The sequence below is a fragment of the Scyliorhinus torazame genome, chromosome 13, assembly GCF_047496885.1.
Source record: "Scyliorhinus torazame isolate Kashiwa2021f chromosome 13, sScyTor2.1, whole genome shotgun sequence".
In the NCBI taxonomy this organism is placed as follows: domain Eukaryota; kingdom Metazoa; phylum Chordata; class Chondrichthyes; order Carcharhiniformes; family Scyliorhinidae; genus Scyliorhinus; species Scyliorhinus torazame.
The window spans coordinates 104,566,205-104,638,293 of NC_092719.1; the positions used below are offsets into that span (position 1 = coordinate 104,566,205).

The 72,089-nt window shown below is 50.6% G+C and overlaps 1 long non-coding RNA gene across 2 annotated transcripts; it reads right to left on the reverse strand.

Moving 5' to 3' along the window:
- Positions 1–40,264: 40,264 nt before the first annotated feature.
- LOC140388216 (uncharacterized) lies at positions 40,265–55,224 on the reverse strand. Of its 2 annotated transcripts, none has more exons than XR_011934122.1 (3): positions 55,111–55,224; positions 54,733–54,912; positions 40,265–40,802 (listed from the first exon to the last, which is right to left on the reverse strand). It is a non-coding gene; the product is annotated as an uncharacterized lncRNA (long non-coding RNA). The 2 variants fall into 2 exon arrangements; XR_011934123.1 differs by having other exon boundaries at positions 40,265–40,806.
- Between the last annotated feature and the right edge of the window lie 16,865 nt (positions 55,225–72,089).

A 72,089-nucleotide genomic window follows, 5' to 3' on the forward strand; every position in this document is an offset into this window, starting at 1 on the left:
TATCATATTGTGGTCACTGCTCCCTAAGGGTTCCTTCACCTTAAGTTCCCTAATCAAGTCTGCCTCATTACACATCACCAAATACAGAATTGCCTGTTCCCTCATAGGCTCTGTCACAAGCTGCTCCAAAAAACCATCTCTTAGACATTCCACAAATTCCATTTCTTGGGATCCACTATGAACCTGATTTTCCCATTCCTCCTACATATTGAAGTCCCCCATGATTATTGTAATATTGCCTTTTTTACATGCCTTTTCTATCTCCTGATTTATTTTCTGCCCCGTATCCTGACTACTGCTACGGGGCCTGTACATAACTCTCATCAGGGTCTTTTTACCTTTGCGATTCCTGAACTCTACCCACAAAGATTCTATGCTTTCTGATCCTATATCGCTCCTTGCTATCGATTTAACTTCATTCCTTACTAACAATGCAACCCCGCCCCCTTTGCCCATCTGCCTGTCCTTTCAATAGGACACATATCCTTGTATATTTAGATCCCAGCCCTGATCCCCTTGCAGCCACGTCTCTGTGATGCCCACAACATCGTACCGGCCAATTTTAATGTACGCAGCAAGCTCATTTACCTTGTTACGTATACTGCACGCATTTAGGTACAAGACCCTCAATCCAGCATTGGCCACCTCCCTTTTCACACTCTCCTCTGTCACTGTACCCTGTACTGTGGCCCTTTTTGATTTTTGACTATGGCTTCTCTGTCTTACACTTTCCCCATTGCTGCTTTTGAAAGCAGACCAAGGTAGGCCAGCAGCACGGTTCAATTCCCGTACCAGCCTCCCCGAACAGGCGGCGGAATGTGGCGACTCGGGGCTTTTCACAGTAACTTCATTGAAGTTACTGTGCCTACTTGTGACAATAAGCGATTTTCATTTCATTTCACTTTACTGAAGAACGAAAGTAGGCTGATGGGTGAGAATTTGCTGGGTTGTCATTGTCCTGCTTTATCTGCACAGGACACACATGGGCAATTTTCCACATTGCCAGGTTGATGCCAGTTTTGGAGCTGCATTGGAACAGCTTGGCTATGGCGTGGCAAGTTCTGGAGTATAAGTCTTCAGTACTATTGCCAAAATATTGTCAGGGTCCATAGGAGGAAAACAGAGTTAACATCTCATGGTGATGATCTTTCATCTCTCTCTCTTCAGGTACAATGCCCTAAGAGGGCCTTTACGACCAAATACTTCTATTGGATTGGTCCACAATTATGTTTGGTAAAGTACTGCAGTGGTTTGCCATTCTGCACTGTGTCTGTCCAGGAAACTCTCCTACTTTTACCATCTGCCATCAGGCATATTGGGATTTGAAGGCTGATAATCAACCCGTTTAACCACATTACTTGGCCAACGTAAGACTTAAATCCAGAGCTTCTGGCCTGGAGAGAGGGACACCACCTACTGTGCCACAAGGTCTCCCTGATATTTCACCATGACCGAGAAAATTTGGAAACGCAATAAGTTTGAAGCATGCAAAGGCCAGGGGTGAAAAATTGATTCATTAAAAAATGGTTTGGGGCATTACAAGTGGCATTAGAGCTCCAGATTAGCATGCAGGCACATGTATAAATACCATAATGGTGCAGCATTAGTGCATGTGCAGTGACCATCTGCTGTAACTATGATGAGCAGGTAGATCACGTTGTCAAACTACATGTAATGCTGATTTAATGCCATGGAACCATTTAGGAGATATTATTCTCTGTTAGCCTTGCGCAACTGGAGCCAACTACATTGATAAATATGGGTGGAATACTGATATTACTCGGTGTTGCTGACACAACCAAAGCAGAAATAGATGAATATGCTCATATACACGTCTGGTCTAAGGGACGTGGCGGACAACGTCACTGCCCATGACACTTTCCCCCAGACATGGGTTGAGGGTCACACATGTTTCATTGACCTGACCCAGACTGCAATCCTGAGAATACTTCCTTCTTACCACAAGTTCTCTACACTTGAACAGGTCACCGTGACCTGTCTCTCACTCCCCTACCTCACTGCTCTGCTCTCCCTCTCTCCACCTGTCCCTCTCTCAGTCACAAAGACGATACTGCTCATTCCAACCACACTCTCAGCCGCTTCACTCTTTTCCTGAGGGTTTTCACATTCCATCCTCAAGCCTCTTTCCTGTTTGCTGCCACCTCTCTAATCTGTTCACAGCCTTGTTGCTGCTCCCTCTCAGCGTTCCCATGGCATGAATCTCCCACACAATCTACACACTCAGGGAGGAACTGTAAATCTTCTACCCGATGCCAGGCTCCTCTATCCCAGAGTCCACAGGCTAAACAGCATCTCGAGACTTCAAATCAGAAGATTAACTCCCCTAAAAATGCCCGCCCCCTCACCACCCACCAACACATTGTGAACCCCCTCAGGGAGAGGATGAAACCCCTCAGGGAGAGGATGAGATCCCCACATGAAGAGTTGTGGAAAATAGAAAAGGAATCAGTTCAGAAAACCCCCAGGATATAACACAGAGCTCTAAGTGTTGTGTAGAGACTCTTCTCTCAAGGACCAACAGATCTGTTCGCTGTTATGAAACCATAAACTAAAATAACCAAATTTATTTAATGACCCCCAAATGAAGAAATTACCAACAATGTTCCCCTTTTTTATAACTTTTGCTTTCACACAAATCAGAACAAAAATTAACGGACAAATTATACTCCACATCAATTGTGACTGCCCTGGATAATAAGAAATAATGGCCTATGAGACCTGGTGACATTTGACCTGGAAGCAGTACTAACAGGCAGGAAGGTAAAGTACAGATGCACTGTGGCCAGACACAAAGGAGAACTGCAGGTACAAAGGAGAGCTACAAGCAGAGGGGCTGGAGGTTGAAGATGATCAGTGCATAGATGTAGACAGAAAGAGGAATACACTGAATTCTTTGAGGAGAAGTAGCAAATCAAACCCAGAAAGGGATCGTTTTTTCTATTTGGTAGACAAGGAGACAGGAGCTCTTGGAAATATTGTGTTAACTGACTGACAAGATCTAAAACCTGGAAAGCTGTGTGACTAGTTGGGAGATGTTAAAGAGCTGGGTGTTTTTCCAGAAGTGGCCCAACCAGGAACCAGGGTGTTATTGGTTGATTGGTTGAAAAGGAACCCCAGAAAGCTCAGGACTGTGGTAACCTGAGGGTTCGTAAAAGTGTGCTGATGATAATCGTAGCTCTGTAACTCAAAAATGAAGTTATTATTGGATAGCACTCCAGACCTATCCTGTGTGAATAAAGAACAGCATATTATGAAGCTGTGTAACTACAGAGTGTCATATTTGTGTTCGCAGTAAGGTAAATGCTGTGTAAGACATATCTTTGTCGTATCAATGACTTAAAGTGGAGTATTATTTACCTGTTAATTTTACAATTAGTGCAACTCTTAAAAGTCCTTTTCAAATGTTTATAAATACATTTATAGATTAGGTTTGCATTTGCAAGAAATGACACATTTTCTTTACTGGGTCAAAGGTGGTCACACCACAGCATGGCTCCACAATAACAACTAAGCATCATCATCAGGTGGCATACAAAGTTGCTCAAAGTTTAGAACACCTTTATTGCTGTAGAGCAAGTGGTCGAGGTTGTGTTGAGCAATATTATTTTTATTTAGTATTGGTACATGGGGGCCACCAGCAAGGCCAGCATCCACTACCTAACCCCAATTGCAATTTGAGAAGGTGGTTGTGAGCCGCCTTCTTGAAGAGTTGTAGGCCATGTGATGTAAGTACAACCACAGTGCTGCTAGGGAGGGAGTTCCAGGATTTTGGTCCAGCAACAGTGAAGGAATGGCGATAGTTCCAAGTTGGGATAATTTGTGACTTGGAGGGCAGCGTGCAGATGGCGGTGTTCCCATGCATCTGCCGCCCTAGTCCTTCGAGCTGGTTGAGGTTGTGAGTTTGGAAGGTGCTGTCAAAGGAGACTGGGTGAATTGCTGCAGTGCATTTTGTAGAAATTACACACTGCTGCCACTGTGTGTCAGTGGTCAGAGGGCTGTTAATACAGGATGTTTGGCCCCTTTAAGAGATGATTGACCTATCGGGTCACATGTACACCCCTGTATGCCTCACCCGATGCCGGGGTTATGTAGTTCCATTGTGTACCTCGTGTTGCCCTATTATGTCGTTTCTTTTCATGTACTTAATGATCTGTTAAGCTGCTTGCAGAAAAATACTTTCCACTATACCTCGGTACACGTGACAATAAACAAAAAAAATCCAAAAATGGCCCCAAAAAAACAATCAGGGGTCCAGGGCGGGGATCCACCCTAGCAAGAGCGGGCTTTTGCCTCAGACCAATTCTGGACGCTGATGCCAGCCACAAAGCTGCAAGACTCTGTAAGATAATATATTGAAAATAAAACTTAGTTGTTTCATATCTAGCTGGTGAGCCAAAGTTATTACACAGGGGATGGTGCAGAATAGATCACCTGACTTCAAGTTGATGCCATCACCCTCTGACATCTGTTCCACCTTCACCATTGTAATAATCTATCCCTCAATGCCAGCAAAACTAAAGAGCTGGTCATTGACTTGAGGAAGCAAAGTACTGTACACACCCCTGTCAGCATCAACCGAGGTGGAGAGGGTTAGCAGTTTCAAATTCCCAGGGGTGCACATCTCCAAAAATCTGTCCTGGTCCACCCACATCGACGCTACCACCAAAAAAGCACAACAGCGCCTATACTTCCTCAGGAAACTAAGGAAATTCGGCATGTCCACATTAACTCTAACCAATTTTTACAGATGCACCATAGAAAGCATCCTATCTGGCTGCATCACAGCCTAGTATGGCAACTGCTCGGCCCAAGACTGCAAGAAACTTCAGAGAGTCGTGAACACAGCCCAGCCCATCACATGAACCTGCCTCCCATCCGATGACGCCATCTGCACCTCCCACTGCCTGGGGAAAGCAGGCAGCATAATCAAAGATCCCTCCCACTCGGCTCACTCACTCTTCCAACTTCTTCCATCGGGCAGGAGATACAAAAGTCTGAGAACACGCACGAACAGACTCAAAAACAGCTTCTTCCCCACTGTCACCAGACTCCAAAGCGACCCTCTTATGGACTGACCTGATTAACACTACACCCCTGATTGCTTCACCAGATGCCGGTGTTATGTAATTACATTGTGTACCTTGTGTTGCCCTATTATGTATTTTCTTTTATTTCCTTTTCTTCTCATGTACTTAATGATCTTTTGAGCTGCTCGCAGAAAAATACTTTTCACTGTACCTCGGTACACGTGACAATAAACAAAATCCAAATCCAAATCCAGTCCAACCCCCCCCCCCCCCCCACCCCATCCCTGAGGCCCACGGGGTTACCCTGTTGATGTCCCCATGGGATTTGTGGAATATGAGCTTCCCCGCTATTGGGCGGAGGCCTGCCCAGCTGGGGCTCATAGGAACATAGTAGAAAGACCAGCCTGGAAAGGGACCCACATGTTTGTTGTCCCAAGGGGACTTTACTTTGTGTAAATAGTTGCTGCCATAGGCAAACTTTTTGTGAGTGTAAATAAACTGGCTTCACCCTACTGCTGGGCTTTCTGGGTCTCAGTAGCCATCATCAATTCTTCCTCATGCAATTCATGATTAGTTCATGTGTTGTATAAGTTCCATGTGTTGTACAGGTCCGTGTCCATTGCAGGCTCCATGTTCTCTGCAGACTCTGTGTCCTTTGCAGGCTCCATGTGCTGTGCAGGTTCCATTTGCTGTATAATTTCTGTGCACTTTATAGGTTGTGTGTGTTGTACAGGTTCCATGTGCTGTACAGGTTTTGTATGCTGTGCAGGCTCCATGTGATGTACAAGTTCCCTGTGCTTTGCAGGCTCCTTGTAACGTATAGAATCGATGCGCTGTGCAGGCTCCATGTGCTGTACAGGTTCCATGTGCTGTACAGGCTCTATGTATGTGCAGGTTGTGTGTGCTGGACAGGTTGTGTGTGTTGTACAAGGTTTGTGTGCTGTACAGGCTCCATGTGCTGTGTAGGGTCTGTGTACTGTATAGGTTCTGTGTGCTGTGCAGGGTCTGTGTGCTGTGCAGGCTCTGTGTGCTGTGCAGGTTCCATATGTTGTCCAAGTTCCGTGTGTTGTACAGGCTCCGTTTCCTCTGCAGATTCCGATCCCTCTGCAGGCTCGATGTGCTGTACAGGCATCATATGCTGTGCAGGCTCCGTGTGCTGCATAGTTTCCGTCCACTATACAGATTGTGTGTGCTGTGCAATCTCCGTATGCTGTGCAGCGGTGCTGTGCAGCCCCTATGTGCTGTGCAGCCTCTGTGTGCTGTGTAGGCTCCGTATGTTGTGTAGCCTCTGTGTGCTGTGCAAGCTCCGTGTGCTGTACAGGCTCCAGGTGCGGTATAGGCTCCGGGTGCTGTACAAGCTCCGGGTGTTGTACAGGCTCCAGGTGCGGTATAGGCTCCGGGTGCTGTACAAGCTCCGGGTGCTGTACAGGCTTAGGTGCTATACAGGCTCTGTGTGCTCTGCAGATTCGGTGTGCTGTGCAGGCTCCATGTGCTGTACAGGCTACAGGCTCTGTGTGCTGTACAGGCTCTGTGTGCTGTACAGGCTCCATGTACTGCACAGGTCATTTGTGTTGTGCAGGCTCTGTGCCCTCTACAGGCTCCATGTGTATGCAGGGTGCATTGCATATTGTAGCAGAGAACCCCAATCTGTCAGACTGTATGGGTTTTACTGCATGGCCCCTCATCTCTGGTTTGATCACTATTCAATCAGCCTGGGTGATGAGCCAGGTATAACAGAATATTATTTTCTGCGAGTAGCCAGCTTCTGACTTGCTAATTTGGGTCTAGAGTTTGGGAATGGTGAATTGCTGCAGTGCATAGGCCTCATTATTAAAGGAATGGAAGCCTTTCTGAAGGGTGGAGATAGAATGGGAGCTGCCCTCAATGGGTACAAGTCAAATACAGTCTGAACTAGGGGACTGCATGTTGTCAGCTTGAAAAGAACCCGAGACAAAGAAACGAATGAAGTACTTCCTTTACATGTGCAGGCAATACATGGTGAACAGGGAGCGGATGCTTCAGGTCCTGTTAGAAACACTAAACAGCTTCAAAAGAGGAATGTAGCTTCCTCCCACAATGCTTCTTGGACACAGGAGGTCAGTGCCTCTGGGTCTGTAGACCCTATGGGCAGAGTTGAGGGTTCATAGAATCATAGAATTTACAGTGCAGAAGGAGGCTATTCGGCCCATCGAGTCTGCACCGGCCCTTACAAAGAGCACCCTACTGAAGCCCACGTATCTATCCTATCCCCGTAACCCAGTAACCCCCCACTTAACATTTTTTGGACACTAAGGGCAATTTAGCGTGGCCAATCCACCTAACCTGCACATCTTTGGACTGTGGGAGGAAACCGGAGCACCCGGAGGAAACCCACGCACACACGGGGAGAATGTGCAGTCTCCACACAGGCAGTGACCCAGCCGGGAATCGAACCTGGGACGATGGAGCTGTGAAGCAATTGTGCTAACCACTATGCTACCGTGCTGCCCACAAGTTCCTTGGAGCTCCAGCTCAGGGACATTCCATGATCTGCTGAGCGATGATATGTATAAGCAATCATGTATGTAGTGATGGACAAGACCTCCAACCAGCAGGTGGCAGTGAAGAACAACCACGTGACACCGTGACCTCCGAGATTTGGTAGATGGTCTTCGTAGTGGATAGTCACAATTTGTAGTAGCTCTTAGGTTAATTTTAATAGCTAATAGTTTTTGATAATATTCTTAGAGTGATCTAACCCACCCTATTGTTGAAAAATAAAACTTTATCTGGTCAAGAACTAGATGTTGTCTTATGCACTTATTCCAACCGGCTGTAACATGCTCCAGCCCCTCTTCCTCCAACACTGTTGTGAGTGCCCAGGCTGACTGTGGGAGGAAACCGGAGCACCCGGAGAAAACCCACGCAGACACGGGGAGAACGTGCAGACTCCGCACAGACAGTGACCCAGTGGGGAATCGAACCTGGGACCCTGGTGCTGTGAAGCCACGGTGCTAGCCACTGTGCTACCATGCTGCCCCTAAACTCAGTTTGTTCTCACTGGAACGACGGAGGTTGAGGGGCAACCTGATAGAAGTCTACAGAATTTTGATGGGCATGTACAGAGTGGCTATCCAAAGAAGCTTTTTCCCAGGTGGAAGAATGAATTTCATGGGGACATAGTTTTAAGGTGCAAAAGGCAAACTATAGAGGAGATGTGTGAGTGAAGCTTTTTACACAGAGGGTAGTGGGTGCCTGGAAATCACTCCCGGAGGAGGTCGTGGAAGCAGGTATTTTTTTTGGTTTGTTTTTGAGAAATGTTTTTTATTGGGTTTTTGAACAAAAGTATATTTACCATTATGTACACAGAATAATATATATATATATGGAAGAGAAGGGCACACACAAACATACCAAAAAAAAAGTAATAATAAAAAATAAAATAAAGTAACTGGTCGGGTATTATGCACCAGCTCAACAGAAGCAACTCTGTACAATTGGCAATATTATTTACAACACATAAGTAGGCATCTGTTTGTGTGTGTGTGTGTGGGGGGGGTGGGGGTGGGGGGGGGGGGGGGGTGGATGGGTATGGAAGCAGGTATGATAGCGACATTTAAAAGGCATCTTGACAAACACATGAATTGGATGGAGTAGAGGGATATGGATCCTGGAAGTGCAGAAGGTTTTAGTTTAGACGGGCATTATGATCAACGCAGGCCTGGAGGGCTGAAGGGCCTGATCCTGCGCTGTACTGTTCTTTGTTCTTTGAGTTCCCCTTTAAATAGTATTTGCAATGACCAATCCATGTGTGCAATGCTGGTAGCGAGTTCCACATTTCTCCAGTCTCTGGGTAAAGTTGTTTCTGGATTCCTGACTGAATTTCTAAGTGATTCATTGAGATTGATGGCCTCCAGTTTTGCTTTACTCCATAAGTGGAAACATCCTCTTTTATTTCTACTCTCTCAAACTTTTTCCACAATCTTAAAGAGCCTTCTTTTTTCTAGAGAAATGTATTCCTTTATCTTCTTAATGTTTGTGGGAGTTTCCTGTGCACAAACTGGTGCTGCATGTCCCATTTTGCAACAGCTGCGCTGAGGTGATGAAAGATTTAAGGAAAGTTATCGGATGCATACGGAGTGTTGATTTTGTTTTATTTGGCTGTTTAGTGATTCGATCCCATATAGATGATTTTTATGGTCACCCAGTCTGCTGCAGGTGTTAAACATTGTGTGGTTTGCTCGAAAGAGTGTTTATACGCTTCTGCGGAACTGAAACTAATGAATATTTTTACAGGAATCACTGTCCTTCCTGAAAGTTACAGACGTTGATTTTCAGGTGGGGACCAAACGCGGAGAGCGGTGAATGTTCTGTCTGTGGCTGGGATCTTTGGCAGAAACTGATTCTCCCCTGGTCGCTGAATAAGTTGAGGCGAGGGGTCGATTCTGCCTACTCCCATGCCAGGGGAGTGTCCCAGGATACCTGCCTGTTGCACCATTGTGAGGCTCAACTGAACTTTCACAGCTGAGAGTCTGGTGTGCAATGCAGCACGGTGACACAGTGGTTAGCACTGCTGTCTCACAACACCAGGGATCCGGGTTCAATTTTGGCTTTAGGTGACTATCTGTGTGGAGTTTATACTTTATTCTCGTGTCTATGTGGGTTTCCTCCAGATGCTCCGGTTTCCTCCCACAGTCTAAAGGTGTGCAGGTTAGGTGAATTGGTCTTATCAATTGCCCCTTAGTGTACAAAGATGTGCAAGTTAGGTGAAGTTACAAGGAAGGGGCGGGGTATTGGGCCTAGCTAGGGTGCTCTTTCAGAGGGCCAGTGCAGACTTGATGGGCTGACTAGTCTACTTATGTACTGTAGGAATTCAAAGATTCTACAATAATAGATTAAACTATCTCAGAATCACAGGATTGTTACAACACACAGTGAGGACATTTGGTTCTTGAAGATCAAGAGGTCAAGGGATAATTCAATCACCATCACTAGGGAAAGGGTGCTGGGAAAACCATTAGAGTTAAATGCTGACAAATCCTGTAGGATCGGAATCCACTCCAACTAGACTTTTGTTCAATATAAAATGCTAAAAACTTCACAGATATAAACACTGCAAACAAACAGGCCAAACCTCAACATACCAAGGCAGGCTGTACTGTAAGGGGTTAATCTTCAATACATGACAATGCCCAAACCAAGTCCATGACATGGTATTACCATCTCAAAGACATAAAACTGTGGCCATCAGACAATCCAATTGAAGAAGCTGGGAGACCATCAGAGCAGATGGCCCCAAGATCAGCACGGTGGCACAGTGGTTAGCTCTGCTGCCTCACAGCGTGGAGGTCCCATGTTCGATCCTGGCTCTAGGTCACTGTCCGTGTGGAGTTTGCATATTCTCCCCGTATTTACGTGGGTTTCGTCCCCACAACCCAAAAGATGTGCAGGGTTGGTGGATTGGCCACGCTAAATTGTCCCTTAATTGGAAAAAATAAATTGGGTACTCTAAATTTATAAAAAGAAAAAAAAAGAGCAGATGGCCCCAGACAACAGCCATTATACAAACAACACTGGCCACAGCTAAGGAGAAATAGACTTTATCACATACACATCAAGTTGGGAGCCAGAAACATCACATCGGAATGGGGTTCATTGTTTTGATGAATGGTTTGTCTGGACCAAGTGGAGGAACCAGGCTAAAGAGACTAAAAAGATGCTAAATACCGACCGTCCAAACAGAATGTCTCCAGGAAATATACTTTGATATTTTTGATTAAGTTTGAAAGAAACAGCCCAAGACAATGGGGTCTGGCACTGCAGTCACAAAGGAGAGTCAGGAAGGGTCAACCTGATGTACAATCTACAGCTCACACCAGATAGCCAATTGTGTGGGGAGTTTTAAGTATCAGCCAGATCTGCGGGATTTTGTTCCCAAAAGGATGGGGCTTCCTTTGCCTCTTCGCATGTGGCTGTGTGTGCCGTCAGTGGGGCCGGGTGGGGGGGGGGGGGGGGGGGGGGGGGGGGGCACAGTGGATGGGGGACCATCTCTTCTGCGATGAGTGTCGAGGGCCCTGGCTGGGACCTCTTCCTCGAAGATGACCTTCGGCTGGGGTCCTGTCACCGCTCCTTCCATTTCAGAGCCCGGGTCCTCGTCGCCTTGCTGAATGACTCTCAGGCCCTGCTTGTCGACTGGTCTGAAGGATTTTGAGGGTACCATTTCATCAAGAATAGTTTCCTCAGTGGGGGGTTCCCTGCTTCTGAGGTGGTCTACATGTTTGACCTTATATGATACGAGCCCAGTTTTCTCTATCACGGCACCTGGGGCCCAAGGGGCCCCGAGGTTATGACATGGATGCTGTCTGTCAGTCCTTGTCCACAAGGTAGGGCAGAAGGGTAGCACAGTGGTTAGCACAGTTGCTTCACAGCTCCAGGGTCCCAGGTTCGATTCCCGGCTTAGGTCACTGTTTGTGCGGAGTCTGCATGTTCTCCCCGTGTTTGCGTGGGTTTCCTCCGGGAGCTCCGGTTTCCTCCCAAAGTCCAAAGATGTGTAGGTTAGGTGGATTGGCCATGCTAAATTGCTCATAGTGTTCAAAAAAGTTAGGTGGGGTTGCTGGGTTGTGGGGATAGGGTGGATGGAGGTATGGGCTTAGGTGGGTTGGTATTTCCGATGCGGACTCGATGGGCCAAATGGCCTCCTTCTGCACTGTAAATTCTATGTCTATGTCTAAGGTACATGAGGCACGTTACCTCACTTGCCTGAAACATACATTTCTCTCTTTTTTAAGGCGAATGCCTGCATCCATTACAGAGATGAGGAGAAATTTCTTCAGCCAGAGAGTGGTGGGTCTGTGGAATTCATTGCCACAGAGGGTGGTGGAGGCCGGGACGTTGAGTGTCTTTAAGACAGAAGTTGATAAATTCTTGATTTCTCGAGGAATTAAGGGCTATGGAGAGAGAGCGGGTAAATGGAATTGAAATCAGCCATGATTGAATGGTGGAGTGGACTCGATGGGCCGAATGGCCTTACTTCCACTCCTATGTCTTATGGTCTTATCGGAGAATCACCGTAAGACATCTTCTAAATTTTCCAGGTGTTCCTTCTCGGTGGCTTCTGAGAGTAATACATTGTCCAGGTAAGCCACCAGTCTGGATAATCTTTGAAGGATTTTTTTTATCATTCTCTGGAAAATACCGCACACGAATGAAACTCTGAAATGTATGCGCGTATATTCATATAATCCTTTATGGGTATTAATGGTGATGTATTTTCTAGATGCCAAATCAAGCTGCAGCTGGAGGGATGCTTGGCTCATATCTAGTTTTGTGAATATGTGGCCTCCAATCTGTTTTGCATGCTTTTGTACTGGTCTAGGCGGTCTTGTTATAGTCACTGCAAAGGTGGACCGACTTGTCAGGCTTCAGTACTGGAACGACTGACTTAGCCCATTCTGCGAATTGTACTGGTTATATGATGCCAAGGTTCTCTAGTCTCTACTTTGGCGAGTTGTGCATAGGGGATCAGCTGGGGCAGTGCCTCTGATTTTTCCAAGGCCTTCCTGGAACACATCAGGATACTTCCCAATGACTTCATATAAGGTGCCGGTGCCCATTTTCAAAATAGGGGGCGAGATTCTCCGACCCCCCGCCGGGTCGGAGAATCGCCGGGGGCTGGCGTGAATCCCGCCCCCGCCGGTTGCCGAAGTCTCCGGCACCGGAGATTCGGCAGGGGCGGGAATCGCGCCACGCCGGTTGGCGGGCCCCCCCGCGCGATTCTCCGGCCCGGATGGGCCAAAGTCCCGCCGCTAAAATGCCTTTCCCGCCGGCGTAAATTAAACCACCTACCTTACCGGCGGGACAAGGTGGCGCGGGCGGGCTCCGGGGTCCTGGGAGCGGCGCGGGGCGATCTGGCCCCGTGGGGTGCCCCCACGGTGGCCTGGCCCGCAATCGGGGCCCACCGATCCGCAGGCGGGCCTGTGCCGTGGGGGCACTCTTTCCCTTCCGCCTCCGCCACGGTCTCCACCATGGCGGAGGCGAAAGAGACTCCCTCCACTGCGCATGCGCGGGAATGCTGTCAGCGGCTGCTAACGCTCCTGCGCATGCGCCGCCCGGAGATGTCATTTCCGCGCCAGCTGGCGGGGCACCAAAGGCCTTTTCCAACAGCTGGCGGGGCGGAATTTCGTCCGGCGCCGACTTAGCCCCTTAAGGTTGGGGCTCGGCCCCCAAAGATGCGGAGCATTCCGCACCTTTGGAGCGGCACGATGCCCGTCTGATTTGCGCTGTTTTGGGCGCCAGTCGGCGGACATCGCGCCGTTTCCGGAGAATTTCGCCGCTGGTCCCAATCCAGATGGATGTTTTGCAACCTGTCTCTTCCCAGAAGGCTGGGTCCTGATCCTTGTACTATTAATAGGGGGAGTCAGACCGTCTGCTGTCCATGAGTGACCGGGGTTACAGTTGTTCCTACGATGAGTACGGACTCCCTTGTGTACGTGGCCAACTTCGCCCTGATATCCTTCAGGTCCTGGGGAAATTCCCACTCAGAGTCGCCTGAAAGTCTGTTTCTTACAATGGAGTTGGTGGCACCTGTGTCTACCTCCTTGTCCAGGAGGTGACTATTGACCTGGAGTTTGAGTTGATTGGGGCCGCTCTGGGAGCAGTGCTCTTTCTGTTTGAGCTGTTTATTTTGCAAAGCCCTGGCCTGAGAAGGCTTTGTCCTCTGGCCTGGTCGCTTTGCGTTCTGTCGATTCTGGCAGCCATGGATTTGGCCTGCCCTACAACTGCAGGTGCAACAGTTTTGCGACTGCTCTCTGCAGCCCTCCGGGAGATTTCCCATATGTTTCTGGTGTCTCGCGGCCGTCGATCCTGCTCTTTATCTCTCGTCTGATTGTTGACTTGATGGCGGGGCACATGAGCACTGTCCTTGGGGAACCAAGTTCTCCTCGATGGGGGCCATCCGATGCTGGTGACTTTGTGGTTCATGGAACCCTAGAATTCCTTATCCCCTTTCTCATCATTGTCGCAGGATAGATTCTGCCAGCAGCTTCCTCTCGGTTAGTTATCCTGCATACTAGTCGGTCCCGCAGCATCTCTGAGAAGGGCGGTCCACAGTGCCCCGCCAGTTTTAGTAGCCTTGTCAGGAATTCCGTTACTGATTCTCCAGGATTTCTTCCAGCCATGTTGAATTTATAATGTTGGAGCATCACAGATAGTTTAGAATCAGTTCGCTACTAGGTCTATTAGTTCATTAAAGGATTTTGAGTCCAGGGCTGCCGGGTAGGTCAGGCTTTTAATGATGCTGAAGCTTGAGGTTCCACAAGTGGTCAGGAGAATCACCTCTGTCGGTCTTCACCGTCTATGCTGTTCGAACAAAATAAATATTGCATTGTTTTGGCGTACTGGGACTAATCTTCCCCGACAAACTGCCATTTGGGGATTTTCTCCACCTTTTCTTTTTTTTCCCAATTAAGGGACAATTTTAGCGTGGCCAATCCACCTACTCTGCACATCTTTTTGGTTGTGGGGGTGAGACCCAAGTAGACACGGGGAGAATGTGAAAACTGCACACAGACAGTGACCCGGGGCCAGGATCAAACCCAAGTTCTTAGCACCGTGAGGCAGCAATGCCAACCTCTGCACCACCATGCCGTCTTTTCCATCTTTTCTTGCCGAATCGACTTGTGGCAAGGCTGTCCAGAATCTTGTTCTTGCTCCTCGTCGCCAGTAGAGAATCCAGTAGAAACGACCTTGAATGTTAACTTTGTTTATTTGTATCTCAAAAAGTAAAGTCACCACTGTGGCGTACAACAACAAAGCCCCAGCCCGAGGCTACCAACTTTCCGGTCCATGTTCGGGCCGGTATTTAAAGGGCTGAATGAACGAGACCCAGCTGGGCGGGCTTCCGCCCGTTAGAAACATTGAAACATAGAAGAAATAGGAGCAGGAGGGGGCCATTCTGCCCTTCAAGCCATTCATTATGATCATGTCTGATCATCCAACTCAACCGCCTAATCCTGCTTTCCCTCATATCATTTGATCCCCTTCGTCCTCGGTGCAATATTTAACTGCTTCTTGAAAACATACATTGATTTGGCCTCAACTACTTCCTGTGGTAACAAGTTCCACAGACCAACCACAGTCTGGGTGAAGAGATTGCTCCTCATCTCTGACCTAAATGGTCTACCCCTTATCCTCAGACTGTGCCCCCTGGTTCTGGACACCACCACTATCAGGAACATCCTTCTTGCATCTATCCTGTCCAGTCCTGTTAGAATTTTATAGGTTTCTAGGAGATCCCCCCTCGTTCTTCTGAGCTCCAGAGAATACAATCCTAACTGATTCAATCTCTCCTCGTACATCAGTCCTACCATCCCAGAAATCAGTCTGGTAAAAGTTTGCTGCACTTCCTCTATAGCTAGAACATCCTTCCTCAGATAAAGAGACCAAAATTGCACACAATATTCCAGGTGGGCCTCAGCACCACTCCCTCAATATGGCAGGGACCTGGGTTCGACTCTGGCCTTGGGTGACTGTGTGGAGTTTGCACATTCTTCCGGTATCTGCGTGGCTTTCCTCCAGGTGCTCCGGGTTTCCACCCACAATCCAAAGATGTGCAGGGTAGGTGAGTTGGCCATGATAAATTTGCTTCTTAGTGTCCAAGGATGTGCAGGTTAGGTGGGGTTGTGGGGATAGGGTAGGGGAATGGGCCCAGATAAGGCGCGTTTTTGGAGGATCAGTGCAGACTCGATGGGCCAAATAGCCTCGTTCTGCACTGTTGGGATTCTATGAAAATTATGAAGGGACCAGATTGAGTTTATATAGGCCAAATATTTCAGCTAAATAAGTTAAGGGGATTTATGGGCCATGCCAGCTGCAGTATGAGGGTATAAGGTACACAGGATTAATGTGGGGCTGAGTACAGTATTGCGCACACAGTTATGTGAGAAGGCACATGACCCAGACCCAGGGTTCAACGTGGTGTCGAGCAGAGGCTTATATAGACCGATAGCATGGACACAGCTCCTAGCTTTTGCCCTTTACCGTACATGTGTAAATAGTTCTAGTAGTTAATAAAGACTACAAAAGTTTACAGAGACTTCTTTAAGACACACTGATCTGCAATCAACATGCTTCCAAACACATAGCAGTGATGTGAGGGCAGAGTGAGGTTTGATGTCAGGAGATGATTCCTCTTTTGTAATAATAATCTTGATTAGTGTCAAAAGTAGGCTTACATTAACATTGCAATAAAGTTACTGTGAAAATCCCCCAGTCGTCACACCCCGGCGCCTGTTCGGGTACACAGAGGGAGAATTCATAAGACCATAAGACATAGCAGAATTACGCCACTCAGCCAATCGGGTCTGCTCCACCATTCAATCATTGCCGATATTTTCTCATCCCCATTCTCCTGCCTTCTACCCATAACCCCTGATCTCCAATGTCCAATTCACCTAACAATTCACCTAAATCTTTCGGGGCTTGCCAGAGGAAACCGGAGCACCCGGAGGAAACCCACGCAGACATGGGGAGAACGTGCAGACTCCGCACAGACAGTGACCCAATCTGGGACACTGTGAAGCAACAGTACTAACCATTGTGCTCCCGTGCTGCCCACTCCAGAGCACCTGTGGAACAGGCTGCTGGATCATGGAATGGACTCTGATTTTGTTGAGTGAGTACTGGACCTGTTTCTGGCTGGGTCAGAATTACCCCATGCAGGAGTTAAGTATCCCGTAGTGTAAATCTGAGCCAGAGTCATTATCCTCGACTGGATCAGAGGGTCTTCTCCTGTCGAGAATTATTCATACATTCAGTTATGCTGCTCTGGGAAACACCAAGAGTGGGCAGATGAGAATGAAATTGTGGTTTGGGCAGCCCTATGTTTTTGGAATCACATGGACCAGCCTAACACCATGGTGCCCCGCTGAGTGAGCGAGGATAGACAGACCTAACACCAGAAGGAAACAGCTCAGTTAACTGTCACAGGGTTATAATAATTAAATTATGAACCTTAGAAATCGCTCAAAGCTATCTTGCAGTTGCTCAAGTTTGAAGTTATTTCTACCACTCTTAACATCTGTCTGCTATCTGTTTGCCTCAAGTTGTTATTTTTAGCTGAACAGAATGTATCTGCACAAACCTGGACAAAGTAAAAATGCAGCAGTGACATTTTGAGGAAAAATTATGGAGCAGTATCCGTGGACTTTTACGATAGAAAAACCGTCGCCGCACCTGAACCGATTCTGCTACTGTGGAGGGGCTAGCACCGGTGCTGCACCTGAACCGATTCTGCTACTGTTGAGGGGCTAGCACCGGTGCTGCACCTGAACCGATTCTGCTACTGTGGAGGGGCTAGAACCAGTGCTGCACCTGGACCGATTCTGCTACTGTTGAGGGGCTAGCACCGGTGCTGCACCTGAACCGATTCTGCTACTGTTGAGGGGCTAGCACCGGTGCTGCACCTGGACCGATTCTGCTACTGTTGAGGGGCTAGCACCGGTGCTGCACCTGGACCGATTCTGCTACTGTTGAGGGGCTAGCACCGGTGCTGCACCTGAACCGATTCTGCTACTGTTGAGGGGCTAGCACCGGTGCTGCACCTGGACCGATTCTGCTACTGTTGAGGGGCTAGCACCGGTGCTGCACCTGGACCGATTCTGCTACTGTTGAGGGGCTAGCACCGGTGCTGCACCTGAACCGATTCTGCTACTGTTGAGGGGCTAGCACCGGTGCTGCACCTGGACCGATTCTGCTACTGTTGAGGGGCTAGCACCGGTGCCATGTGGAACACACTTGATTCCAATTAAAAACGGTGCGGGATTCGCCGGGTCCGTGATTGACACTTGGGAGGCTGACTAGCAGCAGCCGCATATACACATTACACTCCCCACACACACTCATCCCAGCCAAAACGATGGCACTGGTTGTGCTGGAGCGCTGTCCATACAGCTGATGGGTTGGCTGGGGACAGAAGGCACCCCCCCCCGAGAGACACCTGTACGACCAGTGGCCATAAGTTCAAAGTGGTGTCGCGGTGTGCGCAGCTGCATGGCTGCCTTGCCGGTTGCGGCAATGGTGTTCCATGCCCACCCACCCCGACCCCACAGCCCACCTCCTGGCCACCCCACATTACTCCCCCCAGCCCTGGCAGAATCCCCCCAGCCAACGAGAAAACTATGGTGATGTTGGACACTTTTCGTACGCCCACTCCCACAGCAACCGTCACGCCAGTTTCACAATTTTTTAAACACAAGTGAACCACATTGTCAGGAACTCGGCACATCGGAGGCAGAGAATTGTGACGGCCCCTCAGAATACCGGGTTGGGCCCGCTAATGATGTGCAAATGGTGTCTACTGTACGTGCGTTTCGGAACACATTGACGCCGCTGTAGAGATGCTGGAGCATTGGGATTTAGCGTCAAATCAGCGCCTGCCACGATTTCGCCATCGGAATCTGCCCAGTCGCCTTTCCTGATTTCGCCGTTGGCTAACGAGAATCCCACCCATGATATTTTCCAGTCAGTAGTTTTCTTTCTGTTTCAGACAAGGAAGATCCCAGTATTAATCCCGGTCCCTGGTGACTTAGATGATTCCAGTTGGCTGGCTGCCAATCATCTGGACATCCTCCAGTCTTTAGGTTAAGGAAATGAAAATCATTTTGGGACCCCTACTCCTGACTGCCTCCCAGAGGTGTCTGTTGGAAGTGCACACTCACCAATAAAGCGTGAGGCCAGGATCAGACTCAACGTTGTTACACTTTGGAGAAAGCAGCTCACTAACACTAAGGCTGGAATTTTCACAGCCCCATGGAGGAGGTTTTAGAGGAAAAAAAGACAGGAAAGAAAGTGGAAAACCTTGTTGGGATGGGTCCCTAATTCTGTCTCACTTGTGAGATTCACAGGAATGACCTGTGAAGGGGATCAGAAACCTGCTACACTGAATCAGGCCGATTAATGTCCCCCTCAGGGCACACTTTCTGATGTCAATGGCATTTTTCTAACATCAGAATGGCTCTCAGTGAGTCTGAAGGCAGGCAGCAACTTGGAGGCAGTCTGCTGACATGGGTCATCAGTTTCTCCTCCACTGTCCCAATCAATAAGGGGAAAAGGTCACAGCCTCTGCAAAACAATTCCTATGGACGGGTATCCTCTCCACAATGATGACTTTTAACAACTCTGGGCATTCCTGAATTTTTAATTTTTAGCAAGCTTCCAAGAGCATCACACTCTCCTTCCTGCCGCAGCAGCACCTACCTGTACTGTGCTGCAGTTCCTTTCAGCCTCAGGAAACCACCCCCCACCCTTAACCGAATAGGAATGGCAGGGGCGGACAATTCGGAGCCTGCCTCATGTAAAGATGCAACAATGGCCGCCTTGGTGACAAGTGCTGGCTGGAGACCAACGAGGCGTTGCCAACACCTGTGGGAAAATTCACCCCCAACTGTCCACATGAATTATGACCACTGGAGAGATGGGGAATAGATGATAATAAGAATAATAACTGATATGCCATCAGTGAACACACGACGAGTGGTGAATGTAACTGAGGCTTTAATAAACTAAACGGAAAGCCTCCTGGCCTCGGATCCCGAACCGAGGCAGCGGCTGGAGACTAGCCACCTTTATACCGAGCCCGAGGGGAGGCGGAGCCAGCAGGCAGTAGTTTACACATTACATATAATACAGTGGCAGTTTACCACAATACACATATTATATACTACAGTGGTTCGGACCCAGCAGGGCCAAGCCCAGGCATGTAACAATACAACAGCACAATACAATACTGTGGTTTACCACAATGACCTTTTATTGTCTCAAGTATGAAGTTACTGTGAAAAGCCCCTTGCTCATGGAATTGAAGTTAAGGGGGGGGGGGGGTCTACAATCAAGATAGAAGGGGACCAACTGCTGTCACTCTCACATTGGAGGGCAGTGGTGGGAATAAAAATGAGGAGAGGTGCAAAACAGTCTGCTGATTCACTATTCCCTAGCTTACAGCATCACGTGGGAGAGACGATGATGTATGTAAGGCTCCTTCCGTTTAAACCCTGTTTTTTTCCTGTTTTCCCCTTCCTTCTTTTTGCTATTACAATTTTGACCTATGGATGATTTATGGATATGTGTCTTGAAGGTAACCTGTATCTTTTACTCAAGCAGAAGCAGTGACCTGAGCGCTTTAAGGCAAAGCAGCCTGCAGGAAGTAGCCTTTAATTCAAACAAGAAGATTCCAGCGGCTGTGCTGTTTAAGGCTGGTGATCACAGGTTGGCTGACCTCGGTGCAGATTCAATTTGAATGGCTTGGCTGGTGGCCAATGAATGATTTGAAAAGACTGTATTCTGCCCGGCAACAGACAGTGATTGGATACTTTTCCTCTTGGGTGCTTTTGAGTCACAAGGCTAGTGTTCTTGTTTCACTTTTAATTCTGCAAGCTGGATGGAAGAATACTGGGCGGGATTCTCCCATCTGAAGGTAGAGGGCGGGATTCTCTCAGCCCGGGGCGGGCTGGGAGAATCCCCGTGACTGGCATGAATCGCGCCAAGCTGCAGAGCGGAGAATTGGCGCCATTGGCGCCGGCGTGGTTGGCGCGGCACCGGTTGGGAGCCGCTCTACGCAGCCGGCCTGCCAATTCTCGGCCCGGGATTCTTCCATGCCGGCCCCTGTAGTCCTGCGCCATGTTGCGTCGGGGCCAGCGCGTTGAAGGGAGCCACTGCGCATGCGCGGGTTGGCGCTGGTGCCACTTCACATGCGTGGATCCCACTGCACCCATTTGACGCCGACATCAGCAGCTGCAATGCCCCTTGTAGGGGCCAGAATTGCTGATCCTGAGGCCGCGTTGATGCCATCGAGAAACGCGATGGCGTTTCCGACGGCGTCAACGCTTAGCCTCAGGATCACAGAATCCCGCCACTAGTGTTGACGCCATCGTAAAAACTGGAGAGTTTAACGACGGCATCATTGGACCACTATGTATAGCGATGCTCTGCCCTACGGGAGGCCAGCACGACACTGGAGCGATCCATGCACTGCGACCTGCGTGAATGCACGGTAGCCCCCTTCTCCGCACCAGCCCCGATGCAACATGGCACAGGGATACAGGGGCTGGCGCGGAGCAAAAGAGGCCCCCTCCACGAGAGGCCAGCCTGCCGATCGGTAGGCCCTGATTGCGGGCCAGGCCATGGTGGAGACCCCCCCCCCCCCCCCCCCCGCCCTGGGGTCGGACCGGCCCCCCCACCAGGCTGCCCCAGACAGGATGGACGCCGAGGTCCCACCGGGAAGACCAGATGTGAACGGCGCTGCGGGACTGGGGCTTTTTTGGGCGGCCGCTTGGCCCATCCCGGGCAGAGAATCGGCGGGGTGGGGGCCGCTGATCGGTGCTGCACCGAATGCACCGGGGTCAATGGCAACGATTCTCCGCTCTCCGATTCTCGCCCAGCCCAGCGATTCTCCACCCTGACGTGGGCTGAGAAAATCCCGCGCACTAACTCGCTCTGAAAGATTTGATGAATTCTCTGTAAAAATCCAGTGTAAGAACTCTTCCCTCTCCCCAGTAAGGCTGGATGTCATTTCAGTGAACCTGCAAAGGATTGAGATTAAAACTCAGACAGAAAGCTGGGTTTGATGCGAGACAAAGAGTCTTAAGAAAGAAGTAGACTAAATGATGGACCTTTGAATTGAAGAGCCAGTTTAATAAAGGCTAAAGTATCTCTTCAGGAGAAATCCTACTGCCTGAGTACCAAATGAATGTCTGTGCAAGAAGACCATCACCAACCGTACACTGGTGGCTTTGGTCAATCAGTGTGCTGGAGGAAAGCCTGCGGTAAAGAATTCAACATCAAAAGCGAGAACTCTTATCTTTTGCCCTTAACCCTTATTATTTTGCCCCTTTCCATCCCTCTGTGTTAGTCAGTCTTGAGCATGTGTGTAGAGGGTGTTGTGTTATGCAGCTTCGTGTAGCATAAGCTGCTTCCTTGATGTATGCGTTGACAAAGGAAGGTCCAGACTTTGAAATTAGTTCAACTTGTTTATTGAACTATTAACACAGTTCTTAAATGAGTTCAACTCTCTGTGAATCTAACTGTAGTAACTCAGTCTATCTTTACCAGCCTGCTCTAAGCCACGTGCTGGGTCTGATGCTGTTGATCAACCCTGATGTACTCTCTAGATATATGTCTGTGGAAGGAGGCAGAGCATGTGTGCCCTGTCCTTTTATATGGGTTGTGAAAAGTGCCCCCTTGTGGTAATGCCACCTCTGGGTTTCCTGATTGCCCGTTGGTTGTGTCCTGTTGTAATGACTCATTGGCTGTATGTCTACATGTCATATCTGGTGCTCCCTCTAGTGGTTACTTAGTTGTAGTGTATTTACATTAACCCCTTGTGCATATACAGTGATGCATATCACCACAGAAGGTGGGACAGTTAACGGGGGGTAGTAGGTTAGCTTGCCCTAATTCCATTATAATTACTGCATATCTCATCCCTTTATTTCTGTTATAATTTAACACTGATTGTGTTTCAACCTACATATCTGGTGACTGTAAATTATTGGGCAGCCAAGGGCCAAAGACTTCGGGAATGTTTATACAAATTATTGGTTAATTCACTTGTGTTGGGACTCCGGGGCCTGTGGGGCTGGAATTGACCATGCACTAGCCCAGGATGTCGTAACATGTAGTGGAAATGTTAGTGGACTAGTGTTGTGATTGTCCCTTTAAGGGCAACACAGCAGAGTAAGGGTCACCTGGCCTGAGTGTTCAATCGGGACTCAGAGTGGGGAATCATCCCAGCGGGAGGAGCTCTCCTCGGCAGAGGTATTTTAGAGTTAGCTGCAAACATGCTGCTGCTCGTAAGACCATTAAATAAATCCATTTCTGTTCACTACTGAAGTCTATGAAAGTATACTATTACAACTAGTAATCAAAAGGCCCAGTCTAATGCTCTGGGGACACAGGTTCAAATCTCACCATGGCAGCTGATGGTGTTTGAATTTAATTAATAAAATCTGAAATTAAAAAACTAGTAATGGTGAGCTTGAAGCTTTTATCAATTGTCATAAAAACCCACCTGGTTCGTTAAAGTCCTTTAGGGAAGGAAATCTGCTGTTCTTACCTGGTCTGGCCTGACTCCAGGCCCACAGCAATGTGATTAACTCTTAAATGCCCTCTGAAATAACCCAGCACGCCATTCAGTTCAAGGGCAATAAGGGATGGGCAACAGATGCTGCCCCAGCCAGCGAAACCCACATCACGAGAAATAATTTTTTTTAAACCTCAAAATGAAAATGGTCACTCGTGTATAGAGATGTTTTAGCCACTTTAAACATTGCTATTTTTGTCTAATGCCTGATCTGTTTAATAGTTTCGTTTAAAGCTTTCTGTGTTGGTTGATAGCTTTTGGTCAATCATTTAGTAATTTTACCAACGTTGACCCTGGGCCAGGGTGGTCAGTTAGTGAAACATAAATGGTGTTTTCTCTGTTCATGCTTTAATGTGAAAGTGCTGTGGCAGAACAGCCTTGCTGGTGTGTCAATGATGGATTTGTATCAAGGTAGAAGGGTTTTATAGAACACATAATTGTTGATCTGGTTTCCAGAGATGATGATCGACGACATTGTGAAACAGTGAGTTGGCTCGTAAGCTGAATTTAGCATTGCAGTGAACACGTCTCTCTTTCTGCAGCTTTCTCACACTGCAGTGAGTGTGTGAATGAACAATGCATTGCGCAACTGTACACACTCCTGTTCCAGCATAAAGATTTAACCCGGTATGCTTCTTTGCACATTCTCACTCGGTCTTTTAACATCTGCATTTTACTTTCCTCTGGGTCGAGATCAGGTGCACGAAAATTGAGGTTTCAATGGCTTAAAAATAAAATGAACCCGCTCATAATCAGCAAAATCATTTTGACTAAATAATAAAATCTCTTCATAACATGTAAGGCACACACTGACAGCATTCTCAGTCTCTCTTCCCCATTAATTCCTTGACACAGACAATTGAGGCTTTCGTCTGCACCGATGCTGCCCATCAGTATGGAGAGCAGCTACTCTCTGTCCCAAACCAAGTGGGTAGCAGCCCGACTGTAGTATGAGACCTTTGTCAGGTAAGGTGCATTTTCCGCAATGCATCAATGCACAGGCAGTCATCAGAGTAAATTGTGTTCACTCCTAAAATCACAGGACCTAATGATATTGGGTGTGAGACAAGGATTATCTGGGGTGGAGGAGGGGATTCTAGCTGTGCTGAATTTCATTTGCATTTAGATTTAAAACCTTTTTAAAGAAATGTGACTTTTGTCGGTTCCTCTGCTCCTTATCTTGTTTGTGTCATGAGAGAGCAGGAAGGAGGGGGTGATTTTAGTTCCGGAGTGGGAACGTGGTTGGAGCAACCCATCAGGTTGCTCCAGTCGATTTAAAGGTCCACTTTAACATGCCACTGGCTAACTTTCCGTCTAAGACCACCAGCAGGTCAACAGAAAGTTACAAGCAGACAGCCCAATGTCACTTGGCAGGGCAGGGATGGGTCCGGGCGGTCAGTGGTTTGGGCTCAAAGTGGCTCATAGCTTTTCTGTGCAGACAACAGCATGTCAAACATGGTTCAGTAGATAGGAACAGGAGAAGGTTATTCACCCCCTGGAGCCTGTTCTGCCCTTCAATTCATTCATCGCTGATCTGTATCTTAATACCATCTCCTGACTTGGTTTCATAATCATTAATGTTCTCTGAAGAGCAGCCTACCAAGGCCCCACTCCCCCACCCTAGCCCCGTAACCCAGTAACCACACCTAACCTTTGGACACTAAGGGGCAATTTATCATGTCCAATCCACCTAACCTGCACATCTTTGGACTGAGGGAGGAAACAGAGCACCCGGAGGAAACCCACACAGACATGGGGAGAACGTGCAGACTCCGCAGTCATCCAGGGCCGGAATTGAACCAGAATTGAACCTGTGAGGCAGCAGTGCTAACCACTGTGCCACTGCCACTCTGTCAGAGGGAACATGTTCCAAATTTCCACCACCCTTTGTGTGAAGGGTCTGCCTTTAATTTTGTTATGCTCCTTGTTCTAGACTCTCACCAGAGAAAATTGTTTCTGTCTACCCATCCTCTCAATTCCTTTAATCATTTTGAACACTTCAATTAGATCACTCTTTAATGTTCCGTACTTAAAGGTAGGTAGAACAATAAATGTTTACAGTGCAGACTGATGCTTTTTTGGATCTTAAGTGCTCGCTGGATCAATTCAAAGTCTCTCTGCGAATTTGCATTTAATTCCTGTCCTTCAAACTTTATCTGCGTTTTTGAAATTGCAGTGATCTCTCTCAACTCTTTGTTGTAAAACCTTGCAAACTCTAATAACTCTGTATTTGAGGACATTTCTCCTAACTTCTCTTTGTGACAATTTTAAATTGATCTCCATTCATTGATTTCGCAAGCAGAGGCAAGAATCTTTCCATGTTCAAATCGGCAAAACACTTCATTTTTTAAAAATCCTCCAGCAATAGTATAAAAATCAGAGCCAGTTCATTCAGGAGTGCAATCAAGAAACACTGCTCGACAGGGTGGTCGAAGGTTGGAACTCTCTTCTGCCATCAGCAATCGATGCTAACTCGAGCATGATGGCATCACCTTTCCCTCCCATCCCCTTTCGCGAGTGTTCCCTCCGTGACACCCTGGTGTAGGGAATTTGATACAACATGAATATTTAAATGTAGTGATGAATATCATATAATTCGGACTAAACGTGTTGTGAACTGTTGGGATTGTTGCATCATGGGACAATTCCTAAGCTTCACTTGACATAACAGTGCATCTTGAAATTTTAGAGGAACGAAGCTAACAATGGATGAGTTAAGCACAGATAACGCCTTCAAGGTAGGCAGGACTGCTCACATTTGTTATCAGCAGAAGGAAGGTTAACAAGAGATTGTGGGTACAAGGAAGGGATGCATAACAATAGATGTTCCTTGCATTAAGTTTAGCTCATAAGGGTTAAGAAGAAGCAAATAGCTTTAACTTGGAGCTAAACTTTCTAAAAATATGTGATTAATTTGAAATAGTACAATTCTTCAGATCATTATTATTCAACACTATGTATACATTTTAAACAGTGGGCGGGATTCTCTGATCCTGAAGCTAAGTGTTGACGCCGTCGTAAATGGCGCCGTGTTTCACGACGGTGGCATTCTGACCCCTACAGGAGGCCAGCACGGCACTGGAGCGACCCACACCGCTCCAGCTGCCGATACCAGTGTCAAATGGGCGCCGCAGGTCTGCGCATGCGCACTGCGACCGGCGCCAATGCGCGCATGCGCACTGCGACCAGCACCAATGCGCGCATGCGCAGTGCGACCAGCACCAATGCGCGCATGCGCAGTGCGACTAGCACCAATGCGCGCATGCGCAGTGCGACCAGCACCAATGCGCGCATGCGCAGTGCGACTAGCACCAATGCGCGCATGCGCAGTGCGACCGGCATCAATGCGCGCATGCGCAGTGGCTCCCTTCCCCGCACCGGCCCCAACGTAACATGGTGTAGGGCTACAGGGGCCGGCGCAGAGTAAAAAAGGCCCCAGCCCGAGAGGCCGGTCCGCCAATCGGTAGGCCCTGATCGTGGGCCAGGCCACAGCGGAGGCCCCCCCCGGGGTCGGATCCCCCCCCCCCCATCAGGCCGCCCCCGGATGCATGCACGCCGAGGTCCCACCGGGTAAGAGCACACGTCGACGGCGCTGGTGGGACTCAGATTTTTTGTGCGGCCGCTCGGCCAACTCCGGGCGGAGAATCGGTGAACCGGCGTCGGGGCGGCGTCGCGCGATTCACGCCCGGCGATTCTCCGGCCCGGCGTGGGCTGAGAGAATCCCGCCGAGTGCCTATTGTGAGGCACTTACCATATACTCACTCTGTTTAACCTCAAGTACAACTTTCATTGTAAACTTTCTGTATTAATACTTTGTAATATTCTGTAAGTTATACGTCTTTGCCACACTCTCCTTTGTTTTAAGTAAAGTAACCCATTCCAAGTTCCAACACCAACAGTGAGAAGGACAGGGCCTCGAAAGGAATCAACAATAAGGATTTAATTTAATAAGGAACTTTTACCAAGTAGGCAAATCCCGAGACGTCACGCTCAAGACGCCATTCATATGGGCATGACAGCATACTACCCCATCCTAACTGGGCAGGAAGGGGGCCATAAAACTTCCCTCTGCAAGCAAGTAACAGAAACAACTTTTAATGTGATGTATGATCCCACAAGTAACCGTCATCTTACAGGACCTGCCAGGGGATAATAAAGAATAATAGCTATAGATAAATCTAACCCTTGAGAAACCAATCAGGAACTGATCATGCCCACCTCGGCCAATCACAGATCGATCATACACCCATTGAGCCAAGAGGGAATTAGCCTCAGCTCACTTTGTCCAATCAGGAAATAATAAGATCATTGATCACGCTGTGGGTTGTGGCTGGGAAAGGGTTAATATACGGCTGCTTGCAGTGAGCAAGCTTGAAAGTGGAGTTTAGAGAGCCTGCTGTCCACTGGGAAGTAGAAGACCCACCGAGGTTACAGGCAGAGAACGGAAGCCGAGTGTCGCCCTGCACCCTGAGCTGAACCGGAAAGCAAGAGCCATAGTTTGCCCATCAATTTGTTGCCCTGCTTTGTTAAGTATTATTTCATAACTTAACGAAGGTACTCCACCGGACTGTCTCCTGTTGCCATTTTTAGTGAAAGTCTCAAACGAACTAAATTGAATTTGAGTTCAAATAATACATGAACTTACACTGGTCCATGCACCAATCATCCTTCTCTTCCCATGGCACTTTTCCACGCAAGATAATAATCTTTGTTGTCACAAGTAGGCTTACATTAACACTGCAATGAAGTTACTGTGAAAAGCCCCTAGTCACCACACTCCGGCGCCTGTTCGGGTACACAGAGGGAGAATTCAGAATGTCCAATTCACCTAACAAGCACGTCTTTCGGGACTTGTGGGAGGAAACCGGAGCACCCGGAGGAAACCCACAGACACGGGGAGAACGTGCAGATTCCGCACAGTGAACCAAGCTGGGAATCGAACCTGGGACCCTGGTTCTGTGAAGTCATAGTGTTAACCACTATGCTACCGTGCTGTCAGCTTTTAGTCCCTATAGTTTTCCGCGTGCTTTTTCTCTCGTGTTGGTAATTGTTTCCTCCCTCCCTTTTGTCTCTTGATTTTCTACTATTCTCGGGATATCTTCTACTATGAAGACAGAAACAAAATATTTGTTGAAAGTCTCTGCCATTTCCTTGTTTCCCATTATTAAATCCCCCGTCTAGTCCTCGAAGGAATCAATGATTAGTTTAGCTGCTCTTTTCCTTTATCTATATTTCTAGAAACTCTTACTGTCTGTTTTTATATTTCCCAAGTAGTTTACTTTCATAATCTATTTTCTCTCTTTTTTGGGGGGTTTTGTAAAACAATTCCAATCTTATGGGGTAAAACTAGTCTTCACAGCATTTGTACACTTCTTTCAATTTGATACTATCCTTAATTTCCTTTGTTAGGCATGGATGGTGACTCCTTCTCAGAGAATCTTTCTTCCTCAATGGATTATATCTTTATTGAGTTATGAAATATCTCCTTAAATGTCTGCCACTGGTTTTCACCGTCTTATCTTTTAACCTACTTTCCTATTCCACCACAGCCATCTGTCTTCATACCTTTGTTTTGGTTTAAGACACCAGTTTGGGACCCATATTTCTCACTCTCAAACTGAATGTGAAATTCCATCATGCTATGAGTGTTCTTGCCTCTTACTATGAGGTCATTACTTCATCTTGTCCCTTGACATATTGCCAAGTCTAAAATAGACTGTTCCCTTCTTGGATTCAGAACATATTACCCTAAAGAAACTGTCCCAAATACACTCAATGCAATCATCCTCCAGGTTACCTTTGCCAATTCTAAAACATTTATTAGTTTCTATGGGAATTCTAACACATGCTGCACTTGCCCCACTTCCCCAGAACTAAATCTGGCACTGGAAACATACTATTAAGAATGTCCCCTTGTACACATTCCAGGAATTCCTCCCCTTTTCCACTTACATTGCTTTTTCACCAGCCTACACTGCCAACTTGAGCGTCCTCTCCCAGATCAATAGCCTGAGTATCGAGGCACTGGTCACGCTCGACCAGCTGCGATGGGTGGGCCATATTGCCTACATGCCCGACAGAAGACTCCCAAAACAACTGCTCTACACTGAGCTCCACAATGGCAAGTGATCACCAGGAGGGAAGAGGAAATATCCCCATCGACACGTGGGAATCACTTCTTAGAAGTTGGAGAAAAAGCATCCGCGAAGGCGCCAATCATCTCGAGAGCCATAAGGTGGAGCACGTGGTGGTCAAGTGTAAACAGCAGAAGGAGAGTGCAGAATCTAGACTCTTGCAAATCTACGGCAGAGTCTGCAGATCCAGGGTTGGACTATTCAGTCACTGCAGAATGTCATCTTTGACCCTGAGAGACTGCCCAAGAAGAATTTTTCCAGTGACGTTGAGTGATAAATATGGGTCAGGAACCGAGAAGAACTCCCCTGCTTGTATTTTATATCCACGTGATTGGGCAGACAGGGCTGGCCTTGATTTAACGTCTAATCTGAAATGCAACATGTCTGGCAGTGCAGCACTCACTCTGAACTGCTCTGAGGGTATCTGCCTGGCTTATGGACTCAGGGGCGTCATTCTCCGACCCCCCAGTTGGCCGCCGTGAATCCCGCCCCCGCCGGTTGCCGAAGTCTCTGAAGGGAGAAAAGTCGGCAGGGCGTTAATGGCGCCACTGCCGTCGGAGAATGGCACGGGTGGGCGCAAGGTAGCCGATTTCCGGCCTGCCGATATTCTCCCTTCCGGATGGGCCGAAGTCCCGTCGACGTGATGACCGTTCACGTCGACGTAAATCAAACCTCCTTTTCATCGGCGTGACCCTGTCCTCCAGGTTCACGCCGACCAGCGTGGAGGTGAGTGACGGCCTGGGGGGTTGGCCGCTGGGCAGGCGATGGCGTGGCCGCAGTCTGAATGTGTGGGGAGAGGTGTGTCTCGGGTTGTGTGTGTGTGTGTGCGGCAGGGGGGGTGGTTAGAGTGGGCTGGGCTCCGGGGGAGTGCCGGGAGGGGGGTCCGTGCCGGGGAGGAGGTTGGGGGGGGTCCGTGCCGGGGAGGAGGTTGGGGCCCGTGCCGAAAAGGAGGTTGGGGGGGTCCGTGCCGGGGAAGGGGATGGGGGGGTCCGTTGCGGGGAGGAGGTTGGGGGGGTCCGTGCCGGGGAGGGGGATGGGGGGTCCGTGCCGGGGAGGAGGTTGGGGTCCGTGCCGGGGAGGAGGTTGGGGGGGTCCGTGCCGGGGAGGGGGATGGGGGGGTCCGTGCCGGGGAGGGGGATGGGGGGTCCATGCCGGGGAGGAGGTTGGGGGGGTCCGTGCCGGGGAGGAGGTTGGGGGGGGGGTCCGTGCCGGGGAGGGGGATCCGTGCCGGGGAGGAGGTTGGGGTCCGTGCCGGGGAGGGGGATGCGAGGGCAAGTGAGTTGGTCCACCTGGCCAGGTGCCAGCCTCCAACAGTTGGACCCATGCGTTCCATGCCACCTGGCTGGGGGGAGGAGGGGATATGGGCAATGATGACATGTCATCGATCCCCTCCCCCCCCCCACCAGGCCGTCATGTTTTCCGATCATCCAGCGGTGTTGGCCGCCGTGGCGGCAGCCGCTAATGTCTATGTTGCCCTGGATGAGGAGGAGGAGGAGGAGCGTGCCAGAGAGGTGGCGCAGGCTGCCGCAGAGGGACAGGCGGCAGCCGCCCAGGCTGGAGGGACACCTGACCGACAGGACGAGGAGGGGGAGGAGGATGTCGCGGCCCCACGGCAACGGAGGCACCCGAGGGCGCCCCGTGTGTACCGGCCCCGGCAGTCATACCAGGACCTCACGGACCGGGAATGCAGGAGGTGACTCCGGATGAGGCGGGAAACCGTGGCACACATCTGCCACCTGCTGGCACACCTGTCACCGCGTGGCACTGGCGGGGGACACCCTCTCCCCGTGTCCGTCAAGGTTACGGTGGCCCTGAACTTTTATGCAACGGGGTCATTCCAGGCACCGAGTGGGGACCTGTCCGGCATATCGCAGATATCGGTGCATCGGTGCATCCGGGCAGTGACAGATGCCCTATATGCCATGGCGCACCGCTACATCCGCTTCCCTGTGGACCGGGCCAGCCAAGATGCCCGGGCCGTGGGCTTCTCTGCCGTGGCCGGGTTCCCCATGGTCCAGGGCGCGATCGATGGGATGCACGTCGCCGTGCGGCCACCTGCAGATAACAGGGCCGTGTTCACCAATAGGAAGGTGACCTATTCGATGAACATACAGGTGGTCTGCGACCACCGCATGATGATCCTGCAAGTCTGCGCCCGTTACCCAGGCAGTGTACACGACTCATACGTGTTGTCGCGGTTACCCATCCCCAGCATGTACGAAGGACGCCATCCCCGGCTGAGGGGCTGGTTGCTGGGCGACAGGGGCTACCCATTGCGATCGTGGCTGATGACGCCTATACGGAGGCCACGCAATGAGGCGGAGAACCGCTACAATAATGCCCATGTAGCGAAAAGGGGAGTGATAGAGAGGTGTTTTGGTGTGCTGAAGATGCGTTTCAGGTGCCTGGACCTCTCTGGGGGCGCCCTCCAGTATCGGTCAGATAGGGTCGGCCGCATCATTGTGGTGTGCTGCGTCCTGCACAACATAGCCCAGCAGAGGGGCGATGTGCCGCAGGCAGAGGAGGGCGGAGTGGAGGAGCAGCAGGAAGAGGTGCAGTCCTCCCCAGATGAGGGGGATGGGGGTAATGGTCAGGGCAGACGGGGTAGACACAGGCGGGTGGCTGTCCACCGTTACCGGCTGGCCCAGCAGGCACGGGACAGACTGATAGCCGCCCGCTTCACTGACTAGATGGGCGTGGGAATCGGGTAGTATGGGCACAGACCGCACATCATGGCAACAGCCGACCACCCACACCCCCACTCATCCACCCACCCAGCACCCTCACCCCCCTCCCCAACCCCACCCACCCCACCCGCTTGCACACACCCCCCCCATTGCCGATCCACCTGCGGCACAACGGGCCGGGCTCACACAGTTGCCGGTGGACGCGTGTCTATTGCAGGCCATGGAGGATGATGACAACCCGCCCTGCGGTGAGCTCCTGGCTCCACATCGTTGGACTATGTCTGACCCATGGCCACAGTACCACCATCCACCCGGACCATCCCTCTCCCTGCATGCGGCTGTGACACTGTAGCGCACGGTCCCGTCCTCTGCCCGGGAGGATGTTGATGGCGGCCCAGGGGGAAGGGGGCAGACTCACCTGGGGCTGAGGTAAGACCACCCTTCACACACACACTTGCGCTCAACGTACATGACACCCCCGCACGCTTTGGACCGAGCACAAAGGCAGCCTCTGTAGGTGTAACATTGACTTTAATAACCAAACGAGTTCATGCATGTGCCCTAGCCCCTAAAACGCATCTGTGCCCTGCACCCGTGCCAACTTACTCAGTGTCTTACGGGCCCTTTGACTAAGTCTACGTGGTTCCCCAGAAGGTACAGCGGAACTGGAGGTGGACTCCTGTGATTCCTGCCCTCTGACACTGGATCCCTTTGGCGGCCGTTCCCTGGGGCGTCCTGGCCTAGATGGGCCAGGCTGCGGCCCGGGCGACTGGGATGGCGAGCTGCCAGCCTGTCCTGCCCGTTGCCCATCCGATGCACCTGGGACGGAGGGGGGGGGGGGGGGGTCTGAGGTGTCGCGGTGTTCCCGGACCTCCCCTACAGGGGGACCCGGGACGGACCACACCACCTCCTCCTCCCTTGGGGTGCCCGATGGCCCCCAGGCCTCTACATGTGTGGGGGATGCGAACGGACTGGCCATCCGACGCCCCCTCGGCATCTGGCGCTGCCAGTCCTGGAGGCCCGTGCTGGTATCGGCAGGGGTCTGCAGGTTTGCAGCCATGGAGCCCAGGGAGTTGGCAAACCCTGTCTGTGACAGTGCGACGCTGGCTCGCACATGGCCACTGGCGCCGATGCCCTCAGTGATGGCCTGCAGAGACTGGGCCATGGCCTGCAGAGACTGGGCCATGGCCTGCTGAGACTGGGCCATGGCCTGCTGAGACTGGGCTATGGCCTGCTGAGACTGGGCTATGGTGTTGAGCGCCTCTGCCATCTGGCGCTGGCACTGGCTCATGGCCTCCTGTGAGAGGGCAGCCATGTCCTGGGCCACAGACGCCGCCTGCACAGAAAGCCCCAGGCCTCGCAAACCGTTCCCCATGTCTGACACCGTCGCACCAATTGCCTCCACCGCGGACGCCACCCGTGCGGTGTCGGCCTGGGTGGCACGCATGACCGGCACCACTTCCAGCTCCTGGACGCGGGTGGACTCCTCCACCTGCGACTGCAGCCGCCGCAAGCCGGCCGTCACCCTTGTGTTGTGCGCACCAGTGAGTGTACCAGACGCCTCATCACTAAAGTGCCCAACCGAGGTGAGTGTTTCTGCGATGGTGGAGGGTGTTGGTGACAGCAGTGGCGTTGTGTCGTGCTCTTCGTCCCACTCTGAGTCCATGGCACTTTGGGGTGGGGGTTCGTCTCCACCCATCCACTCTGAGTCACTGTCCGGTATTTCGTCTTCCTGGGTAGTGCTGTCCCGGGTAGGGGTGTCCTGGGCAGTGCTGTCCCGGGTAGTGGTGTCCTGGGTAGTGGTGTCCTGGGTAGTGGTGTCCTGGCTCGGATGTGACGGGGGCCTGTGTGCTGGGTGGTCGCTCCCGCATGTGACGGGGGTGTCGTTTCCCTGTTGCTCCAGGTCTCTCTGTCTCCCGTGGCCTCCGAGGGGCATCCTGCGGGCGTCGCATGCTGGAGGGTCCGGGTCTCTCTGTCTCCCGTGGCCTCCGAGGGGTATCCTGCGGGCGTCGCATGCTGGAGGGTCCGGGTCTCTCCGTCTCCCGTGGCCTCCGAGGGGCATCCTGCGGGCGGTCTGCATCTGCGGGGATGGATGCCTGGACGTTTGGTCCTGCGATACACAATGAAGCATGCATGGTTAGACACGCAGGCAGTGATCAGGTGATATGGGGGAGGGGGATATAGGGGAGGGGGGATATGGGGACGGGCTGTCGGTGGCTCACTTGCTAGTACGCCCCCGACCTCTGCATCAGCAACCTCCCGGTCCTCAGGTCCGCCAGCCAGTTCCAGGGCCCTTTCCTCGTGTTCGGTCAGTGGCCTCTCATCAGCGGGGCCTCCTCCAGTCCTCACATGCTCCCTATTGTTGTGTGCGCGCTTCTCCTGTGGGGGGGGGGGGGATGGGTGGGGGTGGTGGCAGGGGTAAAAGGCAACACTGTTAGGCAGGTATATGAATGCACGCCATCGGTTGTGCATGCATTGCAGAGGTTAAGGTTAGGGCTGGATTCACTTGGGGATATGGGGGGGGGGATATGGGGGAGGGGGGTTATGGGGAGGGGTGATATGGGGGAGGGGGGATATGGGGAGGGGGATATGGGGGAGGGGGGATATGGGGGAGGGGGGATATGGGGGAGGGGGGATATGGGGGAGGGGGGATATGGGGGAGGGGGGATATGGGGGAGGGGGGATATGGGGGAGGGGGGATATGGGGGAGGGGGGCTATGGGGGAGGGGGGAATATGGGGGAGGGAGGATATGGGGGAGGGGGGATATGGGGGAGGGGGGATATGGGGGAGGGTGATATGGGGAGGGGGGATATGGGGGAGGGGGGATATGGGGGAGGTGGGATATGGGGGAGGTGGGATATGGGGGAGGTGGGATATGGGGAGGGGGGATATGGGGAGGGGGGGTATGGGGATATGGGGAGGGGGGATATGGGGAGGGGGGATATGGGGGAGGGGGGGATATGGGGGAGGGGGGGATATGGGGGATGGGGGATGCCTGAGTGAGATGTGGATTGAGTGAAGAGTTGGCAATTTGGTTCAGGTGGGAATTTGGTGTAAAGAGGAGCTCTTTTTCAAAAACTTTTTTTCCTCCAGAGGTTGCTAAGTTTACTTCCTTGTGTCCAAGCAAGGTGAGTTAAACATTCTATTAATTATCTGTGTAGATTATTGATGAATTGACTAATAAGGTTGGGCATAAATGGCAGGGCTGGTGATGTGCTGTGACTGCAGCATTGGGAATGTGTGGAATGCTCTACAATCCTGGATAACAATATCAGCAGCAAGTGTCTGCTGCTCAGACAACTTTGGCTCTGAGTTGCTGATCTGGAGTCTGAGTTACGGACTTTGCATCAGTGAAGGGGAGAGTTACACCCCTTAGGTTAGGCAGAATGTCCGAGTTAGTCATTGGTTGGGGGCAGGAGGATGCGACTGCAAGCCAGGTAGGTAAGGGAAAGCCAGCATGTAGTGATAGAGGAGCCTCAGCCACTAACTTTGTTCAATAAGTACTTGTGTGGATGGGGAGAAGGAGTGCGGGGTTGATGAGCAAACTGGCCGAGGCACCATGGCAAAGGATGCCCTTTAAGTTGGGGAGGTGAAGAGGAATATGGTAGTGACAGAAGACATCATAGTCAGGGGGATAGATACTGTTCCCTGCAGTCGAGAGCGGGAGTCCAGATAGCTGGGTTGCCTCTCTGATGTCAGGCTTCGAGAAACTGCTCAGGTCTGGAGAGGAAGTCGCAGTGAGAGGGGGAGGATCCAGTGGACGTGGGCCATGTAGAAACCAACAGCACAGACAAGACTAGGAAAGAGGTTCTGCATAGAGAGTATGAGGAGCTAGGTCCAAAATTAAAAAACAGAACCTCAAAGGTAAGCTGTATTCCAGTCTGAACCGGAATGAAGCTGATCCACTCTCCAAATTTTGTTTAAACAGCATAGTTTGTTGATTCAGGTGTGTCTGAACCAGACAAGCAAGCCATAACAATTCACTTGGATTATTACCTGGGCCACATACAAATTGACACAGGGAAAATAAAATTAGAGAGATGAATGTGTGGTTCAAAGACTGATGTGGGAGAAGTGGGTTGTGGTTTGTCAGGCACTGGCCCCAGTACTGGGGCCAGTGGGGGCTGTACAACTGGGTTGATCTATAGCTGAACTGTGCTGGGACCAGAGTCATAGTGAGCCGAATTGGTGTTCTGGTGTGAAAAAGGAGGTGATGTACAAATGAACCATGATCTAACTGAATAACAGAACCAGCCTGATGTGCTGAATAACCTGTGTCTGGTCCTATTTTGTCCTTTTAAAAACAGCAGATATTCCACTGGCTCTATGGTGTGTCGGGATCCAGCACGTGAGAGATGGATGGCTAATTTTCCAATAGGAAGGTTGTGCTTCCAGATTGAAGCCTGTATCCAATCAGACAGAAGAATGATTGTATATCATCAGCATTGTCATGGCGATAGTAATAATATACTGCTGCATGACAAGGTCAAATCAAAGTCAATTCTCTTCATGAGAAAAGGAGTAAGCTTCACCTTTCGACATGCTACAATCCAGATAGCAGCAGAAGGGCCAAACTTGATACCACATAAGAGAAAGGAGGATTGTCAGGGATGGTCCCTTTCAGGATAGTGCATTTAAAAAAAAATAATTTTGAGTATCCAATTCATTTTTTTTCAATTAAGGGGCAATTTAGCGTAGCCAATCCACCTACCCTGCACATCTTTGGGTTTATCATAGAATTTACAGTGCAGAAGGAGGCCATTCGGCCCATCGAGTCTGCACCGGCTCTTGGAAAGAGCACCCTACCCAAGGCCAACACCTCCACCCTATCCCCATAACCCAGTAACCCCACCCAACACTAAGGGCAATATTGGACACTAAGGGCAATTTTTCATGGCCAATCCACCTAACCTGCACATCTTTGGACTGTGGGAGGAAACCGGAGCACCCGGAGGAAACCCACGCACACACGGGGAGGATGTGCAGACTCCGCACAGACAGGGACCCAAGCCGGGAATCGAACCTGGGACCCTGGAGCTGTGAAGCAATTGTGCTATCCACAATGCTACCGTGCTGCCCACGGGTTTGTGGGGGTGAGACCCACGCAGACATGGGGAGAGTGTGCAAACTCCACACAGACAGTGACCCGGGGCGGGGATCGAACCCTGGTCCTCGGCGCCGTGATGCAGCAGTGCTAACCACTGTGCCACCATGCCATGCTTTCAGGGTACTGCATTACAAGTAATAACAATTTACTGTGTGAAATAATTCCTCCTCATCTCTCCCCTCTGGATGGTTTACCCGGGTGGCGATGCCAGGGTGCCCAGGTGGCACTGCCAGGGTACCAGGCTGACTGACACTGCCAGGGTGCCAGGTTGACAGCACCAGAGAGAGTGCGAGGGTGCCATCCTGCCCTGTTCCCAACCACCTAGGGGTCTCTAATGGCCTGGGAAACTCACCCCCCCCCCCCAGGGGGCATTACGCCTGGTCCAGCGAGGGCGAGATCCAAATCGCGCCAGGCTGAGCGGTCGGATGACTCGCGATCAGCGTCTGGTGCAGAGCCTGATTTGGGGCTCGTGATTCACCCCGTTGCAGGATCCGTGCCTGCCGCAATAGGGTCGATCGCTGAACCGTGCCCAAAGACTCTCCCAATTCCCCCCAACACCCAGTGTGAACACCTTTTTAAACTCTTGTAATGAAGCCCAAATACTTCCCTAACTGGAAGCAACTGTTCTTGATTGCCACCTTAAAGCAAATACTCTATTACAGCGCAAATCCAACATTAACAAACATGTCCACAAACATCCCAGTCTGAACTGGAATGCAGCTGACCTACTATCCGAATTCTGTTTAATAAGCAGTTTCTTGATTCAGATGTTTCTGAAATAGACAAGCAAGTCATAACAATTCTTTTTTAAAATAAATTTAGAGTACCCAATTATTTTTTTCCAATTAAGAGGCAATTTAGCGTGGCCAATTCACCGAGCCTGCACATCTTTGGGTTGTGGGGGCGAAACCCACGCAGACACGGGGAGAATGCGCAAACTCCACACGGACAGTGACCCAGGGACAGGATCGAACCAGGGTCCTCAGCGCCATAGACAGCAGTGCCCCACTCAAGTCATAACAATTCAACTAGCAATTGGGAATGAAAGTCTAAACAGACTGAACACATCAGGATTAACAGCAGAAGAGCCAAAGGCTGCCCAAAAGAGGACTACATTGGGAGACTGGTTCAGAATCAGGTTTAACTTCCATATTCATCAACTGGAGTTCATATAATTTCAACAGCAGCTTATGGAATCCATAGTTTACTTTGTCAGCAGATGCAGAGAAATCGGTACATAGTCAGTTTTCAGATGGGGGACGAGCAGACAAATTTGTTGAGTTGGTGATCACAACCACTCCCATGGTTCCAGAATGATCTGCGAGACAAGTCCAATCTGGACTACATCAAAGAGCAATTGAAGGACGGACCTAAGTATGAAGCAATCCTCACAGATCCAAGGGTTTATGCGTACGTTAGAATACCCAGACCTACAAAAACAATTGCACTGATCCAAACAGACTACAGAGAACGGATACCTTCAATCAATAAGAACAGCCATCCTGTATCCCATAAGAAACACATACATAGCTATGAGGAGCGGTTGAATAAACTCGGTTTGTTCTCACTGGAACGAAGGAGGTTGAGGGGCAACCTGATAGAGGTCTACAAAATTATGAGGGGCATAGACAGAGTGGATAGTCAGAGGCTTTTCCCTGGGGTAGAGGGGTCAATTACTAGGGGGCATAGGTTTAAGGTGAGAGGGGCAAGGTTTAGAGTAGATGTACGAGGCAAGTTTTTTACGCAGAGGGTAGTGGGTGCCTGGAACTCGCTACCGGAGGAGGTGGTGGAAGCAGGGACGATAGTGACATTTAAGGGGCATCTTGACAAATACATGATTAGGATGGGAGTAGAGGGATACGGACCCAGGAAGTGTAGAAGATTGTAATTTAGTCAGCCAGCATGGTCGGCACGGGCTTGGAGGGCCGAAGGGCCTGTTCCTGTGCTGTACATTTCTTTGTTCTTTGTTATAAGGTAATTGCCAAACCAGAAAATGAGTGTCGTGCATAGCAGGACGAATTGGTAAACACAGGTTACACAGCGTCAATCTCGTGGTAAACATAAATACTGGGCGGGATTCGCCGTTGCCCGACGCTGAATTGGGAATCGTGATCGGGCAGAGAATAACTCCCGACGTCGAAATCGTGGCAGGCGCCGATTTGGCGCTAAATTGCGATGCTCCACCCTTTCCAAATCGGCAGCATTGCGCCGCGCGTAGTTGAACCACATTTGCATCTCATTCGTGGGACCACCCACGATGCTCTGCATCCGATGGGCCAAGTTCCCGATAGCGCAGGCCATGTGTGGTCTCAACAGTCATGAGCCTGGCGTGGTGGCTGTGGAAAGTGTAGCCACCTGGGTTGGCCACTTCCCGACTTTAAAATGGAGATCCGCTAAGAATGCAGGGAAATTTAGTCAAACGCAGGTGCAAAGTTTCCTGTATATCAGAACTTGCAGGAACCCACACAGCACTGAAACTAACAACCATCTACATATTAATGAGCGATCCCCGGGAACAATTGGAAACAGTTAAGGTAAACAAGGCCAAGCCAGACTCATCGGCGCCAGCAGGAGCCAAGACAAAGGAAGGCCGACGGACCCTTAGGAACCGCCCAGCGATCAGGGAACAGCTTCAGTATTGGAGAAATCGATCCAAGTGATCAGAACTTAGTCCAATCACTTGGAACCAGGTACGGGGTCCACCCAAAAGGGCGCGAAGCCCCAGGACTATAAAATAGAGTCCCCAAGTTCAATCCATCCTTCTTGGCAGGGCCTCTCAGCAGCTCAAAACAACCCTTGACCGTGTCCTGCCTCGTAGCTACACCAATCAAGTAAGTCTCCAGTCAATGCACGCTACGAGATAGGCGCTCTAGCTACCAGTCTATACCAGCTTTGAAGCCTGCAGACTCAGAATCGAACTAAAGGCCATTTGTTCCCCTGATCTGGTGGGCCAGTTCCAAAGCTAAGTATAGGCCTTTTAGTGTTAGAGATAGTCTAGTAAGTAGAGCTTTATACATGAGTAGTGATTGACTGTGTATAATAAATGTGTTTTGATTGGAAACGTACTAACTGGTGTATTGAGTTATTGATCAGCACTTGAACTTGAACCTCATGGTGGTATCATAAAGCTACCTGGCGACTCTAGAGCAAAGGTTATAAAACAGAGCCAATTAAGTAAAGACACAACGAGCAACATTTACTGGTGGGACGTGAGTAAACAGAACCAAATTAAGATCCACCAAAAGTTGGCAACAAGAGAGAGAGAGGGTGTATGGACAGTGTCCAGCACCGCAAGCACCGCCATACTTCGCCGACAGTCGGGCCACTGGCCAGGGGACTTCTGAGGGGAGTACTTAGGGGTGGCCAGGAGGTGGGCTGTGGGGTCAGACTGATGCATACGTGGTCCAGCACAACCGCCATCTTTTCGGGCGCAACCAGTGCGTATGTGGGGGGGGTGTAAGTGTCCGTGACTGCACCTTGTCAGCCCTGTGCCTGTCCAGCACGGACCTGGAGATTTGCCCACTGTTTTCTGCGTGTTCCAAGGGTGTTTCACGTGCGCCGGGGCTCGCCCCTCACCGGTAGTGAAATTGATGTGGGTGTGGCGCCGAATTTTCCGTCGTGGAACTCCATGGATCCTCCATCGGCGTCAGCACTTAGACTCAGGAACGGATAATCCAGCCCACTGTCACTCCATCTGAAGTGCTTCAAATTATCTGCCTTAAGAAAATTGGTAACTATTAGTTATTGGCCAAATCTGACACAGGAGTAAACATCAACATCTAAAAGACATGCATCCATAAACATGGAGGGCCATGGTGAAACATACTTCTGATCAGCTTTCAGCGTACAACAGTTCACTAATTCCATTCACAGGATGCATTGTCTTAGTGTGCAGTACAATTAATCCTCCGGATGTCATAGACATTCCTCATCATGGAGATTAAAGGCCTAGGGATTATATGTCTACCGACATGCCTTTACTTCAAACTAGTGCCAATCCGTGGAATCAGGGACCTCATGCGGCAGATTAACATTAGAAACTGCTTCAATTACCTCAGTTCATAATCTAACATCAAAATATCCAGAATGTTTTCACAAAATTGGCAGTTTCAAAGGAACTTGCAGTGTTCCACTTGCAGGAGAATACTAGTCTGTCAATTGTTTTGGTACATTTTGTACAATGCAAATGCCAGCAGCTACAGGGATAAATGGTGAAAGATCCCACACTACAGAAACCATTCTGGAAACCAATCTTCATTGGACGGCCTGATTCAATTCAGCATGTCCACAGATAAGGCCACCTCACCGGTACAAGCTAGGCATCTCCCAGGGAGCCATTTTCAAAGGAAGACAAGTCATCATACCAGAATCTTTGAGAACTGATATTCTTCAACAACTTCATCACTCACACATGGGCATAGTTCAGGTGAGAAGACTCGCAATCTATTGGCCGGATAGGAACAATGACATTGAAGTTGTCGTCAAGAAGTGTGAGGCATGTCAAGAACATATGCCAACACAAAGAACCATCCTTCGTTCAAAATTGCATCCGACCTTTTTCATGTCCATGGCACTGACTTCATCGCCATTGTCAAATATTTTCCCAAGGACACCATTATTCACCAAAGCACCAAACACTGGAAGTGCTATTTTCAGTTTATCGAGAGATCATTATGGATAACGGCTGTAATTTATTGTCAAGCCATTCCAGGATATGTCTGTGAAATGCAATATTAATCACACTACTTCTTCTCCTCATTACCCTTGATCTAACGGCCGAGCAGAACAAATGATTTGCATGGCGAAATCCCTAATTGATCATGGCCAATCCACCTAACCTAAATTTTCAAATGTAGACAGATTAAGCAAGATCTACACTTTGCAATGTTAGCTCTGAGAGCAACACCTTTAAGAGCAACTAGTCCATCAGTAAGAGAGCTGGGGCGTCATTCTCCGACCCCCCGCCGGGTCGGAGAATGGCCGTAGGCCGCCGTGAATCCCGCCCCCGCCCCCGCCGAAGTCTCCGGTACCGGAGATTGGGCGGGGGCGGGAATCGGGCCGCGCCGGTTGGCGGGACCCCCAGCTGGATTCTCCGGCCCGGATGGTTTTGCAGGTCCTGGGAGCTTTAAGCAGCCAGAAGATGAATTTGACAAAAGAATGTGTTTTTCAGTTTGGGCCAATGCACTGTGGTTTGACTGGGGCAGTCCCTGGGGAGTTAATGTGCTTTCAGTCCCTGGAAAGATTTGTTTTTCAGATTAGGGAGATTATGTCATTGATGGATGGAGCTAAGGGAGAGAGAGACATTTTGGAAAAGCTTTTGGAGAGGTCTGATCTGGCTACTACCAAGTCCAAAAGTAAAGGCACTTTTCTTTCCCAGTAGGATAGTTCAAAAAAGAGTAATAATATTTTAAAGCAGAGCAATCTTGTCTGAAGACAGGAAGAGGCTGAAACAACCCAGTTGGAGCAGCTATTTGAAGATATTCAGTCAGAATCTGAAGGGGTTCGAACGGGGGCCCAAATCTGTTCTGGAAAGCAAGTATCTTTGCCTGCTGATTTCTAAGCTGCATTGAGAGCTGTATGTTTCTTTTCTTGTTGTTCAATGGGGAATTGAGTAGCCGTATTAAGGAGTAAATGTAAGCTGTCTCATTTTCCAACAACAGTGACTAGACTTTAGATCACAATTCATTGGCTGGGCAGCTCTTGGGGGCATATTGGAATGAGAAAGATTCTACATAAATACAGATTATTTAATGTGTTAAAGATATATTCTCAGCCTGGATGCAGCTGACCATGGGGTCTTTTACACCGCGCTCTCTCTGTCGAGTAGGCGGTGCTTGCTAGAACCTGGGGCGTCATTCTCCGACCCCCCGCCGGGTTGGAGAATCGGCGGGGGCGGGATTCACGCCGAAGTCTCCGGCACCGGATATTCGGCGGGGGCGGGAATCGGGCCGCGCCGGTTTGGCGGGACCCCCTGCTCGATTCTCCGGCCCGGATGGGCCGAAGTCCCGCCGATAAATTGCCTGTCCCGCCGGCGTGGATTAAACCACCTTTTTAATGGCGGGACGAGGCGGCGTGGGCAGGCTCCGGGGTCCTGGGGGGGGCGCGGGGCGATCTGGCCCCGGGGGGTGCCCCCTCGGTGGCCTGGCCCGCGATCGGGGCCCACCGATCCGCGGGCGGGCCTGTGCCGTGGGGACACTCTTTCCCTTCCGCCTCCGCCACGGTCTCCACCATGGCGGAGGCGGAAGAGACTCCCTCCACTGCGCATGCGTGGGAAACTGTCAGCGGCCGCTGACGCTCCCGCACATGCGCCGCTCGGTGATGTCATTTCCGCGCCAGCTGGCGGGGCAACAAAGGCCGTTTCCGCCAGCTGGCGGGGCGGAAATTCCTCCGGCGCCAGCCTAGCCCCTCAATGTTGGGGCTCGGCCCCCAAAGATGCGGAGCATTCCGCACCTTTGGGGCGGCGCGATGCCCTGATTGGCGCCGTTTTGGGCGCCAGTCGGCGGACATCGCACCATTTCGGGAGAATTTCGCCCGATATCCATAAAACAGGATACTGGAGACTGATACTTCCTGCGAATACTACACTGAAATGACGACCTGCTTGAGTTTCTTGAGTTGGTCTTGAACCCATGCCCTTATCATTCAGATATGATGGTGCCACCACTATGGAGATGAGGAGAACTGATTTCTCTCAAAGGATCGTGAGTCTTTCAAACTCTCTTCCTCAGAGAGCAGTGGAGGCAGGGTCATTGAATACTTTTAAGGCCGAGATAAATAGATTTTTGACTAATAAGAGAGTCAAAGGCAGGAATATTCAATGACGCTGCCTCCACTGCTCTCTGAGGAAGAGAGTCGAAGGCAGGAATGTGGGGTTAAGGCCATAAGAAGTTCAGTCATGATCTTTTTAATGATGGAGGATACTTGAGGGTTTAAATGACCTACTCCTTTTCCTAACATGAAGCCATTGGTGATCCCATGCTAACCGTATCATTAAACAGAGTTACCATTTATTCAGGGGCTTCTGTAACCTGAAGTGTAGATAGGACTGCTGTCCTTACAGGAAGGAAGAGGGAGATGGTTGATTGTCAGCTGCTCTATTGATCAGCACCTGGTCAGACGTCATCCACTATTTTCCTCTTTAGGCTGAAAGGGAAGTGGTAGGCCCAGCCCAATAATGCTTCCATTTTTTGTTAGTTTTCTTTCTCTTGAAGTGGTCACCTTTTGGAGAGTTAGAATTGACAGCACCAGCTAGGGCCTCAAGCATCTCACTGAAGTGTCAAGACATTAACAGTAGCAGACTATTCAACCACAGAGATTCATATGTGGCGTAATACAATCTTGTCATTACCATCATGGCCACCCACTCACATTTTCCAGCAGTACCTGGGAACGGTAAAGAATGGAAAACCTGACTGATTGTTGCAGTGGCAGTAAGAATAATCCACCGCACCCCTCCCTCTGTCAACTGCCACCACCAAAGTTGTGATCAGGACAAACTCGGAATACAGCCTGGGACTTCTCGGGTTAGCTTAACTCAGAGCCTTGGCGGACTCATCTACATTGGGGAGACTAAACACAGACTGGGTGACCTTTATGCAGAACACCTTCGCTCAGCCCTCAAGCATGATCTTAACCTTCCTGTTGTGTGCCATTTTAACTCAACATCTTGCCGTCATGCCCACATGTCCATCCTTGCCCTGCTGCAATGTTCCAGTGAAGCCCAGCACAACCTGGATGAGCAACATCTCATCCTCCCATTAGAAATTTACTGTCCTCAGGACTCTGCATTGAGCTTTAGACTGTCACCTTATGCTTCCATCCTGACCCTTTTTCAAATATCCAAAATATGTTTTGATCCAATGCACCTCCCTCCTCCCCCGCCGGGCCATCTGTCACTTGTTCTTCAGTTTTGCTTTCACAGAGCACTGACCTTTATTCTCCCATTAACACATTCTGATATTTTACCTTTATGCCACTATCAACACCTTCTGTAGCCCTTCACACTGCCATTAATGCTTCATCTGCCTCGTGATCTGCATGGGCGGGATTCTCCCCGACCCGGAGGGGCGGGCCGTCCGGCGTAGAGGAGTGGCGTGACCAATCCGGCGTCGAGCCACCCGGAAGGTGCGGAATCCTCCAGCTGGCGCCGAAGGGCTTGGCGCCATGCCAACCGGCACCAAAGGGCCTCCACCGGCGCATGTTGGCTCATGCGCGGGAGTGCCAGCATGTGCTGGCGTCATCCCAGCGCATGCGTTCTTCTCTGCGCCGGCCATGGCAGACAGTTACACCGGCCGGCACGGAGGGAAAGAGTGCCCCCACGGCACAGGCCCACCCGCGGATCGGTGGGCCCTGATCGTGGGCCAGGCCACCGAGGCCCCCCCCCTCCCCGGGGCCAGATCCCCCCGCGTCCTCCCGAGGACTCCGCAGAGCCAGGTCCCGCCGGTACGGACCTGGTGTATTTTACACCGGCGGGACCCACCGAAGATGGACCGGCACTCGGCCCATCGTGGGCTGGAGAAACGCCGGGGGGGGCTGCTGCCAATGGCCCCCGACCGGCGCAATTTCCGCCCCCGCCAAAAAACCAGAGCCGGAGAATCCGGCAGCCGGCGTCGGGGCCGCGGGGCGGGATTCACGCTGCCCCCCTGGCAATTCTCCGGCCCGGCGGGGGGTTGGAGAATCCCGCCCATATCTTTGTTGCAAATTCTCCAATCACTGATCTTCCTGTCTGCTCCAACTGTGTCACCACCTCTTATACATTATATAATCCATCACATTTCTCCCTCTCTTTAACCCTGAAGAGTCATACAGATTCAAAACGTTAACTCTGTTTCCTCTCTCTGCAGATGCTGCCAGAGCTCGAGTTTCTCCAACATTTTCTGTTTTTGTTTCAGATTCCAGCATCTGCAGTATTTTGCTGTATATTACTATGACAATAAATCATTGGCAGAACTGTCTGTGTCCCCTAATGAGGAAACAGCAACTTCCACTCCGAATGGCAAGGCTGACTTGCTAAGTCAAAAAGAAGAGCAGGTTGTTCATTCAAAATAATCTTCAAGATCATAAAAATTCATTTCCCATCACAGAATTACAAAGACCGATCCCTTAAAATACCAGCTTTTCCGGCTCCAGTGGACTGTCTGCTAATCAGACAAAATAATCTTCCCTTTTAAATCAAGTATCGATAAACTCCCAGCCTTGTTGAAAGAAATCATGTTGGGTGATTCCTGTACTGTTATACGTGGCTCTATGTTACACTTAGTAACCTTGGTAGTGTGTCCTTTTAGTTAAGTTGCTGACATTGCAGTGTGCATGTGTTTTCAATGAACATGCCCGAGAGTGAGAGCGAGCTTTGGCCATTGGCAAATGGGCATCTGTAGCCATGAAGAAGGGCAGAATATCCTTGAGCATGGCAGTGCCGATCACTGCTCATTAAAGCTTAAACTGGATGATGTGATACAGTGACATCTTTCTCGTAATGCTACATAATGTTCCTAGAATTGGAGGTCAATGTGTTTGACATTGGTCGTTCATACTTATTCATGTTTGTTATGTGTGTGTATCCACATGTCTGTATGTGTATATGTGTCCAGATAAATGTGTGCCCCAATGTGTGTACACCAGGGTTTGTGTGGTTGTGCATGCATGTACTTGGCCGCATGAAGATGTATGCTTTTGTGTATTTCTATGTGAGTGGGTGTGCAAGTATATGTGGTATGCATGTGTTTGTGTCTTTACAAATGTGTGTCTGTGCGCGTGCATGTATATGTCTGCCTATATACATATGTGTGTTTTGTATATTTGTGTGCATAAACGTATACGGACACACATACAGACACATGTACACTCATACAGGCACTCTCGCAAACACATCTATCACAGGATCGGTAGAAATGACCACCACACAGTCCTTGTGGAGACCAAGTCCCACCTTCACATTGAGGATACCCTCCATCGCGTTGTGTGGCAGTGCCACTGTGCTAAATGGGATAGATTTCAAACAGATTCAGGAACTCAAAACTGTACTCAACCACAATCTGCAACCTCATGGCCCAGCATATCACCCACTCTACCATTACCACCAAGCTGGGGGATCAACCCTGCTTCAATGAAGAGGGCATGCTAGGAGCAACACCAGGCATACCTAAAAATGAAGTGTCAACCTGGTGGAGCTGCAACACAGGACTACGTGTGTGACAAATATTAGATGCCCAGCACATCAGTGAAAAAGGTTGAAGCATTTGCAAACATTTTCAGCCAGACGTACTGGATCTTGGCAGATAGGAAGGTGGCAAATATAACCCCACTATTTGAAAAAGAATAGAGGGAGAAAACAGGGAATTACAGCTTAACATCAGTAGTAGGGAAAATGCTGGAGTCTATTTTAAAGGATGTGATAATAGGACACTTAGAAAATATCAGTGGGATTAAACAAAGTCAACATGGATTTAATGAAAGGACAATAGTGTTTGACAAACCTACTGGAGTTTTTTGGGTGTGTGACTAGCAGAATAGATAAGGGACAACAAGTGGATGTGGTCTATTTGGATTTTCAGAAAGTTTTTGATAAATTTCTACATCAGATGCTCATGTGTAAAATTAAAGAACATGGGATTGGGGCTAATATATTGGCATGGATTGAGAATTGGTTAGCAGACAGAAACAGAGAGTATGAATAAATGGTCCTTTTCAGAGTTGGGTCCCACAAGGATCAATGGTTGGGCTCCAGCTATTGACAATATATACCAATGGTTTGTACGAGGGAACCAAGTATAATATATCCAAGTTTGCTGACGAGACAAAACATGGTGGGCATGTCAGTGATGAGGAGGATGTAAAGAGGCTACAAGGTGATTTAGACAAGTCTTTTAGTGGATAAAAACTTGACAAATTCAGTTTAACATAGACAAGTGTGCAGTTATCCACTTTGGCAGGAAAATCAGAATGGCAGAGTATTACTTAAATGGTGATAAGATTGGGAAACATTGCCATACAAAGGGACTTGGATGTCCTTGTACACCAGTCACTGAAAGCAGGCATACAGGTACAGTGCAGTAAGCAGTTAAGAAGACAAGTGGTATTTTGGCCTTCATTGCAAGAGGATTTGAGTACAGGAGCAAGGATAGCTTACTGCAGCTATACAGGGCCTTGGTGAAAGCACACCTAGAGTATTATGTGTAGTTTTGGTTTCCTGACCTAAGAAAGGATATATTTGCCATAGAAGGAGTACAGCAAAGGTTCACCAGACTGATTCCTGAGATGGCAGGATGGTTGTATGAGGAGAAAGTGAAATGAAATGAAATGAAAATTGCTTATTGTCACAAGTAGGCTTCAATGAAGTTACTGTGAAAAGCCCCTAGTCACCACATTCCGGCGCCTGTTCGGGGGTCGACTAGGCCTATATTCATTGGAGTTCAGAAGAATGAGAGGGGATCTCGTTGAAATGTTTAAACTTCTGACAGGGCTGGACAGACTAGATGCAGGGAGGATGTTGCCTTTGGCTGGGAGGTTTTAGAATAAGGGGTCACAGTCTCAGGATACAGGGTAGGTCATTTAGGATTGAGATGAGGATAAATTTCTTCACTTAGAGGGTAGAGAACCTGTGGAATTCTCTACCACAGAAGGTTGTGAAGGTCAAGTCACAGAAGGAAGAAACAATTCCAGTCTGGTAGCCAACTGTGCTTTGGACACCAGCTGGGTGGTTGGAAGCCAGTTGATCCCGGTCAATGGTGGGGGGTCATCTCAGCTGGTTGGAAACTTGTTGATCCCACATACAGGACATTCCCTTGATATTAATGATAGCACCATTGCGCAGCCGATGATGACATTTTGCACCATCATTGATTAAGATAAGAATTCCTAATCTCCCAGAAGGCTCAGCCCGCATGAAGTAAGTCTTATAAGTGTGTAGATGTGTGGAATTGTGAATAAACTGTTGACCAAGAACGTCAAGGAGACAGTAATTGATTTTCGGGTTCAGTGGCAAAAACAGAAATTAACCAATGCAAAACTAAAGTGAACTGTACAACATTATACAACTACACATTCGAAAATCTGAGGCTCAACTAAGGCAAGATTCTCCATTCAACGATACACTGATCGGAGAATGGAGCATCAAGGGAAAGAAGGGTTTGGTGCCCTGCCCCAAACTCATCGTGATGCTCTGATCCCCACCGGGAGGCCTAAGTGCTTTCTGCTGAGAAAAAGAGGAAGTGAAAGCACTTAGCTCCTTTTGATGTGGTGAAGAACTGTCAATAATAGCAAGAGTGTTTATAAACATTGTGGTTAGCATCAATGGAAGGAACTTGAGATGCAATCAAGCATGAGCGGAAAGATAAATAAATGATCCCTTAAGCAGCTGTGTCTGGATCAATAAAACTGTCAATCACTGGCTAGGGAAATGTATTTCTATGTGAAATTGAATGGAAGATTTACATTTCAAAGGCTGTCAAGGGATTTGAAGCCCTTTGAAGTGTACTTGGCTTTGGAGGAAGCCTCTGACACTTATAACAGCTGCTGCTTTAAACACTGTTGTCTGAGGCAGCAGATGTTAGGGAAGGCTAAGTGAAAATGCAGTGATCTTTCATTGTACTGACTGGACTGTTCTGATTTCAGGCAGGGTTGACTGATGGGGCTCTCTGTTGGGGGGGTGACTGATGGGGGTTTCTGTTCGGAGGGTCTCTAATAGGGGTCTCTGATGGGGGTCTATTAGGGCGGGGTTGGTGCGGGTCAGATCACCCTCCATACAATCAGGCTGTGTGGCGATAACCTGTTATTCCTGTGGTGGGGGGGAAGATGCCCTTCTTGTCAGCGGGGGGGGGGGGGGGGCAAGATTTGCGTTGTTGGGGGGAAAGCTGCCAGACCTCGGTATCAGCCGTCCACTCAAAATGGCGGCCCGTTACTTGGATTCTGATGGAATATAAATGGTAACGGTGAGAGGCTCGCATACCGGGCCCCTTTCCGAGCGCCAGTGGAGACTAATAATGATTGCCCACTGTGATGTGATGGGTGCTCTGGATCCGTGGAACACATACAGGCCACCAACACTTCAAATAGTGCAACACTATTTTATTAAGTTAGAAACTGTTGAACATACTTTCACTGTGAGTTAACACAACGTTAGATTAAACTAAATGCCTATGCCTGTCCTAACCAGTCTATGCACTCAGCACATGGTGAGGATCTGTGCTGTAAGCTGTAAGCTCTGTCCTTCTAGGAGGCTGCATCCCGAATGAGTGGGAACTCTGATGCCCTCTGTCTTTATAGTGAGTGTGCTCTAACTGGTGATTGGCTGCGGTGTTGTGTGTGGTGATTGGTCTTGCTGTGTGTCCATCAGTGTGTGTGTATCTGCACCATGATATACTGGTGTGTATTATGACACACTGGTGAGAGCATTTATGCTCCAGAACGGAGATAGCCGGTCGAAGCCTCTGCTGAATGCGGCTTCAGATTCAGATCCTGGATCTTATCATGTGGAATTGTTCATTTTCCACACCTCCAGGTGCCGCCTTTCGAAATGCATGAGTGCCATTCTCCCACCCGAGACTGCTGTCTTCATTATACCCTCCATTATGGGCACGTGCTGACAGGGACATGGGGAGTCCACACAGAGTCAAATAAAGAAACATAGTTCTATTTACAACACGCTACATACACTACCCAGTAGATCCATACCGGGTTCCTGTTCTGGTCGGTGCCTTGCTGGCCAACCTTTTGTACAAAGATTAACAGAGGTCCCCGCCCCTAGTAGGGAGTTCATACTCTGCAAGGAGCTCCGGGAAAATAATCATTCCTACTCCGTAGGCCCCATGCGGGTTATTACACAGAACTTCTTGGATATTCTGTATTGAAGCGGATCTTTTCTTCTAGAATCCAGCCAATAACCGCCCTATCAGTCTACTCTCCATCATCAGCAAAGTGATGGAAGGAGTCAGCAACAGTGCTATCAAGCGGCACTTACTCAGCAATAACCTGCTCACAGATGCTCAGTTTAGGTTCCACCAGCGTCACTGAACTCCTGACCTCATTACAGCTTTGGTTCAAACATGGATAAAAAAGCAGAATGCCAGAGATGAGTGACTGCCCTTGACATCAAGGCAGCATTTGACTGAGTATGGCATCAAGGAGGCCTAGCTAAACTATAGCCAATGGGGATCAGGGGGAAAAATCTCCACTTGTTGGAGTCAATAACCGGTCGCTAGGGTGAGTTGCTTTACCTTGAGGAGCTGCTGGCGTAAGGGGTCCGGCTGAACACCGAAAACGATCTGGTCGCATATCATGGGAGTCGGAGGTGGGACGGATGTTACAAGTTACAGAGGGACATAGATAAGCTGCAGCGCTGGGCTGAGAGGTGGCAAATGGAGTTTAATGCAGAAAAGTGTGAGGTGATTCATTTTGGAAGGAATAACAGGAAGACAGAGTACTGGGCTAATGGTAAGATTCTTGGCAGTGTGGATGAGCAGAGAGATCTCGGTGTCCATGTACATAGATCCCTGAAAGTTGCCACCCAGGTTGAGAGGGTTGTTAAGAAGGCGTATGGTGTGTTAGCTTTTATTGGTAGAGGGATTGAGTTTCGGAGCCATGAGGTCATGTTGCAGCTGTACAAAATTCTGGTGCGGCCGCATTTGGAGTATTGCGTGGAATTCTGGTCGCCGCATTATAGGAAGGATGTGGAAGCATTGGAAAGGGTGCAGAGGAGATTTACCAGAATGTTGCCTGGTATGGAGGGAAGATCTTATGAGGAAAGGCTGAGGCTTTTTTCGTTGGAGAGAAGAAGGTTATGAGGTGACTTAATTGAGGCATACAAGATGATCAGAGGATTGGATAGGGTGGACAGTGAGATCCTTTTTCCTCGGATGGTGATATCTAGCACGAGGGGACATAGCTTTAAATTGAGGGGAGATAGATATAAGACAGATGTCAGAGGTAGGTTCTTTACTCAGAGAGTAGTAAGGGCATGGATGCCCTGCCTGCAACAGTAGTGGACTCGCCAACACTAAGGGCATTCAAATGGTCATTGGATAGACATATGGACGATAAGGGAATAGTGTAAATGGGCTTTAGAGTGGTTTCACAGGTCGCCGTAACATCGAGGGCTGAAGGGCCTGTACTGCGCTGTTATGTTCTATGTTCTATACCTGGCACAAAGGAGGATCACAGTACGAAGTCTTACAACACCAGGTTAAAGCCCAACAGGTTTGTTTCGATGTCACTAGCTTTCGGAGCGCTGCTCCTTCCTCAGGTGAATGAGCATGTGGAATTATTCACCTGAGGAAGGAGCAGCGCTCCGAAAGCTAGTGACATCGAAACAAACCTGTTGGACTTTAACCTGGTGTTGTAAGACTTCGTACTGTGCTCACCCCAGTCCAACGCCGGCATCTCCACACAAAGGAGGATGGTTGTGGTGGTTGGAGGTTAATCATCTCAGCTCCAGGACATCACTGCAGGAGTTCCTTAGGGTAGTGTCCTAGGCCCAACCATCTTCAGCTGCTTCATCAATGACCTTCCGTCTGTTATAATGTCAGAAGTGGGGATGTTCGCAGATGACTGCACAATGTTCAGCCCCATTCACGACTCCTCAGATAATGAAGCAGTCCGCGGCCAAATGCAGCAAGACTTGGACAATATCCAGGCTTGGGCTGACAAGTGGCAAGTTACATTCGCGCCACTTAAGTGTCAGGCAATGACCATCTCCTACAAGAGAGGATCTAACCATCGCCCCTTTACATTCAATGGCATTACCATCACTGAATCCCCCACAATCAACAACCTGGGGGTTATCATTGATCAGAAACTGAACTGGACCTGCCACATTAATACTGTGGCTACCAGGGCAGGTTAAAGGCTAGGAATCCTACGGCGAGTAACTCACCTCCTGGCCCCCCCAAAGCCTGTCCACCATCTACAAGGCACAAGTCAGGAGTGTAATGGAATACTCTCCACTTGCCTGGATGAGTGCAGCTCCAACAACACTCAAGAAGCTCAACACCATCCAGGACAAAGCAACCCGGTTGATTGTTCCTCCTTCCACAAACATTCAAACCACCGACAAACAGTGGCAGCCTTGTGTACTATCGACAAGATGTACCTTCCAAACCCACGACCACTACCATCTTGAAGGACAAGAGCAGCAGATACCTGGGAACCCGCCACCTGGAGGTTCCCCTCCAAGTCACTCACCACCCCGACTTGGAAATATATCGCCATTCCTTACTGTTGTTGGGACCAAATCATGGAACTCACTCCCTAACAGCACAGTAGGTATACCTACACCCAAAGGACTGCAGCGGTTCAAGAAGGGAACTCGCCACCACCTTCTGAATGGCAACTGGGGATGGGCAACAAATACTGGCCTTACCAGTGCTCTCTTTGCGCTGTTGAGCTCTGTGCAAGGAACATCATCCTCACTGCTGCTGTCTCCTTCAGCAAGTGTCGGTGATTTTTGGGACTCCTATTTTGACACTTTAAGTCATGGGGCGAAATTCTCCGGAAACGGCGCGATGTCCACCGACTGGCGCCCAAAACGGCGCAAATCAGTCGGGCATCGCGCCGCCCCAAAGGTGCGGAATGCTCCGCATCTTTGGGGGCCGAGCCTCAACCTTAAGGGGCTAGGCCGGCGCCGGACGAATTTCCGCCCCGCCAGCTGGCGGAAAAGGCCTTTGGTGCCCCGCCAGCTGGCGCGGAAATGACATCTCCGGGCGGCGCATGCGCGGGAGCGTTAGCTGACGGCATTCCCGCGCATGCGCAGTGGAGGGAGTCTCTTCTGCCTCCACCATGGTGGAGACCGTGGCGAAGGCGGAAGGGAAAGAGTGCCCCCACGGCACAGGCCCGCCCGCGGATCGGTGGGCCCCGATCGCGGGCCAGGCCACCGTGGGGGCACCCCCCGGGGCCAGATCGCCCCGCGCCCCCCCCCCCAGGACCCCGGAGCCCGCCCGCGCTGCCTTGTCCCGCCGGTAAGGTAGGTGGTTTAATCTACGCCGGCGGGACAGGCATTTTAGCGGCGAGACTTCGGCCCATCCGGGCTGGAGAATCGCGCGGGGGGGCCCGCCAACCGGCTCGGCGCGATTCCCGCCCCCGCCGAATATCCGGTGCCGGAGACTTCGGCAACTGGCGGGGGCGGGATTCACGCCAGCCCCCGGCGATTCTCCGACCTGGCGGGGGGTCGGAGAATCTCGCCCCAGATCTCTTTGCATATTTCAACAACTGGGAGAACAACATAAATCACTTAAGATACATTCTGAGACAGTATTTACCATGCATTCAAATAATGCTCACAATGGCCAGGCAAAGGAAACATTAATTCAGAGCAAATCATTAAAAATTTTGGCCAGCACCCTCATGTTTGAGATGTAACTGCCAACATGAGAACCTGCACTTCTGTAATATTAGTCAGGCATACTCTGCTGCAGACCATTCTCTGCCAGAGCATCTCAGTGTCCCAGGTGCTAATGGCCAGGGTCTTTGTAATTTTGTCCGCTTGCCTTGGACTCTCTCAAACAGCTGCTGCTCCAGGCTCCTGATCCCACGCTTCAATTAAACCTATAAGTGAGGTGGGGAGGTATTGCACACCTAAAATAGGTTCACATTGCAGTTAGTGTTGTCGTATTATACATTACATCATATTGTCCCTTTGAGAGATTGAGTTACCTGACCCTGCCAACACATTTTCCAGCATTGTGCTCTGCACCTTGTGTATTTCCACCCTGTGGTTCAGGGTTGTCTCCTCTTCCATCGTGTGCGACAAGGTTGTCCTCTCGATCAGCCATGTCGCTTTCTGCCATGGCATTTGCAATCTTCCCACAACTTAAGGGTGTCAGAAGCAACAGCCTGAGGGACATGAGGAAAATCACATCAAATTAATTTGGCCAGCCTGAGTCCCACAGGAGAGTAAAAGCAGAGAAAAATATGTATCGTTTCCAGCAACACAATTAAGCAGCACTGTCTCAAAATTTCTAATTAATTATTTCTCCACAACTTTATGCAAAGTGAATAAAAATCATTTCCTAACTGTTCGGAAATACATACCTTCAAAACTTGAGGACAATTGATTCCTGAGATCTCTCTCTCTCTCTCTCAGAGCAGACAGACATTCTCCATGCGGATGGCTTCCTGCAGACTGCAGCTTCAAACAGTCCGCCTCTGCTGAGTGCCACTCACAATGACCAGTCAGCTTTCAGTTTTGCTGAGGTCTGGCCAATCAGGATAAAGCAGGGGTGGGTCTTCCGATTTTGAGATTTGGGGGTTGGGCCATGAATGAGGACCAAAATCTGATTGAGCCAATGAGGTTCCTCAGGTTCGAATCCATTTCTGGTGGGGTTCAGTGCAGCACCATGTTGTTAAATGTGAGAGGACAATTAAAAAAACTGGACTGAACCCTGGACTTATTCCCCGCCCCCAGCCATCCGACCCCACCCACCTCCCCCACCACCCCCATCTGACCTGAACCCTCCCCTGTCCGTCCTGACCTGCTGTGCCACCTCCTGCCACTTTCTGCAATTATCGAGAGCATCATTTATTTCTTTCAATGCATGCTCTCTGACTCTGACTCCCCTGATCTTGCAACAAGTATCAACCCAGTTCAGGTTAACTGCTCCAAGTAAACCATAACCAATGTGAAATGTGTTCTGGTTAGTCTCAGTTTAGTTCCTGGTTGGTTCCTGGTTGTTCTGGTTGATCCCAGTTACATGCTGGTTATTTCGGTTAGGTTATGACCCGGTTACAATTGTTTGTTCTTTAGATTCTAAAGGTGTTAAGGGATATGTGGAGAGCACTGGAGTATGGCATGGACATGGAGGATCAGCAATGATCATATTGAATGGTGGAGCAGGCTCGAAGGGCCGAACGTGCTTCTCCTGCTCCCATTTCCTTTCTTTCTATGCTGATCCATCTTGGCCTTGACTGGAAATCCCCAGCATCACAGATGCCAATCTTCAGCTAATTCAATTCACTCTACGTGATATCAAAAAATGGCTGAAGGCACTGGATACTGCAAAGGCTATGGCCCTGATAATATTCTGGCAATAGTACTGAAGATTTGTGCTCCAGAACGTGCCGAGCCCGATCCAAGCTGTTCTAGTGTAGCTACAGCACTGGCATCTACCCGGCAATGTGGAAAATTGCCCGGATGTGTCCTGTCCAAATACGGAAGGACAAAGCCATCCCGGCCAATTAACAGCCCATCAGCACACTCTCGATCATCGGCAAAGTGACAGAAGGTCTTGTTGACGGTGCTCTCAAGCGGCACGTATTTAGTTTGGGTTCCACCAGGGCCACTCAGCTCCTGACCTCATTACAGTCTTGGTTCAAACATGGACGAAAGAGTTGAACTCAAAAGGTGAGTTGAGAGTGACTGACCTTGACATCAAGGCAACATTTGACTGAGTGGGGCATCAAGCAGCCCTAGCTAAACTAAAGCTTTTAAAACATTTTCCAATTAAGAGGCAATTTAACATGAGGAGTCTAGTACCAAACCTTGTACAGTGAAGACCTATTCAATAAACCGCTGTTAATCTTGCATCAAACCCATGTGGATCTGCAATCCAGTTTCTTTTGTATGCTTAGTCTAAAGCTGGAACAGTTCGCAAAAAGAAAACTTGCGATGAGGAACGGATCAGAAGAAAGGAAAAAACTTTTTCAGAGAAATAAAACTATTGGAGTAGCGAAACATGAACAGATCACTTGATCAGCAGATTAACATAAGGTCAGAAATTGCTGGCATTGAAACTGTTAAGTTTTAGGGGCAAAAATTCAAAGGAAGGGCCCGTACCGATTATAAACCAGCAATCCGAGGAGACAGGCTGCGGGGCTCACCACGTGCAGTACAGTAAGATACGGAGGTCGAGCGGGACAGAGAACAATAGATTATCGCAATTTGCGTGAAAGTTTGAGTTGTTGCAAGTTAAAGCTGTTGCAATTTGGCAATACATCTTGAGTGAACTAAACCACTGAATTAAAGAAAAGGGGAGATCATTCCGGCACTGTGAAAAACGGCAGGAAACTCTGGCACGATGAGCTCTATTGTTGAAGTTTCAGAGAACTGGAAATCATATTCAGAGCGATTTCATTGTAATATTCTAGCTAATGAAATACTGGAAGAGATTAAGGACCCTAAGCACAATCAGAAGCAAAACTTTTGGATGTTCTAGGAAGCCTAGTTCGACCCAAATTCCCCGGAGATAAGACCCATCGAGAATTTGTTAAACTATTAGAAGATCATTATTCAGCAAAGCTGCTGATTATTACAGAGATGTTTCGATTTCATCGAAGGAATCAGTTAGAAGAGGAATAAATTGTTGGGCGGCACGGTGGCACAGTGGTTAGCACTGCTGCCTCACAGCGCCAGGGACCCAAGTTCAATTCCAGCCTCGGGTGACTGTGTGGAGTTTGCATATTCTCCCCATGCCTGTGTGGGTGCTCTGGTTCCTTCCCACAGTCCAAAGATGTATGTGTTAGGTGGATTGGCCATGATAAATTGCCCCTTAGTGTCCAGGGTTGTGAAGTTTAGGATATGGAGTTGCAGGATAGGGTGGGATGGGGCGAGTAGACATGGATGGAATGGGCATTTGAAGGGTTAGTGCAGACTCGATGGGTCAAATGGCCTCCTTCAGCACTGTTGTGCTTCTGTTCTATATTCTATTCAAATATTGCGCAGTTGGTTGCAACCCTCAAGTGACTTGCAGAGTTTTGTGAATTTAGCGACTCGTTATACGACACAATTAGAGATCGTTTTGTGTGTGGGTTGAAACATTAGGCCCATCAAAGAAGATTATTAGCAAATCAAAATCTAAGTCTGAAGGCTGCATTAGATATTGCTGTTCATGGTCGGTGTAGACGCACACTCAAAGTGGTCTGAGGTACTCTTAATGAAGTCAACCACTGCAGAACAAACCATTGAGAAACTTGACGAGCTCAATGCGAGATTCGGAAAACCAGAGCCGATTATGAGTGACAATGGGCCACAGTTTACAGCCCACGAGTTCGAAGGCTACTTAAAGATTTGTGGAGTTTAACATATAAAGTCAGCAGCCTACTACCCATCCACGAATGGTTTAGCTGAAAGGTTTGTCCAGTCTTTGAAACGTGCTCTGAAAGCTTACATGGACAAAAGTTCACTTCATCGCTGTGTGAACAGGTTTTTAGCAACATACCGAAATACGACACATGTGTCTACACAAAGTTCACCAGCTTTGCTGTTGATGAAAAGGAAGCTGAGGACTACCTTTGATTTAAAGAACAAAGAACAAAGAACAAAGAAATGTACAGCACAGGAACAGGCCCTTCGGCCCTCCAAGCCCGTGCCGACCATACTGCCCGACTAAACTACAATCTTCTACACTTCCTGGGTCCGTATCCTTCTATTCCCATCCTATTCATATATTTGTCAAGATGCCCCTTAAATGTCCCTATCGTCCCTGCTTCCACTACCTCCTCCGGTAGTGAGTTCCAGGCACCCACTACCCTCTGCGTAAAAAATTTACTCTTACCAGAGGAGACATCTGACATAGTAGAGCAAAACCAACAATCACAGATCTTGAGATGAGAAAGTAACCCAAGGAAGTGCTTGTTTCAACAAGGAGAACAAGTATTAGTGCGCAGCTACACCATTATTGAGGAGTGGGCACCGGCGACGGTATTGCTTCAGACTGGTTCAATATCCATTCATAGTCTAAATGGCAAACACCCATGTGGAGATGACATGTGGATCAACTACTGTCAACACACGTTTGTGTGTCAGAACCACCTCAAGAGGTAACGGTCTTCGTTCCATCTGACTATGTAACTTTGCGTTTATTTACAGAAGATCTTGCATCAAAAGTATCTGCTGCTGCTAGTCTTCCCTCAGAAAAAGTGATTGTAATGGCTTCAAAGATAGAGACATTTACTGGAGAACCTGAAAATACATCTAAGGTCAACAATGACAAAGTCCTGGAAGTGCGCAGACAACCAGCGAGAAATAGATACCATCAGATCTTATTGATTGTGTTATTATAATGTAATAATATGATGCCCGCACTTGTATATAGATGTAAATAAATATGTCAAAATACTAGTTATTAGTTGTGTTGGACCTTAGGAGTAAAGGGGGAGGATGTTATATATGTGGGTTATTGTAGTTGTGTGCATGCAAGACGTCACCGGCTATTACATGGACTTTTGAGGAGTCTTGTGCCAAACCTAGGTACAGTGAAGACCAATTCAATAAAACCCTGTTAACTTGCATCAAACCCACATATTTTGGCAATATATTTCTTTTGTACTGTTAGTCTAAAGATACACCTTTAATTGTAGTTAAAGACATCGCAGTATCATAACATGTAGTAAAATATATCTGATAGGTTTGTAGCTGAACATGGCCAGTAGTGGCAAACCATTTAAAATTTTCATTCATCAGTTCCGCTCTTCATTAATTGCTGCTTTACCCATTCTGTATTAGCACATTATACTTGTGATTAATTAGCAGTAATGAATCATTAATATGAATCATGGCATTAACACCTCAAATTGTTTTTGCAGGTAAAATTGCAAATTTAGCAATGCAACCAAGTGCAAAAACATTCCACTAGATGAGATCATTTGATCTGAACTTGTTAACTATTCAACAATGCGAAATGGGATTTATATTTGCACAAAATCTAAGCCAATAATCAATTTCTTCTTCCTCTGATTTTAAACTGGGTGGGACAGCACTCACCTGGTTCCATTCTCATCATTGTGTTGGAGCCTGAGAATCATCTGCAATAGCTTCTCTTCCCCCCCTCCTGCAACTTTGATGACCCCTGGAGGTCCATCCTGGGCCGTCTCCTATTTCTCATCTACATGCTTGTCCTTAACAACAACCTCTGAAAAAATAGAAGCAAAGTGCTGCAGATGCTGAAATTCTGAAATAAAAACAGAAAATGCTGGATAAACTCAGCAAGTCTAGCAGTATTGGTGGAGAGAGAAACACAGGTATCGTTTCAAGTCAATGTTGAATCTGCATTACCCTTCAGACTCGAAGCATTAACTCTGTTTCTCTCTCCACAGATACTGCCAAACCTGCTGCGTTTTTCCAGCATTTTCTGTTCTTATTTCTGAAAATATAACATCAGTTTTGACTGACGACAACACCCAACTCCACCTCACTACCATCTCCGTCTTCCGCTCCACAGATCCTGAGCGGTCAGACTGTTTGTCCAACATCTCGTACTGATGAGATAGGGAATCAACCTCCGGGATTTTCCATGTGCCCCCACGCCTTGTGTTTCGCGGCGAAGGACATGGCCCGCCATTGGCCTGTGGCAGGATTCTCTGGTCCCGCCATTGTCAACGGGGTTTCCCATTGAATACCGCACCCTGCCCCCAGCACCGCTGGGAAATTCATGGCAGGGTTCTCAGTCCTTCAGGCAAGAACAATCGAAAAATTCCGGCTGGTCCGAGCAGTACTTTCCCATTGGTACTTCTCATCGCATCCCAGGGAAGCGTACTGCTCGTGGATCTGCTCATTCTGTCTTTCCACCAATACTGTATCAGCTCAAGCCTGCTCGAGGTATGTCTGCTGCACTGATATGGGTGGATCTAGAGGGACAAATCTCGATTAAAACATGTGCTTCAACTCCTCAATGATGGAGCAGGTGGATGAATGAAGGACAGGTACACACCAATGACTGTGACCATGGTGAAGGTTGCAGTGTGACTGAAGTCCGCCAGTTGTAATGGATTGCCATGCCATTGGATAAAGATTGGCAACCCCTCAAGATTGTGCGATTTCCTCATGAAACAATAACATGCACAGTTCACTTCCAGGGACACCAAAAAGCTCAACATCAATGTGCAAGTAGAATTGGATGCAGGGGCGTCATTCTCCGACCCACCAGAGGGTCGGAGAATGGCCTTTGGCCGCCGTGAATCCCGCCCCCGCCGAAGTCTCCGAAGGGAGAAAAGTCGGCGGGGCGTTAATGGCGCCGCTGCCGCGGAGAATGTCACGGGTCTGCGCAAGGCAGCCGATTTTCGGCCTGCCGATATTCTCCCTTCCGGATGGGCCGAAGTCCCGTCGACGTGATGACCGTTCACGTCGACGTGAATCAAACCTCCTTTTCATCGGCGTGACCCGGTGCTCCAGGCTCACGCCGACCAGCGTGGAGGTGAGTGACGGCCTGGGGGGTTGGCTCTGGGCAGGAAATGGCGTGGCCGCAGTCTGATTGCCTGAGGAGAGGTGTGTCTCGGGTTGTGTGTGTGTGTGTGCGGCGGGGGAGGGGGGGTTGGTTAGAGTAGGCTGGGCTCCGGGGGAGTGCCGGGAGGGGGGTCCGTGCCGGGGAGGGGGATGGGGGGGGGGGTCCGTGCTGGGGTGGAGGTTGGGGGGGGCCGTGCCGGGGTGGAGGTTGGGGGGGGGGGTCCGTGCTGGGGTGGAGGTTGGGGGTTGGGGGGGGGTCCGTGCCGGGGTGGAGGTTGGGGGGGGTCCGTGCCGGGGTGGAGGTTGGGGGGGGGGTCCGTGCTGGGGTGGAGGTTGGGGGGGGGTCCGTGCCGGGCTGGAGGTTGGGGGGGGGGTCCGTGCTGGGGTGGAGGTTGGGGGGGGGTCCGTGCCGGGGTGGAGGTTGGGGGGGGGGTCCGTGCTGGGGTGGAGGTTGGGGGTTGGGGGGGGTCCGTGCCGGGGTGGAGGTTGGGGGGGGTCCGTGCCGGGGTGGAGGTTGGGGGGGGGGTCCGTGCTGGGGTGGAGGTTGGGGGGGGGTCCGTGCCGGGCTGGAGGTTGGGGGGGGGGGTCCGTGCTGGGGTGGAGGTTGGGGGGGGGTCCGTGCCGGGGTGGAGGTTGGGGGGGGGTCCGTGCTGGGGTGGAGGTTGGGGGTTGGGGGGGGTCCGTGCCGGGGTGGAGGTTGGGAGGGGTCCGTGCTGGGGTGGAGGTTGGGGGGGTCCGTGCCAGGGTGGAGGTTGGGGGGGGGGTCCGTGCTGGGGTGGAGGTTGGGGGTTGGGGGTTGGGGGGGGGTCCGTGCTGGGGTGGAGGTTGGGGGTTGGGGGGGGTCCGTGCTGGGGTGGAGGTTGGGGGGGGGGTCCGTGCCGGGGTGGAGGATGGGGGGGGTCCGTGCTGGGGTGGAGGTTGGGGGGGGTCCGTGCCGGGGTGGAGGTTGGGGGGGGGGTCCGTGCCGGGGTGGAAGTTGGGGGGGGGGTCCGTGCCGAGGAGGGGGATGGGAGGGCAAGTGAGTTGGTCCACCTGGCCAGGTGCCAGCCTCCAACAGTTGGACCCATGCGGTCCATGCCACCTGGCTGGGGGGAGGAGGGCATATGGGCAATGATGACAAGTCTTCGTTCCCCTCCCCCCCACCAGGCCATCATGTTTTCAGATCATCCAGCGATGTTGGCCGCCGTGGTGGCAGCCGCTCATGTCTATGTTGCCCTGGATGAGGAGGAGGAGGAGGAGGAGGAGGAGGAGCGTGCCAGAGAGGCGGCGCAGGAGGCAGCCGCCCAGGCAGGAGGGACACCTGACCGACAGGACGAGGAGGGGAGGAGGACGTCGCGGCCCCACGGCAACGGAGGCACCCGAGGGCGCCCCCTGTGTACCGGCCCCGGCAGTCATACCAGGACCTCACGGACCGGGAATGCAGGAGGAGACTCCGGATGAGCCGGGAAACCGTGGCACACATCTGCCACCTGCTGGCACACCTGTCACCGCGTGGCACTGGCGGGGGACACCGTCTCCCCGTGTCCGTCAAGGTTACAGTGGCCCTGAACTTTTATGCAACGGGGTCATTCCAGGCACCGAGTGGGGACCTGTCCGGCATATCGCAGACATCAGTGCATCGGTGCATCCGGGCAGTGACAGATGCCCTATATGCCATGGCGCACCGCTACATCCGCTTCCCCGTGGACCGGGCCAGCCAAGATGCCCGGGCCGTGGGCTTCTCTGCCGTGGCCGGGTTCCCCATGGTCCAGGGCGCGATCGATGGGATGCACGTCGCCGTGCGGCCACCTGCAGATAACAGGGCCGTGTTCACTAATAGGAAGGGGACCTATTCGATGAACGTACAGGTGGTCTGCGACCACCGCATGATGATCCTGCACGTCTGCGCCCGTCACACAGGCAGTGTACACGACTCATTCGTGTTGTCGCGGTCATCCATCCCCGGCATGTACGAGGGACGCCATCTGGTTGCTGGGCGACAGGGGCTACCCATTGCGATCGTGGCTGATGACGCCGATACGGAGGCCACGCAATGAGGCGGAGAACCGCTACAATGATGCCCATGTAGCGACAAGGGGAGTGATCGAGAGGTGCTTTGGCGTGCTGAAGATGCGTTTCAGGTGCCTGGACGTCTCTGGGGGCGCCATCCAGTATCGGTCAGATAGGGTCGGCCGCATCATTGTGGTGTGCTGCGTCCTGCACAACATAGCCCAGCAGAGGGGCGATGTGCCGCAGGCAGAGGAGGGCGGAGTGGAGGAGCAGCAGGAAGAGGCGCAGTCCTCCCCAGATGAGGGGGATGGGGGCAATGGTCAGGGCAGACGGGGTAGACACAGGCGGGTGGCTGTCCACCGTTACCGGCTGGCCCAGTGGGCACGGGACAGACTGATAGATGCCCGCTTCACTGACTAGATGGGCGTGGGAATCGGGTAGTATGGCCACAGACCGCACACCATGACAACAGCCGACAACCCACACCCCCCACCCATCCACCCACCCAGCACCCTCACCCCCTCCCCAACCCCACCCACCCCACCCGCATGCACCCCCGCCCCCCCCCCCCATTGCCGATCCACCTGCGGCACAACGGGCCGGGCTCACACAGTTGCGGTGGACGCGTGTCTATCGCAGGCCATGGAGGATGATGACAACCCGCCCTGCGATGTGCTCCTGGCTGTAAATCGTTGGACTATGTCTGACCCATGGCCACAGTACCACCATCCACCCGGACCATCCCTGCATGCGGCTGTGACACTGCAGCGCACGGTCCCGTCCTCTGCCCGGGGGATGTTGATGGCGGCCCAGGGAGAAGGGGGCAGACTCACCTGGGGCTGAGGTAAGACCACCCCTCACATACACACTTGCGCTCAATGTACATGACACCCCCGCACACTTTGGACAGAGCACAAAGGCAGCTTCGGTAGGTGTAACATTGACTTTAATAACGAAAGGAGTTCATGCACGTGCCCTAGCCCCTAAAACTCATCTGTGCCCTGCACCCATGCCAACTTACTCAGTGTCTAATTGTTTGGCCTTACGGGCCCTTTGACTACGTCTACGTGGTTCCCCAGACGGTACAGCAGAACTGGAGGTGGACTCCTGTGATTCCTGCCCTCCGACACTGGATCCCTTTGGCGGCCGTTTCCTGGGGCGTCCTGGTCTAGATGGGCCAGGCTGCGGCCCGGGCGACTGGGATGGCGAGCTGCCAGCCTGTCCTGCCCGTTGCCCACCCGATGCACCTGGGACGGAAGGGGGGGAGTCCGAGGTGTCGCGGTGTACCGGGACCTCCCCTACAGAGGGAGCCGGGACGGACCGCACCACCTCCTCCTCCCTCGGGGTGCCCGATGGCCCCCAGGCCTCTACATGGGTGGGGGATGCGAACGGACTGGCCATCCGATGCCCCTCCGACATCTGGCGCTGCCAGTCCTGGAGGCCCGTGCTGGTATCGACAGGGGTCTGCAGGTTTGCAGCCATGGAGCTCAGGGGGTTGGCAAACCCTGTCTGTGACAGTGCAACGCCGGCTCGCACATGGCCACTGGCGCCGATGCCCTCAGCGATGGCCTGCAGAGACTGGGCCATGGCCTGCTGAGACTGGGCCATGGCCTGCTGAGACTGGGCCATGGCCTGCAGAGACTGGGCTATGGCGTTGAGCGCCTCTGCCATCTGGCGCTGGCACTGGCTCATGGCCTCCTGTGAGAGGGCAGCCATTTCCTGGGCCACAGACGCCGCCTGCACGGAAGGCCCCAGGCCTCGCAAACCGTTCCCCATGTCTGACACCGTTGCACCCATTGCCTCCACCGCGGACGCCACCCGTGCGGTGTCAGCCTGGGTGGCACGCATGACCGGCACCACTCCCAGCTCCTGGACGCGGGTGGACTCCTCCACCTGCGACCGCAGCCGCCGCAAGCCGCCCGTCACCCTCTTCGCTCGTCTCCGGGTCGGTGGTTGCATCGGATCTATGTGTGGGTGTGGTAACTGCAGGAACCCGGGATCCATCTGGGCGGCAGATGTTCGCTTGGGCTGGGCTGCCCTCCGACCGCCCGGCTCCTCTGCTGCTCCTACCTCCACCTGCTGTACCGGGACGGCTGTGTTGTGCGCACCATTGAGTGTACCAGACGCCTCATCACTAAAGTGCCCAACCGTGGTGAGTGTTTCTGCGATGGTGGAGGGTGTTGGTGACAGCAGTGGCGTTGTGTCGTGCTCTTCGTCCCACTCTGAGTCCACGGCACTTTGGGGTGGGGGTTCGTCTCCACCCATCCACTCTGACTCACTGTCCGGTATTTCGTCTTCCTGGGTAGTGCTGTCCCGGGTAGGGGTGTCCTGGGTAGTGCTGTCCCGGGTAGGGGTGTCCTGGGTAGTGGTGTCCTGGGTAGTGGTGTCCTGTGTTGTGGTGTCCTGGGTAGTGGTGTCCTGGGTAGTGGTGTCCTGGCTCGGATGTGACGGGGGCCTGTGGCTGCCCCCCTCATCGCTGGGTGGTCGCTCCCGCACGTGACGGGGGTGTCGTCTCCCTGTTGCTCCAGGTCTCTCCGTCTCCTGTGGTCTCCGAGGGGCATCCTGCGGGCGTCGCATGCTGGAGGGTCCGGGTCTCTCCGTCTCCCGTGGTCTCCGAGGGGCATCCTGCGGGCGTCGCATGCTGGAGGGTCCGGGTCTCTCCGTCTCCCGTGGTCTCCGAGGGGCATCCTGCGGGCGTCGCATGCTGGAGGGTCCGGGTCTCTCCGTCTCCTGTGGTCTCCGAGGGGCATCCTGCGGGCGTCGCATGCTGGAGGGTGCGGGTCTCTCCGTCTCCCGTGGTCTCCGAGGGGCATCCTGCGGGCGGTCTGCATCTGCGGGGATGGGTGCCTGGACGTTTGGTCCTGCGATACACAATGAAGCATGCATGGTTAGACATCAGGCAGTGATCAGGTGATACGGGGGAGGGGGATATAGGGGAGGGGGGATATGGGGACGGGCTGTCGGTGGCTCACTTGCTACTATGCCCCCGACCTCTGCATCAGCAACCTCCCGGTCCTCAGGTCCACCAGCCAGTTCCAGGGCCCTTTCCTCATGTACGGTCAGAGGCCTCTCATCAGCGGGGCCTCCTCCAGTCCTCACATGCTCCCTATTGTTGTGTGCGCGCTTCTCCTGTGAGTGGGGGGGAGGTGGCAGGGGTAAAAGGCAACACTGTTAGGCAGGTATATGAATGCATGCCATTGGTTGCGCGTGCATTGCAGAGGTTAAGGTTAGGGCTATATTCACTTGGGGATATGGGGGATATGGGGGAGGGGGGATATGGGGGAGGGGGGATATGGGGGAGGGGGGATATGGGGGATATGGGGGAGGGGGGGATATGGGGGAGGGGGGATATGGGGATATGGGGGAGGGGGGATATGGCTCACCCTGCCTGCTCTGACGAGGTTGTTCACCTTCATGTGGCACTGGGTGCCTGTCCGTGGTGTCAGGGCCACAGCGGTGACGGCCTCTGCCACTTCCCTCCACAGATGCCGGCTGTGGCGTGGGTCAACTCTGCGGCCGTGCCCGGGGTACAGGGCGTCCCTCCTCTGCTCCACCGCGTCCAGGAGCGCCTCCACATCGCGTGACTCGAACCTCGGGGCTGAGCGACGGCCAGCCATCCAGTCGGGTGTTGCGGTCGGGTGTTCCGGTCGGGTAGGGGGGAGCAGCGCGGCCTTATGAGCCGTCACGCCGTGCAGCGCGTATGACGCTGCACGGCGTGAACCACTGCGCAAGCCGGATCCCGTTACGTCGCTGCTAGCCCATTTCGGGCCGGAAACTATTGACCCATTTTTCCGACGTGACGTAAGTCGGATTTGCGCTGTTTTTTGCGCCGATCGGCGGACTTTCCGCCGATAACGGAGAATTTTGTCCCAGGTCTGTGATCCTGAAGGTCTATATTCACAAACAGTGGATGCCTGATGTTTGCTGAGTTCTTGGATTTGGGAGTAAATGAGCTCACCAGCTGCAGCATCCCTGACTGCACAATCTTTTTTTTAGTATCCCCTCACTTCACTTGATGAAGAGGTTATTTGTTTATTGTTTATTGATAAAATCTGTCATGTGTACCAAGGTACAGTGAAAAGTATTATTCTGCAAATGGACCTGACAGATCACTCCCTACATATACACATAAATACAACATATAAAAATAATTACAACTGTAAAAGAGGAAAAATGCATAGAAAGATCAATTTAATATAAACAGGCCACTCAGGAGTCTCGTAGCTGGGAAAAAAGCTCTTTTTGAATCTGTTAGAACAAGTCCTCAAACTTTTGTATATTCTGCGCGATGGAAGAAGTTGGAAAAAAGAGTAACCAGGATGGGAGGGGTCTTTGATTATGTTACCCACTTTCCCAAGAAAGCGAGAAATATAGACAGAGTCAATGGATGGAAGGCAGACTTGCATGATGGACTGAGCTGTGTTCACAACTCTCTGTAATTTCTTACGATCTTGGGCAAAACGATTTCCATACCAGGCTGTGATGCAGCCAGATAGAATGCTTTCTATGGTGCATCTAAAGAAAATCATAAGAGCCACTGTGGACATGCCGAATTTCCTTAATTTCCTGCGCAAGTAAAGGCGTGGTTAATCATAGCGTGACATGGTGGACCAAGACAAAGATTTGGTAATATTCACGCCCAGGAACTTAAAACTGTCAACCATCTCCACCACGATATCACTGATATAGACAGGGGGATATACTTCACTACGCTTTCTAAAGTCGATGACCAGTTCCTTTGTTTTGCTGACATTGAGGGAGAAATCGCTGTCATTGCACATGCTACTAAGTTCCCTATCTCTCTCCTGTACTCTGACTCATCATTGCTTGAAATCCAACCCACTACTGTCTTATCATCAGCAAACTTATAGATGGAGTTGGAGCCAAATCTTGCCACACAATTATGTGTGTATAAAGAGTATAGCAGAGGGCTGAGTACACAGCCTTGTGGGGCCCTGATGTTAAGGACTTTCGTGGGGGAGATGTCATTCTCTATCCTTACTCATTGCAGTCTGTGAATCAGGAATAGCGAAGTCCCAGGTTTTGGAGTTTGGATGTGAGCTTGGTTGGAATTATGGTATTAAAAACAGAGCTAGTTAATAAACAGGAGCCCGACATTGGTGTCCTTGTTGCTGAGATGTTCCGACGGTGAATGTAAGACCAGGAAATAAAGCAGTATGCGAATCGCAATGGATCAAAGCAATCTGGAAGGTTGGGGTTGATGTGTCTCATGACTAACCTCTCGAAGCACTTCATAATAATAGATGTCAGGCCACCGGGCAATGGTCGTTGAGGCATGTTGCCTGGTTTTTCTTTGGTACCGGTATGATAGTGATTTTCTTAAAACAGGTGGGAAACTGAGGAGTAAGGATAGGTTAAAAATGTCTGCAAATGCACCCGTCAACTGGTCTGTGCAGGATTTAATTGCATGGACAGAGATTCCATTAGTGTTGTGTTGGGTGCTCTGGATCCGTGGAACACATACAGGCCACCAAAACTTAAAATAGTACAACACCATTTTATTAAGTTAGAAACTGTTGAACATACTTTCACTGTGGGTTAACACGATGTTAGATTAAACTAAAGACCTATGCCTGCCTTAACCAGTCACTCAGCACATGGTGAAGATCTGTGCTGTAAGCTGTAAGCTCTGTCCTTCTGAGAAGCTGCATCCCGAATGAGCGGGAACTCTGATGTCCTCTGTCTTTATAGTGAGTGTGTTCTAACTGGTGATTGGCTGCGGTGTTGTGTGTGTTGATTGGTCTTGCTGTGTGTCCATCAGTGTGTGTGTCTGCACCATGATATACTGGTGTATATTATGACAGCCCCCTTTTATAAAAGAATGTATGTTTGTGGCAATAAATAATGTGTGGTGAGAATGTTCCTAACTACGTGTGAGGTGCGAAGACATATTTACAGGACTATGTACATGAGAACTAAGCTATTTACATGGGAAGGTGCCTGGTGCAGAGAAGCAGTATGCAACAAGAGTAACGAGATCAACACTATATACAAACCAGGGAAACAATCAATCAAAGCAACAAAACAATTCAGAGAGTCCATAAGTTCGAAAAGTTCATAAATTTAGTCTCTGAGGTGGGCGACGAATTCTGGTTGACCGCATCAAGGGTGGGTCGAGAGCCACCGGTTCAGGAGCGGGCTGGAGTGTGTCAAAGTCAGGGGGAGGCAGAGTGACAGGGAGCTCTGCATAGTCCGTGGCAGGGTCAGCAGGAGGGCAAGGCGACAGTGGAGGATCACGTGGCGAGCGTGGAACGAGATGAAGGGCGCGTCGATTGCGGCGCAGAATAGAGCCTTCCGGTAGACAAACCAGGAACGAGCGGGGGGCGACCTGCCAAAGGACAACAGCGGTTGCAGACCAGCCACCATCCGGAAGATGGGCACGGACGTTGTCATCTGGAGCCAGAGCAGGGAGATCAGCTGCACGGGAGTCATGAGCCGCCTTGTGCTGTGCACGAGACAGCTGCATCCGGCGAAGGATCGGAACGTGGTCGAGTTCTAGGTCATGGATGGACAACACCGTCGTCCTCAGGGTGCAAATCATGAGTAACTGGGCTGGCGACAGGCCAGTGGACAGTGGGGCGGAGCGATAGGCCAGCAAGGCAAGGTGGAAATCGGACCCAGCATCGGCAGCCTTGCATTGGAGCCGTTTGACGATATGTACTCCCTTCTCCGCTTTGCCGTTGGATTGGGGGTACAGGGGACTGGACGTCACATGGGCAAAATTGTACCACCTGGCAAAGTTGGACCATTCTTGGCTGGTGAAGCAGGGGCCATTGTCCGATATAACAGTGAGTGGGAAGCCGTGCCGAGCAAAGGTTTCTTTACATGCACGAATGACGGCAGACAAGATGAGGTCGTGCAACCGTATCACCTCCGGGTAATTCGAAAAGTAGTCCACGATCAGGACATAGTCTCTACCCAGCGCGTGGAACAGGTCGATGCCCACCTTGGTCCATGGTGACGGGACCAACTCATGGGGCTGCAGGGTCTCAGGTTTGTCCGGCTGTAAGCGCTGACAAGTGGGGCAGTTGAGCACTGTGTTGGCTATGTCCTCATTAATGCCGGGACAGTACACTGCCTCTCGGGACCGTCGGCGGCACTTTTCCACGCCAAGGTGGCCCTTGTGTAATTGTTCCAGGACAAGCTGGCGCATGCTATGCGGGATGACAATGCGGTCCAGTTTTAGAAGAACCCCATTACTACCGCCAGATCATCTCTGACATTATAGAACTGAGGGCATTGGCCCTTAAGCCACCCGTCCGTTAGGTGGCGCATGACACGCTGTAGCAAGGGGTCAGCCGCCGTCTCGCGGCGAATTTGGACGAGGCGTTCATCCGTGGCAGGTAGATTGGAGGCCGCAAATGCCACATGGGCGTCAACCTGGCAGACAAATCCCGCTGGGTCACATGGAGTGTTGACTGCCCTGGAGAGAGCGTCAGCAATGCTGAGGTCTTTGCCTGGGGTGTATACCAGCTGGAAGTCTGATCGCCGGAGCTTGAGAAGAATATGCTGGAGGCGAGGTGTCATGTCGTTCAAGTCTTTCTGTATTATATTGACCAGTGGGCGATGGTCGATCTCGACGGTGAATTGAGGAAGTCCGTAGACATAATCGTGAAACTTAACCACACCGGTCAGAAGGCCCAGGCACTCCTTTTCTATCTGCGCATAGCGCTGCTCCGTGGGGGTCATCGCACGTGACGCATATGCAACGGGGGCCCATGTTGAGGCCTCATCACGTTGAAGGAGCACTGCCCCAATGCAGGATTGACTGGCATCGGTCAAAATTTTGGTCTCCTTTGCAGGATCAAAGAAAGCTAAGACCGGGGCCGTGGTCAGTTTTGCCTTGAGTTCCTTCCATTTGCGCTCGTGGGCAGTGAGCCATTGGATGTCTGTCGTCTTCCTGACCAGGTTCCTGAGAGCCGTGGTATGAGAGGCGAGGTTAGGGATAAATTCTCCCTAAAAAATTGACTATGCCCAGAAATCGGAGAACCGCCTTCTTGTCCTCTGGTGTTTTCATAGCTGTGATGGCAGCTACCTTGTCCGCATTCGACTGCACACCCAATTGGGAGATGTGGTCCCCGAGGAACTTGAGTTCCGTCTGACCAAAAGAGCATTTGGTCCTGTTGAGGCGGAGGCCATGCTCATGTATACGTCTGAATATGCGCTGGAGGCGACTAACATGCTCCTGCGGGGTGGTGGACCAAATAATTATGTCATCGGCATAGACGCGAACACCTTCAATACCTTCCATCATTTGTTCCATAATCCTATGGCACACTTCTGATGCAGAGATGACCCCAAACGGCATCCTGTTGTAACAATATCTGCGAAAGGGGTGGTTAAACGTGCAGAGTTTCCTGCTGGATTTATCGAGCTGGATTTGCCAGAATCCTTTTGAGGCGTCGAGTTTGGTAAAGGGCTTAGCGTGAGCCATCTCACATGTGAGCTCTTCACGCTTAGGAATTGGATAGTGCTCTCTCATAATATTGCGATTTAGATCCTTGGGATCAATGCAAATTCTCAATTCGTCGGAAGGCTTTTTTACACATACCATGGAACTGACCAAGTCGGTCGGTTCCGTGACTTTGGAAATCACTCCTTGGTTCTGGAGGTCCTGCAGCTGCTGCTTGAGGCAGATCACTTACAGGTAGGTCCAAGAAGTTCTAACATCCCTCAATTACTGGTACCATGTGTTGGGTGCTTTGGATCCGTGGAACACATACAGGACACCAACACTTAAAATAGAACAACACTATTTTATTAAGCTAGAAATTGTGGAACATACTTTCACTGTGGGTTAACACGATGTTAGATTAAACTAAAGACCTATGCCTATCCTAACCAG